Below are 72089 nucleotides of genomic sequence, written 5' to 3'. Positions count from 1 at the left end.
GTCATCATGTCTGAGTTTTCTTAGTTAGTTCACACCTGAACTTAGAGCTTTTTTTTCTTTGATGACCAAACACCTGACAGCCTCTTTCTTGTAGCAGCCCAGACGGCTACGGGAAGGCTATGGAGATAATTAGTTGTCTAACGTTGAGTTCCCTCTGATTTACATCAAGGAGACAGGAGGCAGGAGGCTTTCTACAGAATGTTATGAAATTTAGGTTTGAACACTTAACGTTTAAGTTTTGAGCCATTCAAACATATTTTACATGTTTTCTTTTAAGAAAATGAGGAAAATTTTGGTGTATATCCCTTTTCAGAAAGGTGCATTCATCTTTAACAGTGTTTTTCATTAGCGTGTCCTGCTTCAATTCAACAGAGCGTACATTTTCCAAACAATCAAAATATCCACAGATATGTTTCTGCCAGGCATTATGCAAATCTGTTTCCATTAAACCACTGCAAGATTTTGATTCATTTGAGGGTTTTTTTGTTGTTTTTTTTTCAGAAGATGAGAGAATGGTCTGCTTTTGATCAGTTTATTTCCACCAAACTTCACTTTCCTGGTTTTAGGATCATTTGTGAGGTTGCGATGAGAACAAATCCCAGACTGGACCGGCACATCTCTTTCTTTCCACAGGAAGCCATGATGCTTTTGGTCCGCACTAATCAAACGGCATGCCTGTGGCTGCTGATGTTTAACGTAGAGCACACATGGGCCCACTTACAGAACAGCATTTCCCAAAGAGTCATAAAAAGGGAACAATCAATGAGTCCTGGGTCTGACTTTTATTTTTCCTGTCCTGCCCCCTGTAACGCCAGAGCAGATGTTAACTGGTGCAAAGGTTACTTAAAGTTACCACCACCATTGCTCAAAAAGATTTGCTTCCACCTGCAGACTTTAAAGTTTTTAAAGGAGGCATTTTTTTTTCCTTCTCTGTGGGACATTTAAGTGGTGCAATAGTTCACTAAATTTATGGCTACTGAATAAGTACCCAGTATCACATTTCAAAACAGACCTTGATTTCATTAAATAAAATTCGATTTTGATTAGAAAATCCTCTTCAAGTGGAAAGATTTACTACTTAATTTAATTCGAAGGAGAGAATTAGTCAATTCAGAGTTACAGATGGTTGTAGAGTACTGTAGAATAACTGTTTCTGGTGTGACCCAGACTTTCCACTACTTTAACAAAAACAGAGTCATTAATCTCCTATATCTCATCTTATCTCTCTCACCAGAGGCCAGATACTAATACCTCAGTGAGTGTATCACTGTCCACATCCTGCTTTGTGTATGTCTGAAGGGAAAAATGGAGTATTGGGGATGTCTGTTGTTACTGCAGGCTATTTGTCTTCATTAGTCAAGAATATTATCATCAGTCAGTGTTATCTTTAAATTGAGACAGATGTTTAATCAGTCCCATTCACTAAACGTCTGTGTGTTTATGCTGCTCCTTAGATGTAAATAAAAGGAGTAATAAAGTGAAACACTGTAGATGTATATGCTGAAGAATTGGGGCTGTTAGTGCAGCTGCCTAAAGTATGGATGGTTCTGTGTTGTCCTGACCAGACATATTTGTCTAAATTCACATCTCAATGATTTAAAAAACTGTTTTTGTTTTGCTTTAAAACCCTGCATTATATATAAAAAGGCCATACAATGTGCTTTAGAATGTGCTTTTTTTCATTTTAGAAAAAAAAAAAATCCATCCATTTATTTTCTTCTGCTTATCCAGAGTCAGGTCAAGGAAGTAACAGGTCCAGGATCTCCAGCAGCACTCTTCAGCACCTTCTGGGGGAATCCCAAGGTGCTCTCAGGTCAGAAAGATATAATCTCTCCAGCAAATTTTGGATCTGGCCCAGTGTCTCCTTCCAGTAGGACGTGCCTGGAAAACCTCCAAAAGGAGACATCCAGAAAGTATCCTAATCAGATATCTTAAACAAGTGTTTTTCTGAAACTTTAGCTAAATTCTGTGTTGATGCAGAAGAGCGACAGTTCTACTCTGAAGTCATCCTGGAAGATGGCGTTCCTCACCCTATTTCTAAAGCTGACTCCCCCCCCCCCTCTGTTAAAAAGGTTAAGCTTAGTTCTGGTGTGGGTTGGATGCAGCCAGAGTTGTCCCTTGTCTCTGATCATGTTAGTAGACAGAATTTTGAGGTTTGGTAATGGAGAGTCTGGTGGCTGAACTGGGAACCTCAGGGTCTCATCATCTGCAATTTGCATCTTCAAGCCATGACCTGTAGAGTGCACTGGAGTGGTTTGCAGCCAATTGTGAAGCAAACAAGTGAATCAGCTCCTTCAAGGCTAAAGTCATTGTTCCTGACCAGAAAGAAAGAAAGAAAGAAAGGGAGGAATGCTCTTCCCAGTGAGTGAGAAGTTTTCTTTCAAGCACAAAATTTGAAGTATTTTGGCATCTTGATCAGTAATTATGGTGAGATGAAGCAGAAGATACTGTAGATACACAGATATTTTTTCTGTCCAAAGTAATGAGGGCATTGCTCCAGTCTGCTGTGGTAAAGAAGGAACTTTACTGGTTCTTCTATGTTCCAACCCTCAAATGTGGTCATGAGATTTAACTGAAAGAACAAAGTCCCAGATAAAACCATTGGTAAGGAAACCTGACTGTTTTAATCTGGCTGGTCTAAACTAATTTGTCTAAGTAATGCCAGTACACATTCACAAACACCTATCAAATACAAAGAATCTAAAAATAAAAGTTGGAGAGAATTCTTAGATTAGAAAAACAATCAAAGCCATAGACAAAACTTCAACACTTGAGTATCAATTTCAAACTACTGATCCGTTAAAGATCTTTGTTTAAAATAAAAAAAAAACAATGCAAAATAAAAGAGAAATTGTGACTATGACGCAAAAAAATCCCAACAGAGAATAAAATGTATCAGAATTAGTGCACTTACAAAAGAGTGATTTCTCAGCATTTCATTCCACAGCTTTATACATCATTCATTTACAGTTCGTCCTTCACTGTGGGACACATTTGCTTCTTTGGTGGCAAGATTTCTCATGATGCTGCTTTACCTCCTCAATGTATAATCCAGTCCCCTACAGGTTCATTGCCAGCTACTACTGTTTAATATTTGAAGCAAAGACACTATAACCACTCCTTTGAGACTTTTATCCATTCTGTGGGGCTTAAAGATTCATTGCCTTGTTCATAAACTATGCAACATTCACAAAGTGTTTTTTAGAGACTAGTCCTTTTCAAATCTCCAGTTAGGCAACAACAACAGTGATGCAAGTTTTTTTTTTTTTTACGTCAAATTGTCAAGTATTGATCTGAAGCACGTCCAGTAAATCCTTATAAACCACTTGGCAATGATACAGATTGAACGGAAAGTCGTTAAAATAAGACATAAAAGGAATGCAGAAAAAACTTTCTAACGCCTTGAAAATGTCAAGTAGGAGCTGGACATCTAACACATCTATTAAAAGTAAACATTTACAACATGACACATCATTATCTTAAAAAAAAGCTCTTTTTGTAATTTTTTTCTTTTTTCTTTAAAGGTAAAAGCTCCAGTACCAATTCAAATTTGATCCTTCCTTATGGACCTTGGCTGTAGGTTCAGTTGTGCTAGAAACTCAGACTACTGTGAATTTGTCTTCCCTTTTAAATTACATATTTAAACAATTTGTATTCCTGTATCTTATTTAATAATAATAATAATAATAATAATAATAATAATAATAATAATAATAATAATAATTACTGCATACAAAAACTGCCAGAGATCATGAATTAAAGTAAAACTTTGTTGGATTTACCTGGATTTGAAGATACATGCGTGGTTCAAAAATATCTCAAACATTATGCAGACACAATGACAACTGGGCAATGCTGGAGAAGGTTCTCCATCATCCAGTATGGTAATCCCAGTAAGTTCAGTCAAAGGAAACTGAACTTCGTTTTGAGTTTTGGAGATGTGTAGCCTTAAAAATGCAAAGTTACAAGCTTTTAAACTATAGTGAGCTGAACACACAAGCAAATCCCTCTCTTAAGGGTCATTAGGGGTACTCCTGGTCCTCGAGCTTGAAGATGCTATAACTTTGATATGGCAAACTAGGATATTTGCTAATTTGTCCCAAAAGCTCACAATTAAGCTCTCTTTTCATTTCCTCCCACCCTCTCTTTTGCAAATACAGAAAAAAAAGAAAGCTGGCTGAGGCCTACTTTCAGCCACATAGGAATCTAAGTTTTACAGGCATAATAAATCCCTGCAGATACAGTGATACGCAGGACGCCAGCAGTGCCAAATGTCATCTGAAAGCCTTGAGCCGTTCCAGACTGAAAGCATTCCTCTGAACTCAAGACAACAGAAGTCTCCTTCTTTGCTATCTAAAAGTCATGAATATCATTCCATTTGATATTTTCCAAGAGAAACTATACACTTCTCATTAAATTTGTAGATACTTGTACCTAAAACCACACCTGATCATGCTGCTGAATTTTGTGTCTCAGCTGGTGTTTAAATGAAGCTATGTGCAGATACTAAGCAGGGGTTTTTGGTTGGGTTTAGGAAGCTGCTGCCAAGAACAAACACAATCCCAATGGTTGATTATATCAGAGCATCTGCACGCACAAATACACACCCCAACACACACACACAAACCTACCTCAGTGTAAAGTCTGCAATGGTAGCAGAACTCAGATGTAAACAAGACATCAGCTAAGAGAAAGGGAGACAGATGCAAATGAAAACTTTTTTTTAAAGGTGTGTGTTTCACCCTGCTCTTATGTAGAATGGTGATGAGTAAAAAAAAAAAAACTTAAATCCAGCTGTGCAAAAATTCACCACAATTTGTTTTGTTGTTTTTTTTTTATCCTTTTTTTGGCCTGCAAATAATGTTACATACCATTTTACCTAATTCAGTCACATTTGCAGAATGGGGCACTGTGCAATTTGATTTCCCCATCAAAGAACAAATCCTTGTCATTATGAATCCTACTGACCCTATAAAAGCATTTAAACAACATTTCTGGCAATTCTTGAAAAAGCCCACCCCCAAAAAGCTTCATCAATACAAGTCAATAGCTCTCAGTGATCAATAAATAGCAGTAAAATAAAATAAAAGCATGTTCATCAGTTATATAATATGTCTGCAACAAAGAAATGCAGGTCAGAATGAGCTGTGGAATAAAAACTACAACTCAGAGCTGTCTCAATTTGGGACAATACTGATGACTCATAGGAGGAAAACAAACCTTCACCTTCACCTTTGTGCATTGTTTTCAAAGCACCTGGTTCTCTTCAACTGCTTACCCAAAGAGGAGAGTTGGTAGACAAAAATAATCCCCATCCTGGAAACATGTGGCTCAGCAGTAATGAAGGGAATCCCCATCCACAGGCTGAGTCAGCGATCCCAAAGCTTGCTCTAACTTTTCATATCTGTGCATTATTTTCTAATCAGTTTTGCACAGATTTTGTTTCTAAGATTAAAAACAAAAAACACACAAAACACCAGACCTTGGTTATTTTGCAAGTCACATTTGTTCCGCTAGCTACAGTACATTTCTTTAACCACATTTGCTGATTTGTTGACGTCACCCTTTGTCTGACGTTCAAGCTGAATCACGTCTAGACAGTCCTGCCGGAGCGAGCAACCACAAAAGTCGTGCAGCAACACTCATCAGTTCAAATGTGTTTATTAAGAAAGAAATGTACCACTAAAATGTAAATTAGTGAAAGAAAAATATTTCCAACTATTTCATAGGTGTGTTTTATTTGTGTTCACCTGACCCTATTTTTATCTGTTTTTTGTAAAATTGAATTTCCCACCAAAGAATGTCTATTTCCATATTAGTCTAAATGCAGGCTCCATACATGTATTTTGAGTTAGTAGACTAAAATCTTGTTTTATAAAGCTGAATTTATCATCACTAAACTTATCTTTTGTTTTGATTTTTTCTCTCATTTGTTACATGGATGTATTCCCCCAGGTTTAGACTTCAAAATATCAATTTGTTATTATTGATTTGCTAAAACAGAAAGTCAAAAGTCAAGGTCACAGATCAGCCCATCCGCTAACTCCTCAGCTGTATAACAGGAATGTTAAACTCCAGAGCTGGACACCTCATGGGTCAAGGGTGATCACTGTTGATTTCAAAGTGATGGGGTCAAAGGTCAAGGTCACAGGTAACCCCTTTGCTAAAACCTTGTCTCTGCTCCTATATGTGACCTTTCTTTTGTTTCCTCCACCAAGGAAGTCATGTTTTCACTTGTGTTCGTTGGTTTGTGTGTCTGTCTGTTAGCAAAGATCAGGTAAAAAACTAATGAACAGATTTGGATGAAATGTTCAGGAAATGTTGGGGTTGTCACAAAAAAAAAAAAAAACAGTGGAATAAATGTTGGTGCTGATCCAGATTATGAGCCAGGTTGCACTATTTTTATTAACGCTGTGGCCTTGGCAGAGGTTTGCTTTTCTTAAGTGCTTCTAGTTGTTTATTAAACAAAAACAGCCTAAATGGGAAAGTTTTGTAATAAAAACTAAGTACATCCCAGGATTCAGCAGCTTGTAGAACCACCTTTTTTTTCAGCAGTCTCTCACATCATCGTGGAGGAATTTTGGCCCACTTTTCTTTCTGTTGTTTTGGTTAATTGTCAGTTTGTGAGCATTCATATCTGCACAGCTCTCTTAGGGTCCCAACGCAACATTTCAGTCTCACTGATTTTGACTGCAACACCTTGATTCTTTTTATTTTCAGCCCTTTGCTGCTGTGTTCAGGATCGTTGGCTTCAAGACAATCTCAAATGTGCTAGGATCAGTAACTGAGCTGTACATTTTACAGTAGGGGGAAAAATTTAAAACTGGAATTAGATAAACCTTTCACGGTAGAGCCTCTGACAAATGTTTCAAACAAAGATTATTCACATAAAAAAAGCAAGTGTTTATGCACAAGCGAGCATCTAAAAACGATCTACATGCCTCGTATCTTTTTAATAATCCTCTCAGATGTGAGCTTCAAAGAAAGCAGCTGGTTTTACTCAGAATCAAGGCTTGCTGTAATAAAACAAGATTAATAAGCTCTGATAGAAAGCTCTGATGTTTGAATTATCAGCCTGTATACAACTCCCTGTTTCCAAAGAATCTTTCCAGCCCACCTCTGAGAGGAAACAGCAGCAGGAAAAGCAGGCACTGCAGTTGATAAGGACAGAGGGGGACACGATAGCTGTCCCTTCCATTCCAGAGGGGGTGGAAACTAAACCTAACAAAACACATTTAGGATACACTGTGCCCTAACCTAATGGGACACTTGATATCAAGCTTAATGTTAGAATTCTTCAATTCTTGTCAGAATTACCAATGCATCCTGTCAGAAAACACAGCTGGTACATCCTGGTTTGTAATGCAGGAACAACAATAATCAAAGTTTCCATCCATTTCCAAAGCAGGGGTCAGTATTGAGGCACTTAGTTTGAAAAAAAACAAGCTGAAATAAAGCTTGTGTGTTTGTTTGTCTGTTAGCAAAATATTTCATGCACTCAGAGAGTGCAAACCTCCGCCAGGGCCATAGCATCACTAAAAAATAGTGTGATCCGGACCATGATGTGGATCACCATCCAAATTTAATCAGTAGTTTTCTGGGAGTTTTTGTGACAACTCCGATATTTCCTAAAAACTGAATCCAAATCTGTTCATTATTAGTTTTCATGTAATCTTGCTATCAGACTGACAAACAAACAAACACGACCGAAAACATAACCTCCTTGGTGGAGGTACAAATGAGGTCATCTGCTGGACTACAGAGAAGATTTTATCAAAGGGGTAATGTGTGACCTTAACCTTTGATTCTCTGACCTTGAAATCGGTAGGCATCAACCTTGTCCCATGAAGTGTCCAGCTGCACAGTTTAACATTCCTTGTTACGGTTGCAGAGTTAGAGCACAGATCACCTGTGACCTTGAACTTTGACCAGACTACCACCAGAATTTGATCACATCTTCATTGTACCATGTTTGATGTTTCCTGAAAATTTCATGAAAATATATTCATAACTTTTTGAGTAATCTTGTTCACAGACAGACAAACAGACACTATGGAAAACATCCTCGGTGGAGGTAACCAGTGGACGGATTTTAATGAAACTTAAGACTTCAAACTTTGGCATTCAAGGTGGTGGGCGATGTGCATTCCTTCAAGAAAAGCTGCTTAAATTACTTTTTAGATTTAGTAGTTTATATCCAAGGACACAGATGCCTGCAAGGATCCATCATGTCTCCTTTTATGTTGTCAGAGCACACATTAAACAAAAATGTAAAATACTTTTTATCTTAAAAACTTTAAACATGAAATAACTTGTTTTTTTTATACTGAATATAAGCAGGATCAATAAATTAATAAAAATAGGACAGAAATCTTAATGAAGGTTTTGATCAAAACACTTTAGATAGTAATTTGAACCTTCAACTTATAAATAATATCACCTACATTATTTTTGTACATAACTACTGTTTTTAGAGTTGTAGTTTGTGCAAAAAATTAAAACAAGCGGCACGGCATCATAACAGTTATAATGTGGCTTACTTTTTATTGCGACTTACAGCATGGCTTTAACATGTTTCATATTTTGAATTAACATTTTAGATTAAGTTTTAGTTCCCATTTTTTCTTCATATCATGGCAACCTCAACTACCATTCAAAACTCACCACTGATGAACATTTCACCCAGGGGTCTCAAACCTCAAGCCTCAAGGCTCCAGTGTCCTGGAAGTTTTAGGTTTTTTTCTGCTCCAACACACCTAATTCAAATGGTTTTATTACCTCCTCACCAAATCATTAAGTTCTCCAGAAGCATGTCCATAAGTAAAAACGAGGTGTTTTAAAGCAAGAACACATCTAAAACATGCAGGAGAGTGGCCCCTGAGGAATGGAGTTTGACACCTGTGATTTAGCCAATCAGCAGCTTTTTTTTAGCTTTGTTTAATTTTTGCAACAAACACAGGGCACTCAGTCAGAAGTTCTATCGCAGTCTAGCCAGGAGTGGCACAATCAAGCTAAGAATGCAAAATGAAAGACTAAATTTAAATTCTCTAAGGACAGGGAAAATGCACTTGCTCTGGGAAATGGTGACAGAGCAGGAAAAAGGCAGGAAATGTAACACTTCTTGTGTGTTGGGGCCATCTACTTCCTGCTGGTCTTCATGTCAGTTAATCTTTTCTCACATGTTCACACCTAACTTTCTGAAAAGTGCAACTTTCTAACCTGCTTGTCTTTAAATGGGGCCATCAAAGTGCCTTTGGAACTTTTCCGTAAGACAGAGAAAATATAGCCACCAGTTCTTCTCATTTTTTTCCCCCTCCTTTGTTGATGAAAACACCTGAAATGGTTGCCAAGATAAGTGCGTTTCTCCATAAACTCCCACTTCAAACGAATCAAGATGAAAGCCCGCAAGGAGGAAAGGTCTTCAAGGGAAATAAAACTTTAAGAAAAACAGTTTGTACGAGCTGGAAGCCTTTGCATACAGAGGTTAATGAGGCATCTGGCTGTAATCCAGACAGTTTATAAAACTTTGGGAGTGAGGTGGTAATGATCACTTCCTTTTTCTTATCAGTTTGCAGCTTAAGAAAAGCAAATTCTTCCATAAATGGATAGTTGATGCTTGAGATCTCTTTTTAATGCATTTTTGGACTGTTGCAAAAAGGGAAGTGTATCAGTTTGGGGTGTGTCCCATCAAAGACTATTAGCTAAAAGGAATAATTACATGTGCCTGTTGGTACATTGATGGAAGATTTCTGTAACTTATGGACAATGTCCACCTAGAAATCTCAGACTTCAGGAATATCCTTCGCAGGTATTTAGTGCCCCATAATGTCTAAATCAGCCACACAAACCCATACAACGTCTTTCCTATAGAGATTATAACCTCTTTGTGTCCGTGATTGTGTGTACTTGTGTGTGTGATTGGATCCATGTGTGGGTCAGCAAGCAATGGCAAACGGCAAAGTGGTGTCTTTTCCAAGGTAACAGAGAAGCACTTTTGGAGAACCACCCCAAAGTGAGCTGAAATGATGAATGTCAGATTCATATTTCTGTGAAAATAAAATAAATACATAAAATTACATGAGCACTGCAGTGAGAGGTGCATTGCTGCTGGTTATATTCTGTGCTCCACAGGAAATGTGCAAACTGAAGGAGGGAGTGGACTTTAGCCAAACAGCTGAGTTTCATTTGGGCCAACACAACATCACTGCTAATTAGCAAGAGCTGAAGATGTTTGTCATAACAACCAAACACAGTCAGCGCTGGCTGAAACGAATCGCTAACGAACGCTTTCTCTTTAAACTGAAGTGAGAGATGACGCTCAAGTTTCAAGCGGGGAAAAACAAGGAGGCTAACTGTGCGCTAGTGCTGGGATGTAAAACCGTTGTGCTGCAGCAGCTGTTTTAATGAAGTTTTCAAAGTGCTATAAAATAGTTTATCCCCTTAAAATCTCATGCACAATGGGTGGCCGCAGCAGGACATTTCCGGGGAGTTTGCAACATCTCATGGGAGGTTTAACAACATTTGTGTGTCTTTAGACTCTTTTGATGATGACTAATATATACAACTACAAATGTGGGAAGTATGCAGTTGTCTTTTATGTCCTGCCTAGTCCCTAGAGAAATTTGTGGCCATTTTTCCTTCTACTAAGCCTGAACACTGGTAAAATTGTTTCCCAGCCGGAAACATCAAATATCTGAAAATATGAGTCAAAAGAGCCTCACTATGGCTCTGTGAGAAAAGTTCAGGGCTTTGAAAGGCTGATTTTTAATTTTTTTATGCTAAATCATGATCTTTTTTTCAAACATCACAAAAATGCTCAACTGTCTAAACCTAGTTAAGTTTTTTTGGGTGCTTAAATTAAAACTAGTTTTAGCCTAAACCTAATAAACTCACACTTAAAACTGCAATGTCTGAGATAGACCAAAGGAAAAAACAAAAAGGTTCTCACAACTCTAGCTGAATTTGGCCTTTCAGGTCAAGATAATTAATCTTCAACCGCTTCTACCAGTCAAAAAAAAAACTATTCATTAGTTGATGATGATTGAACTTTTGCAAGTAAAGAACTCAGATGTTGCTATAACAGGTCAAAGAAACTGTAAAATAACAACTTGTGACTAAAACTATATGTATATAACTTTACTCTAGCTTTGATTGGGTTTCAGTTGATGAAATTTACTTCACAAACCCTTGAAAACTGCATAAAAAATGCATAAATTCTCCTTGAGTTTACCTCCATGTTGACTCCTTTGTATAAAATGTACTTCTTCCTGGTGTTGATTCTCATGGTAAAACCTTTTACTTTTATAGAACAGTTTCTAAATAGGTTTTATAGGGAATAAATTTAAAAATGGTAATTAGTTTGTTTTGTTTTTTTTTCTTTCAGTGGATGATGACATTGACAGCAAGTCGCCCACTAATGTTTCTTTAGGCAAGTTTTACTATCTGGAATTTCGGTAACTGACCAAACATCTGGTTGATGTGAAGCAACAGATCTGCTGAAGAAATCAAACCTCAAGCCAACAAGCCCACTACCTAATTAAGACACTGAATGCTTTAAGGATTGTACGATATATTAATAGGGCACAAACTAGCTTTAAGTTGAACAAAAGAAAAGCAATATATATATGATTTCTACTATTTTGGGTGTCCTGTTGTCCAGAAAGAGGTAATTCTTCTGTTTCCTATTGTATAACCAAAAAACTCAAGGTTTCCTTTTATTTATTTCAAGTTTTGGTGCAAACTTTTCTTGCGTTCAGAAGCTCCAATTTCTTATGACGATTGCAGACCTCTGGAGGACCTTATGTTTGATGGATTGCACCAACACACGAGTGCACTTATTTTGAACCGAGCTGCTGCTTTTTTCCAGAGTCGGGATCTGCAGGGAGTGCTCCAGAAGACAAATGCTCCATTTGAAAAGATCCACATGGAAAGCTACCAGGTCAAGGAACATCCTCCCCGCTCCTAGGGCCAGCATCCTAATACACAAGTGATCCATTTGTATAAATGTTTTTTATAGGTTTTTATCTGAGTAGCCTTTAGTCTATTACAACAACATAACTCCCCTCTAATGCTGAAGCAAACCATATATAGTAGTATGAATATAGCATGAATTTATGTATGTAAAGGCACATCAAGACTTTGGTAATCTTATGGGACTTTATAAAGAGAGAGAGAGAGAAAAAAGGTTCTTCACAACAACCAAGGTTAGTGCCTGGGAAGGTAAAACCTTGAGATTTATCAAGGGCAATATTCTACCTTGACTGGTTACATTGAAGGCTCTGCGAAGAATAAATGATTAGAAAAGGGATAGATTAAGAAGAGGGATGTTCACATGCTGATGCTTACCTGTGTGGCCTTTAGCTGCATGTCAGTCTTATCTCTCTGCTCATTTCAGTCTCTCTGACTCTGTTAGGTAAAAGCCACTGGAGCCCCCCAAAAATTAAAAACATATTATTCATTCATAAGTAAAAACAGTGATTACATTTTGGTGCTGATCTGATCAAAGTTGAAGGTCAAAGGTCAAGGTCACATTTCCACCTGTGCTCTAACTCAGGAATGTTAAACTCCACAGCTGGCCATCTCATGGGACAAGGGTGATCACTGTTGATTTCGAGATGATGGGGTCAAAGGTCAACATCACAGATGACCTTGTGCTCTAACTATGCAGCCATCTAACGGAGGAAAATTCACCTGCACAGCTGGACACATCTTAGGTCAAGGGTGACCACGATTGATTTCAAGGTCATGGGGTCACATGTAAACATCACAGCTGACCAGGTGCTCTAACGATGCAACAGTGTAATGTCGGAATGTCAAACTGCACAGCTGGACACCTCATTGGTCAAAGATGTTCATTTCAAGGTTTATAGGGTCAAAGGTCAAGGTCACAGGTAACCCCTTTGTTAAATCCTTGTCTCTGCTCCTAGATGTGACCCTTCTGTTTCCTCCACCAAGGAAGTTCTGTTTTGGGTTGTTTGTCTTTCTGTTAGCAAAGATCAGTTAAAAACTAATGAACAGATTTGGAGGAAATTTTGGGGTTGTCCCAAAAAATAGTTAAATAAATTTTGCCTGTGATCCAGATTAGGATCTGAATTATCATCACTATTTTTTTTAATCATGCTGTGGCCTTGGTGGAGGTTTGCGCTCTCTGAGTGCTTCTAGTTTCTCCGTGTTGTTATTGTTGCCGTTTCTTTCCCCAGTCAGTCACCCAAATCCAATTTGAACAGTTGCATTAAACTGTTTTGTGCCTCACTTCCTGCCTAAACTGTGCGTACCCAGCAGTCCCCTTCCCACCTCCTTGTATCCTCTCTCAGAGGAAACAACTTCAACAAGCCAAGATGGCTTTTATTACTTCCCACCATGAGTTCCAGCAGGCCTCTGGTTTGAGTTTGCTTGTCAACACTTCATGTCAAATAAAGTAAAAATGGTCATTTCAGCTCCGGAAGGCATCCTTGACCATGTTAAACACTTTTAAAGTTGGCATCAGTCACATGTTTTTTTATATATAATGATTCAACACCTGGTTAAACATTTTCCTACGTTTTTGTCATTTCGGCATCAGGTCTGTGCTGCAGTGTTAGAAAGAAAAATGGTATTTAAACTGAGTGACACATCCATCCCATGGACAGCACAATGAGAAAGCTGCCTCCTGGGGAGTGCTGCTATGGCGACACTGAGAACAGTACAGTCATGCCGACAAAGGCAGAGATGGGATAATTTTTATTTTTTATTGTTATAGCAACAAATATTTTAAAAAAAACATAGCTCAGTAACAAATTACTAATTTCCCTCTTTCTAGTTTTGAGCATTTAGGACACAACAGAAACATCAAATCATAAATTTAAATCACAGAATCACCATAGAGTTTTGACAAAATACTCTAACTGTATCAGGTAAAATGTCAAACGTCTGTGCTCCTTCTGGTGTTTGGGCAGCTGGTGATTTTGTTCAAGTGCTACGCTGTTGTCAGCATTTTATAGATCTTTATACTGCTGTCAGTTTCTCAGTACATGATCGTTTACATTGACTTCAATGGAAAATAACAGCAGCAGCAAGAGGGGGCACTTCCAGCTGTGATTTTACCATATTTCTCCCAAAATAAAGACAACAGAAATTATGATTTTGCACTTGAATGGGCTCTGTCTCCAATAAATGCTTAGCTCTCATTTCATTTTTGTTTATTTATTTGCGCAATACAATGAAACACAAAATGAATCATTACAGATACAAATTAAAGAGTGGGCAGACATAAAAAACCTCAAGACGCTTAAGTAAAGCATTTCTCCAATTAAAACCCAGTTAATAAAATATATGTGTATCAACCAAAAAATCATAATTAGAAAAAAACACCATACAGAGAAATAAAATTTACCTGCAAACAAGTACAACAAGTACTGTCTTTAAGCATCAGGCTTCATGCGTGTTTATAGTAAAATATTCCTTTTGCAAAACTTATGAATGGGATCAAATGTTCCATTACATGAAATATGGGATTATGGGTAAATAATTTTAAAAAACCCTGAAACATTTCAGAAAATTTTGAAATATGGTAAGATGCTGCAAAGGATAAATCTGTCAAACATGCTCAAGACCTGCAGGAGAACTTTAGGAGCAGTAATTAGTCGTTCATTATATTTTCAGCATTTCTCAAAAATGCTTCTATTAAATAATGCAGTGAGCACCGTACTGTTCCTGGATCTGTTTTCCAGGCACGCTCAGAACCAAGAAGAACTGTCTATGAAGTAAGCAGGGAACTATTATGTAATTATTATTTTTTTAAACAGCCTTCTTTAATAAGGTTTTATCCTTTATGAACTCAAGATTGGCCAACATTTATTCCAAACTAATGTCTTCAGTGGCACACAGTCCTCTTCAGATCCCCTCTGAGGGAGGATTATGAAGCCAGCTGATGTAGTTATTTAAAAAAAAAAAAAAAAAAAAAACTCTCTTGTGGCTAAATATGTCAGACAGGGTCAGTGGAAGATTATACTCAGCTCCATTCTCTTGTTCTCATGTAGTTTGCCAGAAAGGAATGAAGCCGAGCCGTTTGCAGGAAATCCATAACCTTTGATTCGGGGGCTTTCCAGTGTTGCTATGATACTAATGACCACAAATAATCTTTGACTCAAACGAGGAAGAGTAAAGCAAAACTACACATTAAACATGACTAAATCAGTTGCAGGCCTGAGAGGAAATTTAGGTCACGTTTATTTTTTCTTTATGTTGGTTTGTTTGTTCACTTGTTGCTGTGTGTTGGTGTGTATTTACAAGATATCCATGCGTGACTGGTCCTCCCCCCACCCAGCTGAATCATCAGTTTTCCCTCAAAGTGAAGCAGGGGTCTGGGAGTCTGCGGAAGTGATTTCCAAAATCTGAACCAGAGAGATTTCTTTTTTGTTCTTAATGTTAAACACCCTCAACAGAGCTCGCATCTGTTACGAGGCCAGCACAAATTAGAATTATTGTTTTAGATCTATGTTTTAGATGAAGCAACAGTTGAATTTTGGGTGTATTTCAGCAAATCATCATGTTAGAATCATTTGGATGAAGAAATGGAGAAAAAAATGGATTAGTGGAGATGAGGACTGAGATTCTGAAGATAAACTAAGAGGTATAAACAAAACATGTAAACCCAGAGGAGGAAATCCTAAATGGGGATGCAAAAAAGGATTTTGACGTTGCATCTGTACACGATTCTGTAAGAAGTCAGGTAAATCCAACTCTCAGATAAACCTGTTATCAGCCTGAACTGTGACCGAGGATGCAGCTGTTATCTGACAGCTGTGTTGATAAGCAGTTGTGAGTCTCACTCGGTTTTGGAGGCATTCTGCCAGACTTCGAAGGTCCGGCCTTGTGACGCTCCTGATCGATAATGATGATTGAGTTTCCCCTGTCTCACTTACTGCTTTTGCAACAACACGGACAACACAAAACTCCACTGATCGTGACAAGTTGATGTGGAACTTATTGAACGAATTGCCCATAAACTGCAGTTGGACGTCTGCTCCCTCAAGAGGCTCCTGACGGCAGCTTTGCATCTTTATCGCCCGCTGCTACAGGTGAAAAAAGCAATACTGTTTTTGCGTGTCTGTGCCTCTTTGTTTGCTTTGCTAGCAAATATCTAATGAACCATTTGATGGATCTGAATTAAACTCTTAAAAAGTAATCATAGGATTTATATTCACTGCTGATTCACTTTTGGAGTCAACCCCTTTCCAGATGGCAGCCCTGAAAACCACAAAAATAGGAAACTCAGTCAATTTTACAAATGTTGAGCTAAGGTCAAGGGAGATATTAGCCAAGAATTATTTGAAAACACAAAAAATAGCTGTAACTCAACCAGTTTTACAGGTTTTTGAGCTAAAATGTAATGTGGTACTACATAGTCTGAGCGTTAACACTTTGCACAACACCTTTGCTAAAACTTTGGCATTATTGTTAGGCGTCCACCCTGTTTGCCTGTTAGCAAAACGTCTCATGAACCACTGGACAGATTTTGATGAATTTGGATATACAACTGATTAACGTTTGGAGTCATCCTCATTCAAAATGGGCTAAATTTTGAGCTATAATTTAACACGATAGTAGCTGACAGTCATCCACAACAGGTACCACAAGAGCTCTGAGAGCTTTGAGAGATAGTTGTGTTGGGATGTCGGGAAGGTTTTGTCCACTGCTTGGACTTTTTTTCTTGTGTCTCTTGTCATCTTTTGGTCATTTTGTATGGTGTGGCAGGGTGTATTGATTTACTGCTGAGATTTGTTACATTTATGGTGTGTAGCTGCTTGAAGTTTAGATGGATGCCGGCTTAACTTGAGGCTGGAGTTAAGGAGTGTGTTTGACATCCTCACTCCTTTAAGACGTTGCACTCCAAGTTAGGTAAAGTCACTTCTTTACCACTAGAGGGGGCTATATTCCTGGGTAATACCTCCAAGATGACCATTGATTCGATTTTTGCCAAGATTTCTTGCTTATGGCTCAGTTGGAAAGACATTTAGTTTCTGCGAGAGGCGTTTTTTTATATTTAGGCTATCATGGCTAGAAAATAATGAAACTCCGAGGTGCGAGTTACTTCAAATGACTGCCTGTGCTCACACAAGATGTTTGGAATGTTGTTGCAGCGTGTTTGGCAGCACTGTCTCAACACAACCATGACATATTTGTTGAAACGCAACCCACAATTCATTACCCATTTAACCGTGCCAGGCATTAATGTGGAACCATCTGTATATGTTGTGATTTTATTTTTATTTAATTTTTTTCTGATCTCTGAGTCGTGAGACGTGCAGGCTCTGGATGACAAGATCAGCTATTCCTACGTTCCCTCACATGTGCTAATAAACCCCCACCATCACCACACAGTGTTAAATCTGATGCATGACGAGACGGGGAAGAAAAAAAACAAAAAAAACAAAACACAAGAGTCTTGAGCATGAGTCACGGCCTGGAGAGGATGAGGGGAAGGTGAGCGTTTGGAGGAGCTAGACCCAGAAAGAGATGAGAGGGAAGAAATAAGGGAGACAGGGTAACTGAGGGGTAGATAAAGTGCACTCGTATTGATGAGTCTAATTCATTGTCGGATGAAAAATAGGAGGAGGGAGTTAGAGAAGAGTCCAAGAGTGGAGGCTGTATAAATGAGGACAATGAGTCAGGGTGTTTGAGAAAGAAAAAAAAAGGGGGGGATGAAAGGAAGAGGCCATGAGTGGGAGTTAAAAAAGAATAAACTGGGGCAACAAATAGGGAAGAAAATGTACAAATGAAGTCAGAGTAGATGAGCCAGTCAGAGCACATGAGCAAACCTGGAAAAATAAGACATTTTTGAAGAAGGAATGAAGGGGAAATACTCAGAGGGGGGATAACAAAACAAAAAGTTGATGAGTGACTTTGAGGAAAACAAGTCTGGTCGTTGCCTGGCAGTGATACGATTTACCAATCAGCAAATGATGTAAACACACAGAACCGGGCCCATATGGGTGCAGCAGAGAGCTTCATTATGGAGTTAAGACCACAAGCATTTACTGTAGGTAAAAAAAGATTTGTTGTTTGAGCAAAAAACAAAACAAAAACAAAAAAAACGTGCATGATAAACAACGAAAAGAATATAAAAAAATAATAAATGAAAAGAGAATAGGAGATGACAATCAGTTTAAAATGTCCCAGTATGTCAGTTGTTTATATGTTGGCTTCTGTGTCTACACATTTAGAAATAAGATGGGAAAATTGTTTCAAACACTGAGACTGCACCTCCCTCTACTGGCTGCAAACATGCTTAAATGCAAAACATGGCTGGATCATTGACTGGGCCTTAGGAGCCATAAAGAGTCAAGCATTCACATGGATAAACAAAATGCTGCCCTGAATTATGATAAAAGTGGCAAAATAACCACAAAGACACATTGATCAGCGACAAATGGATGTAAAATTACAACAAAGAGGCATAACATAACTGCAAATCTGCAAAATGAAACAAAAAAAAAAAAAAAAAAAGATGTAGAAAGAGACAGTTGTAGGCAAATTATAGCAGATGAATATAACTGTTCATAACATGTTTTGAAGTGTCCTCCATGTTGTGGAACTGAGATTTTAGGAAAACATTTAATGGCAGTATTTATGTTCTAAATACACAGAATATTAGGGAAGAAACCGAAGTGGCCCTATTAGAAATAAAAACCCGATTTATATTTAAGACATGAAATCTTTGCATTGCTCCTTTCCATCAGAGGCACGGACCAAACATGGAGCTGAAACAAGTTTTAAAAAATGGATATACACGAAAGAATAGGTTTGTTAACATCATAATTAACTTAAAGGGAAAACGTGTTAGCATTATGATAAAACAATGATTCATCTGATTTAAGGAGTAACTGTATTTTTTAGTTTCAGAGCTTTTTGTTCTTTTAGCCTTCATTTTTTTTAGCTGACGAGTACATGATATATATTTTTTGTTACATTTTAAGATTTTAAGACATTCAAACTACTTTTTATTTGCTTTTCCAACTGCTCCATTGTATTTGTGCATTTAATCAGTTTGATTTAAAGACTTCGAAAATTATCAAAATCAGAAAATAAGAGCTATTTGGGACCAGCATGCTAGTATTTATTTGTTTACATTTAGACTGCATTACCATGTGTGTCCATGTGGTAGAGCTCTAAATCAGGGATAACGCTGGCTGGTGCTTAGGAGTGAACGTCAACATGAATGCATGAAAAAATATGAAGAAGAAAAAAAAAAGGAGACATTTATCAATGCGTTTGGAAAAAAACTGGAACCTAATTGCATAAAGTTTCAAATTTGTTAAGTCTTAAGCTCTGTTTTACGTTAAAATTCTGATTTACAAAATTGAACAAAAGATTTCCCACAGAAACTTCTCTTTAAAAAAAAAAGGTCCTTTGGCAAGACACAACTTTACGAGGCACTGCACAGGCTGAAAACACGTCTGACAACGGTGTCAGTGAACACAGCATGTTGCTGCATCAACAAACACATGACCAACCTCTACTATTGCTAGAAAAAAACTGATAAAAACAGCATCTAAAAACACTTATCTTTGATAAGTATAATCTCATTTACTTGGAAGAAGAACTGAGGCGAAAAACTCCTTTGTGGATTTTTAAAAAGTTTTTTTTTTAATCATAAATATTGGACACTATAATGTGAACTGCAGAGTTGGAGACCATCCATCTTGGTATTAGCACATACAGTTAGCATTTATGAAAGTGTAGAGGTTATAAACATGGCACTGGTCGCTTCCTCGTCCCTGAGAATTCCATTTTTGCAAGAATTTATGATGTCGCTTTTAGGGAAGGTCTTGCTGAGCTCAGGAAGACAACGCTGATTCACGTTCTGTGTGTTTAATAACAGGAAGACTGAAGTCACTGATATCATATTTAAGGCAAAACAGTTAAAAAGTAGAGCATTGTTGTTAAAAAATCCAAACGTGACACAAGTAGGCATGTAGCGCTTTACACCTACTCTAGCATCTCTTTTGGAAAGAGCAATATAGCATAATTCTTACTGCAGCTACATGTTGTGTTAAAGAACCTAGAGCTTGAGAATGTGTTCATTTTCATACGACTCTGTGATTATGTCAACCCCCTTTTTCTTTTGATCCAGGGCCTGCAGACACCCACCATGGTTTTTATTGGATGGCTTAAAGGATGTTATTGGGTGACAAGAGTTCATTCCCATGTGAATGTGTAGCCCTGCCATTGGTCAGCTGTTAACGGTTTGTTCCAGATTAGCCTTTAGGCCGAGACTGTCTTAGTACAGTGGGCATAATGCGGCCCAAGATTAGAGTTAAGTCGTTTTTGAAGGCAGTGTTCACTTCCGGGCAGACCTGAGAAACAAAGCGACTGTCTCTAATTAAAGGCTATTGTTTGTTTGAAACCAAGTGTGTTTGTTAGCTTGTACTGTTCTGTGAGCTGAATCAAAATTACAAAGCGACTAAGCAGCTCACGAACACACACGTTTATATCACTTCATTTCTATTAATACAATAAAGAAAGAGGTCACATTTACAGAAACAACCAATATTTGCTAAATATGCTAACCTAAGTGGAACCAAATTAGCTTGTGACCATCAGGAGCTCATGGATAAATATGTAGATAGAGCTGTAAACTGTCAAATCTGGAAAATAAAAAAAGGGAACATAGGAAAACCTGAACACCACTGAGAAAACGGCCTATTTGAAACTTTGTCTCGCAGTTTTTGTTGTCGACATTTTTTTGCAACTTAGCGAGTTCGGCTGCATTACACGTCGCAGCGTTTGCTGGTGAGGGGCTGATGGAGACGTCACTGGAGAGGCTCTACAGCACCGAGTAGGAAGTTGGATGAATAGGATTTAGAGGGGTGACAAATCCAACGAGGGATTAGGGGTGTGTGTGTTTGGGTGTGTGAGAGAGCTACACCAGCTGGCAGAGTCCCCCTTCCCATTAACTCAAGAGGTGTGTGTGTGTGTGTGTGTGAGGTGTGCACTTCATGTGTTTGTAGTGATTACTACAGATGATCCCTTGAAAGCACATGTGCGTTTCAGAAGTCAGGCCACTCTTAGCTGCACCGTAGCTTATTCAAAGATCTGAAACTACTGCAGATCGTTGTTGTGATAGGCCGACTTTCCAGCAGCCATTTTCACTTGACGAGTAAGGGAAGCAGGTGTATGAACAAGGGCTGCATTCCACTTCTGCCGCCATCCGTGACGGTTGCTTTGCAAAAAATGTTAACAAGCTGAACTTAAAATGGATTGCAGCCTCCATTGTTACACCTGTGCTTTCCCCGTCAAGTCAAAATGTCTGTTGCAATTAGACAGATTTTTTTTTTTTTACAGTTTGTCTTTTTTTCAGTCAATGCAAATATTTTGTTCACTACACAGGAATAGTTGAAATTTCATTTGAAAAAAAGTCTTGATTTTTTCCTATCACCTTACTGTAAATATACAATCTCAAAGCAATTCATAAGAAAAAAATCAAACATGTCATGTGAAATTAATGTCTTTAGTTAAGTCTTTTAAAAAAAAAACAAAAAACAAAAAAAAACTTTTTGACGGTGATAATAAAGACATGATCCCAACAACAACAATTGTTTCAAGCTAAGAATAATCTTATCATAACTTCTCTTACAATATTTAGGTTATCTTCTGCAAAACTGGTAAAATAAGTAAAATATATTGACATTACAATTCAAATTTTTATTTCAGATTCTAATTCTATTCATTTTAGCATTAACTCTAAGGCTAAATCCCATTTCCTGGTTACCCCTGTTCCTGCTCCCACTTCTAGCTCTATAATCTGAAGTCACAAGGGGGAAGTGGTTAAAATTTTCTATTACAAAATAAGTCATGCCTAGCAGAAGCCATTGATCGCCACCAATACACCTTTACATAAACAGACACATCAACAATTTGCCCATATATGTTGCGTATAAAACTAATTCACAATCAAACAATAATAGAGATATTCACAATTTCTTTATACTTTAACATTAGCATGTACATCTTCTATGGTAGTAAAGTAAAGAATATACTCAAAAAAAAAAGACTGTTTCCAAATATTCAAGTTTCACATTGTTTTATTTTTGCAGGTCTAAGTTCCCACTGAGCACACAGCAATGGATGTCAACTACATGAACAAACACGAAAAAAGTTTTAAACATAAAGACAAAAACGTGTATTTTGTTTCTGGCAGATATCCAGCTCTATAAAAAGTCATTTGCATTTGCTTTTTGACTTTGCTTTAGTTCCTCTGATGACTTTTGATTGTCATCGTGGCCTACACAGAGCACACTCATATTTCAAGGAAGTCTGAGATCCCTACTTGAAAGGCACCTTTGCTTAAACTCCACTTACAGTACAGATACTAAGAACTTGTACAGTGAATCATGCGTTCCTGAACAGGAGTGGGTTTAGCGAATGCATCCAAAGTCCAATTATACGTAACAGGCTGTGTGTTGCCCTTGACTGAAGCTGGATTTGTCTTTGTAGCAACTGCTTTTCAAAGAAAAACGAATTATTCTTTGCATTGATTTTTTTTTTTTTGGGGGGGGGGACAATGGGAAAGTCAATAACAAATGGTGGGTTTCTACCGATTCTCATTCAAACTAAGGCCGAAGAATGAATAAGCATTTGAATCCGATCAAACAGAAGCCCATTTGAATCTTTCAAGGTCAAGGTTTGTTGCATATTTTAATCAGGAGGAACTGCACAGAGACAATCAAGGCTGCCATCTGAGTGGCGGACTAACCAACAGACTTTGATGGTTTGGCTGCCAAAGAGAAGAAATGGCATCCTTAAGACTGTGGATTACCATTTTTACTCAGCAGCAAATAAACTCATACATAAACAAGATGCTCGTAAATTTAATAATTTCTTTGCTTTTCGTGTTCTAATAAAAGAATCAAGGTAATTTTGCCTACTAGTTTTATTGGACATCTGTGACAGAGGTAATATTGTTTTATGCAAATTGAATCATTATCTCTAGTTATGCTTTTTCCGTTTGTTTTGTCTGCCCGTTTGTGACATTATAGACATATATTATTAGAAAATCATCAGCTGCTAAATTTGCCATGGTTATTTATGACAAACTGCAGTGCGTCTAAAGCTGGAATGGATGGCTTGTGAGCCTTAGCAACAGTAACTAAGGGTTGTGGGGCTAATAGTCTTTTCAGTGCATCAATGGATGCCACCCGGTTAATTTGCTGTTTCTAGATGAGAAGAAAAGTGGGTGTTTTGTCAACGGTATTTTGCATTTCTCATAGGGACTCTACCTATGTGGATTGTAAAAGACCCTCTTTGTGATGTAACACACTCGCATGCACACACAGACACCCAAATAACCATCCCCCTTCCTTTGAATCCCCCCCGTGTATTGGCTTTAAGAGGCTTTCTGTGGCCGGGTAATGAAGAGGAGGGAGGCGGTGAGGCAGGTGCAACTGCCAGGGAACAGTGGACCACTTGTGGTCCATTCCTAAGTGTCTCTCCACACTCGTCTATCTCGCTCTGCCCACCCTTCACCACGTTCACTCATCCCAACCTTCATTACAAAATCTTCATCACATTCCAAAAATATAAAACTTGTGGCACAACACCTCTATACATTGTCCAGTCAGGCTCTTTTACAGAAAAAATAATAAAACTGATTAGTTTTTAGCCACCGACATGATGTGCTCAGTGATCTTTTTGTTCAATTAATTCTTATTTATTTTGTCGCCACTGGACTAGTTTGTTTGTTTTTTCCTCCATTGATGTGGACATCACTTGCCTTCCAGATGAGTCTGTCAAAGCTATTGTCATGGTTTTGGCAGAGCTCAGTAATGAGCTCTGAAAGAGGCAATCAACTATTAGTGATCAAATTCCCATTAGGCCATCAGTGCAACTCAATTTTCTACGCAAGTCTCACCACAGATGGGAGGCTTTGCACAAGCCAGGCCCTTGTGAACCTCAAATTCCCAATATTACGAAGTCTACATCTCTTCAGTCTTCAAATACGCTGTTTGCCAATATAGAACCTTAAAATCAATACTGCATCTTTTCTGTGCTAGTCCAAATGGCATTGTGAATTTTCAACATGAAGACAGTCCTGCCATGCAGGGACCAGATGAGTCCTTAATTTGAGGAAGATGATTTAACTTCTTTACAAACCTTTTGTTGCCCTATATCTGTGTTAAAGTGATAAGCTGTAATATGTTTGGGGACCATACAGTTTCACCACAGTGTTGACTCAGCTCTGCAGCACTCTTTGGTGTACCTTTACATCCTTCTGATCTTATTTAATCTGATTATTATTTGCTCATATATAACCAAAATGCACTTTAATCTAAGAAAGCTTTGTTTGATTGGCAACAAATTGTTCTTCTCCATCCGTTTTACTTTGAACATTGCTTTCTCAGCATTGTCGCTTCTGCTTTTTGATATTCATCTTTGGTTTCATGTGCATACTGAAGCCTCTTGAAGTTAGAAAACATTTTACCTAAGCTTAAAAATAAACCATACATACTGTATCTTGGTAATAAATGTTGGCGCAGTCACAAAAATATAAGTCACATAGACTTTCTGCGCATACAGTTTAAAAGAATAAACTTAAAACATCACAAAACTTGAATGCACACACAAGTAGTCATATTATTATAAACACTGTGAAGTAAAATAACATTTTTCATCTGGTTATAGCACAATATTACGACAATAGTCCTGCTTCAGTACCTGACTGTTTTTTTTATTCTGCTTGTTCAGTTGTTTTTCACCATGTTCCAATCCTCTTTTACTTTCTCTTTCTTCTTGCGCTTTGTGGTAAGGTTTTCAGATTTCAGTTATTTATCACTAATGTCCCTCCCTTGGGCAGTCAACATTGACCGATCACAATTAAGCAAATGTTAATAGACACAAACCCCAAAAATGGCAACACTTCACAGTGATAATGAGCTTACACTTTGGATTTTTTTTTTTTTTTTAAAGAAGGCATTAACACATCCCTCCTATTCATAATAATAGAAATAGTATTTTAGGGACCTTGCTGCTACAGAGGAGTCCTTGCAAAAATTCAGGCATAGACTTCTCAACAGGACAGCAATGGGCAACACAAAACCCCAATAAGGAATGGCTTACAGAACACAACAATCCTGAGGTGTTGAAGTTGCTTCACAACTCCTCTGATCCCAATTTGATCGGATCCAATGGCATTTATGAGAAGCCAACTCAATGAACAAAAACTACAGCCCAAATCTACATGGCCTACAGGTTCTGTCCCAGGATCAGACACTTAAAGAAACCCTAACATGTTTTTGTTTTTTAACTTTTTTTGAATTTTTGTTTTTTAACTTTTTTTGAACCTAACATGTTCATTATCCAATCCATGACTGCCAAGCTGTATTTTTGTAGCAAAGAAAAACAAAAAAAAAACAGCTCAATACAAGTCTGATGATTATAACATTATGGCTTATCTCTGTTCTTTGGAAAACAGAAAATGGCAGTAAAGTTTACAGGAGAATGGGCTAATCCTTACTTTAACAGTGTTATCACATTGAACTACAAATATCCGGCACCTGAAAGTTTTGTCCCATCTTTGTCCCATTCCCCTTTACAAATTTACTCCTAGAAAAAATGTGGAATAAGAAGACCCCGGATAAACACTGGATCTTTTACTCAGCAACAATCTCAATTTTTTCTTCAAAGAACATGTCAAGGAGAATAAAAACGACAAACGGACAGGGTTGGTCAGAGAGTATGATGGGAGCCCAGTCAATAATAAGATGCTGCTTTTATTGTTGTGGGTAATCAGTATGAGTGCCTGTCAAAATATGTCAGTCATCACATCTAAACGGGTTTTTACAGCTTTCTTTGGGACTCAGTTTCTACTGAAATGGAAAGAAATGAGAGAAGTAAGTATACCAATAGTGTTTAGATTTTGAAATTCAAGTCACATCCCAAATATAACTAATGTTTCTTCAGCTAGAAAAGGTGTAAAATTAAGTTCTACCCACTCTCCTCAAGTAAATACAAAATTTGCCTTGATTGTGTTTTCATGGGGCCAAGCCTTGAAATGGCTTGTGCACATAAATTGAAGGTCGTCTTATGAGGAGAAAATTACAATTACTGGTGTGACACACATAAAGAGCGTGTTCATGAATACTTTTCCAAACAGCCATCTCCTTGAGCCAGGCTCCATCACACACACACCCACACACACACACACACACACACACACACACACACACACACACACACACACACACACACAGCAGCCAGAAATCTAATGCCCCCCCCTCCCGCCTCTTCATCTCAAGCGACCAGGCGCAATCTATTTCTCATTCTCTTCTCATTGTTGACACACTGTCATTGCAGGGTCTCGCTGCCTAGCAACAAAACCTGGGCAGGCTGGTTTTTTTTTTTTTTTCTTTCTTTCTTTTTTTTTTTTCAATTTTCTGTCAGGAAGTAGCTCCGCCCCTTCCCCGTCCCTGGAGGAATGACTGAAAGGTCACTTCACTCGTCGCCTCGTCTGACAGAGCAAAGATAGTCTTTTCCGAAAACTACGAAGTATGTGTTTGTGTATTAGAGGTGGTATTTTAGCGTGGGTGCAAAACACTCAGGGACGAGTGGGCAGAGCGGCAGGAGCATGTTCAGAACAGAACGGATGATGAAAACAGCATAAAAGGAGCTGTTGCACTGATCAATAATGCCGCACTTGTCTTATTTCAGACTGAATGGAGCCTCCATTCTGTTGCCTCGTTGTTGTTCCCTCAGAGGTCAAGGGCCATTTGGAGCAGTATTTCTACTCTGTCCTTCCTTTTTGTTATAAACTGGGTCATAGTATAGTATTTTTGGCCATCTTTCATATCAGAAAACATATTACTCACCCACTTCAGGCGGACCACTTCTGTAAAAGCTCTTCAATGGAGCCCACGTGACAATCCACATGAGAAACCAGGCAGATATTGTGAGCAAATATAGCATCTGTTTATTTTCTCTGTTTGTACTCTTTTAGGCATTGCTGATGTTTTGTTTTTTTTTTTTTTTGAACTGGTATGGGGTTTTAAATTCAAAATATTAAAAGACAAACTGTAGCGAGGCCTTCTGTTGGGATCAGATTGTGGTTTCTTAAATAAAGTAAAGGCAAACAAGTTTACCCAATTTCCTGTCTTGCACCTATCACCCTTCCCTACATTTTGGACATTCATGTCAATCAGCTACAGGTATCTCAATTTATTGATGGATGCAGGAAAGTTAGGTTTTTGGTCTATTTAGCCCCACAAATAGACATTATTAAGAGCTCACTTCAAACTGAGTGTCACCACTGTTGAGGTTAGGTTTATAGGTTTATATTGAAACTGAGCAATTCAACAAGAATAGATGTAATTAAAAACATAAATGCTCACGACCAAATATATATTTTTGGACTTTTAGCTGTAATTAGGTACTTCATGCCTGAAAGAGAGGTCATGCAACACCAAGATTTTGTGTGAGGGAGTGTCCCACATCCCTAGAGCGCAGCCTACGTTTCCACAAACACAACTTAGTAGCTCCAATAAAAGAGGCATTCAGTCTGGTAATGAACATTAATGAACAAACACAGGTGTGCTGATTACTAATGAAAGTCAGGTGGTCTGTAAGGAGCTGGAGCAATGAAACCCAAAACCCTGAAAGGGACAAAAAAGGCTATTTTTATAGAATTCATCAAAGTCTGTAAGAATAAATCTATTTGTCCATGTCAACAAAAATAAAATACTGTGTTTATTTGACATTCAACCACCAGGTCATCAGGTGTGCGTGTGTGTGAACCTTAGTTCATGGCGTCACCATCTGCTGGGCAGGCTTATGTGGTGTAAACGTTATTTGAACTTGTCCACGAGGGTCGACCTGGGCCAGGCAGCGTGGGCCTTCAATAAATTTGCCAAGATTATTTTTTATTTTTAGTCCTTGTCATTCTAAGGCCCTCTTTCTGAAAAGCCTTCTGCTCTGATTTGTCAACTGACCCAAAAAACAAAGATAAAAAATGACAGCAAGTCATGAATCAGTGCATGCATAAAACAGTTTCCGTAATGGAAAATATGTACTAGATAAACAATTTCTAGGTTGCATCTTGTCAAGAAATGTCTCGTGCAACAGTTCAGTGGTACAAACAAAAAGTTAAATCTTTAATAGATTTCTGAGTTGTTTGATTAAATAACAACACATTTCTCAAGTTGTTGTTTTCTACCCTTCTACGAGAGAAGAAAGGTTATTTGTATTTCTTTGTGTTCACAGAGACGTATAAAAATGAATGGAGATTTTCATAAAATGAGACACATTCTTCAGTCTGCTGCACTGGTTTAATCTGAAACATGCTATTAACTGCACCGTGAGCTTCATGTTAAGAAGGAAATGGGAACGGGGGTGTAGTGGGATGGGTGTGTTTAGGGGGGGGTAAAAGAGGTGGAGCGCCACATGTTTATTTAGCTGATGGAGCTGAATAAATTTACACATGTCACAGCTCGCATGCGAGTACACGTGACGTGACTAAACTTCAAATGAACGGGGTCCTGTTTCTCTGCTGCTAGAGAAGCAAGCTGAAATAAATTGTAAATATGTACTTTAATTTAAGTTTTTTTTCTTTTTTTACTCCAGACGTTTCTGAATAAAACCTCACTTAAATGATGACTTTTGATTTTTTTTTTTAACTTTGTTTTATGTTAGTGCGGCTCTCAAATATGATCCTACATTGAAGTAGTCACAAAATATCAGTCTCTGCAACAGCAGAGCTGTAAATTTCAGTCTGGACATTATGACAAAAAGTGGCAAAAGTTAGTATATGTATGATCAGATTTATTGTTTTAACCTTTATGTACCCTAATTGGTCGATTGAGGACTTATTTTTATTTACAACAACGACCAGGCCAAGAGGCAGCAGCAGTGGACTCAGTGACAATCACAATCGCAATACAATAAGATGCTCATACAACAATAAAAGCATAAAAAAATTGGAGATTACAATCATACACGTTATAAGTAAATTATGTAAAACACATCATTTTATTGACATTACATACAACAAAAGGGATCAGGGTGGGAAATTAAAAGCAGGTACACTGATCAGAAACTAACGATCGTATGGAATTACTGAAGGTGGATAATGGAACAAGGGTGCCGAGCTAATGAATACAGATTACAGTGGTTAAGTGCTGAAGGGAGCACCTGGGACAAAACGATTGGCAGCGTGGTAGATGACATCCAGCTTATTGAGAGATTTGTGGGGGGTGGACCTTTAAATGATGTCACCAAAATCTTAATTGGGAAGGATTGTCATTTTGACCATTTTGTGCTTGGTAGAATGACTGATGGATTAATTTCTGTGGACCAATTCTTCATTTAACTTTAGAGAATATTGCATTGAATATGAATGTCAAAGGAGACTGAACTGTCTAGCCAGATACCTAAGTAATTGTAGGAGCTGACAAGTTACAATGCTGGATCATCTAGAGTGAAGATGTTAAGATGATATGAGGTAGATAAGAATTAAAAGTCAGGAATGTAGTTTTATTTGTGTTTAGAGAAAGGTGTAAGTCCTGAAAAGTGTACTGAAGACTGTTGTAGGGGGGTCAGAGAAACCATCAGAGATAAACTCGATATATACAAAATACTATCGTCAGCATACAAGTGGATGTTAGAACCACCAGGAGCATGAGCAATGTTGTTTATGTACATTTAGAAAATGTTGGACTTAATACAGAGCCCTGTGGAACACCCATTTAATAAGCGTAAGAGACTGACTGTACACGATCAAAGATGAGGCTTCTGAACCGTGTGAAGCAATCATCCAAAAAACCTGATTTTTTTTTTTTATTTGTGGTTACTTTTTTTACCTGAAAGAAATCTCTATTTGAAGATCTAGATCACAGGTGTCATATTCTATTCCTTGGGGGCCGCTCTCCTGCATGTTTTAGATGTGTTCTTGCTTTACAACACCTGGTTTAAATGGATGACTTGTGGACATACTTCTAGGGAATGTGATGATTTGGTGAGGAGGTAATTACTACTTACTGCGAACATGCACGAAGCAGGGGTTGGGCTAAATGGTGGGGAGATACTCTAAAGCAGTAGTTTCCAAACTTTTTAGCTTCAGACCCATAAAATAATAGTAACAAAGGTGTGTGACCCCATCTGTTGGCTGTTTAAATATCCAAAAATGCTAATGACTCCGATAAATAAGGACATAATGACAACACAAACAGTCTTAACATCCATTATGCTACTTTTTAATCAATTTGTGGACTTGTATTTCATGTTTTTGTAACAAATATGGTGCAAACATAGCATAAAAACAGTTTATTATTGTAAGTTGATGCCTGGAGATTATCTAAGGACCCCTACTTGGTGTTGAGTGACCCACACTGGGGTTCTGACCCCAATTTTGGGAATCATTGCTCTAAAGGCTTTCTCTACACCTTTACAGGGTAGCTGTCACCCTATTTAAAGCCCTAAATTTTAAAATGACTTCTTTCCAAAATGATCTTAGCCAAGCTGCAGCCCCTACTGAGCTATTCTTATGCCGCTTGGTGAAACTTTCATGATGAACGCCAGAATATAGAAAAAAGTGAGTGCCCTTCATGAGAACAAAAAGGTTATGGCAAGACAATTTTAATCAGTATTTTTACTTCCATCTCAAGATATACTTTTGTGGTTTGATCAAGGTTTTAATAGGAGGAAGAGGACAGACACAGTAACAGGCAACCATCAACTCTCCCTGATGCATAATAGAAGAGTACTAACAAGCTCGTTTCTCATTATCATTCCCCTACAGCCACCTTCAGCAATACATTTGCCTTACAGCGAGTGGCAACATTCAGTGGGGAGATGGATTTCTCTGTTCTTATGTCAGAAATTTTTTTGAATGTGTAATCAAAGTGGCAGCTCATTTCTGGAACGGTGAAACACTAAGCCTGAGCCAAACACTGGAAGGGAACGTTTGTCTAAGGGATAATATTAGCATACTGCCTCTGTGGTTTGATACGAGAACCAATTCAGACAAGACTTTATTGACTCTGTGGCTGTCTGAATGGTGCAGTGATTGTGGACCTTTGTGCCACCGGCATGAAATAAAGATTACAGCACTGGCTGTGGAACCACGCAGTGTGTGTGTGTGAGAGAGAAAGAGTGTGAATCTCATCTAGGGTGGCTTTCTTTCTGTAATTCCAACAGAGCATTGCGGTAACGCTTCTAGACTAGTTTGTGTTCAGGCTAGCTTATCGGGGCTGCGTTCCTCAGCGTGAATGAGAAACTAAACTGTAAACTCTTGAAACAAGGCTATGAAGTGAGAAAAACTGTTCTCAAAAGCACAGAAATGAGGCAAGATCGTGTCGCAGATAACTCGAAACAAGTGGTTAGTTTGTGTCAGTGCTAGGTTATCAGGCTCGTAATCCTTAGAGTGAATTAAATATAAAAATCTAAACCTCCAAAATGATGCTCCTAAAATGGATCCATGTCCCACTCTGCTGTGCTTCAGCTCAGCCTAAAAGCCCCTCTTTGTAGTAAAGGCAGTCATAAACACATCTGAGTGGCAGAAGATGTAAAAAAATGGCATCTACTGACGAACCATTTCTGGCTTCTGGGACCATTTCTGCAACTAAGTTCCGTTTTTTTTTTAACTTACCATGTTCTGTTAGGAACGGTTAAGGAAGTCTAGGCGATCTCTGCACCAATAGAGTGACCAAAACTGACTGCTTTTCAGCTCGAGGCTACTTGAAGAATTTTCACAATTTAACAAAATCGAGCCAAATCACAAGAACTGTCATTTAAAATTATACCTGATTGGATTAATCCAGCTGGTAACTCGCTTCGATGATAAAATCCAACCTTCACCTTTAAATTACAGCTTAATAATCAACACCCAGACACAACAAAGATGTTCTCACCTTCGCAGGACATGAAACAGAAGTGCAGCACTTCAGTTTAATCCTTAGTGTCAGAACTTACACAGGAACTATACAAAGAACAAGAACCTGTGGTCATGTAGAGACATTTTACTTCAAAAACACATTTAGGTGCTTTTTAAAAAAAAAAAAATATATTGTTTTTTGCAAAAACCACTTCCCTTTGTTTATCTCTGTATGAAAGCCCATTACTGAATAGATTAATGTCTTTAATGAAATGAAATGAAATATATGGCGCGTCTAAGAGTTTAAAATGCTATCAGATGGGATTAAATAACTCTTTTTGCATTGCCTTGAGCGAGGAACTGAAAAGACTGAATAAATAGTCAGTGTAAAAGGAAATTAGCGCCCTGGCCAACATGAGCAGTAAGAATGAAGTTATGCGCAAAGCCGTAATTGAAATCTCTTTAATGGTGTGCAGCGTTTGAGAAGAAAAGCGTGACATTTGTGGTAAAGGGCCACCTCATGCAGCTTTAAAAAAATAAGCTGCTGTCAGGATGAGAGCACTTGTGCTTTGCTGCGCCTCACCGTCCAGCCGGTGTGAGTCATTTCCTCTCTGAAGGGCCTGAGAGCAGAGAGCGAACGCCATCGCTGCAGCCTTTATACCGCAACAAAACAGAAAAAAAAAAACAGATTCACAGAATTAAACTTGTCTGGCTGGCATAACTGATCAATCCTTTTTTTTAGTCTTGTCGCTTTACTGGTACAATATGGAGCTCCAACTGGTGGAATCTCCTGGTCTTTTTGGATTTAGAAAGTAGGGTTACCTTTCACAGTGAAATGACCTCATGAAATTTGTCAGACACTGAAACCAGAAATAAAAGGAACTGAGACATGCTCACAACCCTGGCCCTCCATATCAGTCCCTCTGTTTGTACATTTGGATGACTTTAGCTGACTTTCTGTTTTAAATGTGTAAAAAAAAACAACTTTGGGGTGAAAATCTAGCTTGACAGGATGAATTACTCGCCCGTGCAAGAGAAGGAACAAAACGTAATCGACTTGTGGTCTGCAACATCATCGCCCACTGGCTGAATTATAGATGAGAAGGAGAACTTGCAAATTTGCACTTAAATGTTAATGCGCGGGGGCGCCAAACGTTTAGCAAATTTAAAGCAAAATACAAATTTCCCAAACACGGGGTTTTTATTTTATTTTTTTGCAGCTATCTCTCACAGAAGGCATCATGGATTTAGCTTCTGTTCGTTCCAACAGAGCTAAAGAGAGAAAGAGGAAAAAAAAAAACCAAGAATATTTCAAAATGAGAAGGACTGAGTCGGCGCTGGAGACAGCGAGGAGGGCCAGATGTTTCACTGATGAGTGATTTCTCTTTTGCAGCATAAATAATTAGAGGCTGAACTACTAACATCCGATAAGTTGCTGGTCAGAGAGCGACACGGCTGAGTTTCAGCCGGGGAGTCGGTGCTTTTCATTCATCCTCTGTCACACAGGACCAAATGTGACGTATAGAAGTTGTAGATTTATCAGTAAAGTTCAAAAGCTGCATTTTATCAAGATATGAAACTCCAAATTGACAACTTTTTTCTCAATTTTTGAGCAATTTTATAACATTAAATTGGTCATTTTACTGTATTTCACTCTTTATACAGCAATGCTCTTGAATCATTGTTTATGCTTATGTAACAGTTTATATATATATATATATATATATATATATATATATATACATATATATATATATATATATATTTCATTGTCTCTACCATGCATCTTTTGATGAAAAACTACTTACTAATACAAGAAATGTATAAAAAAAAACTTTTTCCCTCAACTTTTAAGAATATATTGCATTTTCTTTTTCCCTGAGGAAAATAGTTGTGATAAATATCACCTAAAAATTCAGAATTTGACTAAATTCTTTTTTTTTTTTTTACTTGTGTCTGTGTTTAGGTGTCTGTTAGCAAAATATCTCATGACACATTGGGACAGATTTGAATGAAAGTAATCACTGGATGTACCTTCGACAACTGATGACCTTCAGGAGTCGACCTTTGTGAAACAAAAAACGGCTTTAATTCGGCCATTTTTCAAGATATTGAGCTGAAATTAGGTGTGGTAGTAGCTGAGAGTCACTCACAATGTGGTCTGAGTGCTGACCGCATGATACCACATGAGACGGAGCACATTGTCACTTTCAGGGTTTGACCAAACGGGTGATACTGTAACTGTCATTTCTCAGTGTAAAATGAGCACATGAAAGGCAGCAGGCCATGTTCTTAACTTTAACGAGTGCTCTTTAATACCATTGTTCCAATTAGGCTGAAACTGACATCAAATACAGCTTTGAAGGGACCGTATCACATCTGCGTGGACAGTTTAGCGCTTTCTGCAATCAGCTTGTTTTAAATCCCCACCCCAATCAGATTATTATTATGGATCTAATCAGACTGACTTTAGCGTTTGACTGTTACAGGCTGCCATCATTAACCGCTTCTTCACTTTGTTTTTAAAGAAATCTACTGAAATCAACTGTAGAGCTGTAGTTTTCTGTGGTATTTTTTTCTTTATAGACAAAAATGTAACATTCACGCAAAAAAAAAGCCATTCCTCAACCTTCTCCCAGTACATAAAACTTGTCCTGAACCTCAACATAAAGATAAATAATTGTTATAATGCATAATAAATTGTTACATTATGAAACTAAAGTCCCGTAACAAACATTTAACCCATGAAAGCCTGTCATTTCTGTTTATGTCAAATTAATCCACTTTAAAAAAAAAAAAAACAGCATATCCTTGCATTTATTGGATATACATAATAAATTTAATAAAGGCAAAAACCTTCATTAAATCCTTTTTAATCCAATCAAAGTTTTTACTTATCTCGATATGAAAGGAACTTGCCGTAGTTTTGGATAACGTCTCATTTCGATTCACTATAATCTGGAATAGTTTTAAAAACTGCCCTTTCTGGTTTCCACCTCTGCCTCCAACGGGTTAAAAAGGTTGAGTTTTCCCGTGGATTTCAGAGAACCACACCGCCATGTTGGAAAACAAACGAAAGAAGTCGCCGACGAGCTAACAAACTACTAAAGTGAACTAAATCAGTGTTTTGTTTTTAATCACACACCGGATGGGACGGACTGTGTTAAACTGGACTGAATCCGACCCGTTTACTTAGGTGTTTTGAAACATCTTTTTGCTGTGAGGTTTTTGAACCAGAACCTTTAAACCTTCTTCCCTCAAATATTTCTTTAAAAGAAAAAAAATCACAAAGACAAATAAAAGACACCAGTCAGAACAGTTCACATTTAATGCCCTGGGCTTTATTGTCTTTTTTTTTTTTTTTTTAGTGAGAGTTCTGCCACATCTTTTTTTTTTTTTTTATTTCAGCCTCCAGGTGGGACAAGTAAACTTCAAGGATATATTCTGCCATTGGACTGGGCATTCAGATTCCGACAAAGACAAGAAGCACTACTAAGTAATGCTGCCTTTGTGCCCAACTCTTCACAGAAGAGAGTACAAACATTTCCCCAAAGGAAGGCACCCAATACTTGTGGTTATTTTATTATCATTTTTTTTTTTGTGTTTGTTTTTCTTTTTGGCCTTGCAGCCATCTGGAGATTCTTTTTACAAAAAAAAAAGAAACAAACAAAAAAAAGAAAAAGAGGGAGTGAATAAAAACCATTCTCACAACCCTTCATTAGCTTTTTTTTTGTCGTTTTTCTATTTAAAAACTGGAATGATGAAACACGTACAGTGATAACTGCCCGCTCAGCTCCCTTATCACCTATGCATGAACAAGTAACAAACGAACAAAAGAATGAAGTCTTTCGATTAAACCAAATGCGTACAATCAAGTCAACCACAAGGGGGGAAAAAAAATAAAAATTAAAAAATACAAAAATAATTTTTCTTGTTTTTGTTTTACAAAAAAATGTCAAAACAAAGGAGACTGCTTGCATGAAACTGAAGGACGACCCTTTAAAAAAAAATAAAAATACAAAAGCAGCATTGATACTTAATAAAAAAAAAAAAAGAAAAACAAAAAAATAGTGCTTAAAACAGAAGCGGCAGATGCTTCTGGGAAGAGACTTCATCCCTGTTTTGTTACTTGTGTTTGGGACGATGTTGGTGGAGAAGCTCTGGAAGAGAGGCGCTCCGCCGTCACCCTCCTCGGGTCTCCTGATCGTCACCACTGACTTTCACATGATCCACGNAAAAACAAAAATAAAATAAAGCACAGGGACCCATAAATACATGTGTGTACGGGAGAGTGTGTGTGTGTGTGTGGGGGGGGGGGACCTGCTTTGTGTTCACGAAAATACAAAAATACCTAGGAGTCCGTAGCTACCGAACATTTACTACCAGCACAGGAACCAACAAAGGTACAGTGTACAAATTAAAAGAAAAATCAAACCAACAAAACAAAAAAATAAAACAAATTCTAAAAAAAAGAAGAAAGAAATGTAAACACAGCACAATAAATAGATAAAAACAGCAGGCTCCGCACCATGCACATGTGATAAAACTCTTCTCTATACAACTCTCAGATCTCTCACACAAGTTAACTTGGCTTCCTTTCTCTCTCTCTTTTTTCAAATTTATTTTATTTTTATTATTTTTTTATTTTAACGTTTGACTCCCAAGTGCAAAACATCACGAATGGACAGTTCTGTATTCAAGTAATATATACACGGGGAGGAGAAGGGTGGGGGGAGGGGCATATTACAAATATTTAGTTACTGTACAGATAGTATTTTGCAATATTTATAGTTTACATTAGTCAATAGTTTACTTTGAACAATAACAAAACCGAGAAGCAAACGGTGTAAAAAAAACCCAAAACAAACAAACAAACAAAAAAAAAAGTATGAGAGATGAGAATTGTGAGCGAGAGGCTGCCAGTCTGCGTCCGAGTCCTGCCGTCCCCCTTTTTGCATTCCCGATGCTACGATGCTCAGCACCTGAAGAGCGGACTCTTCGCCGCACCGCTACTACGTCACCTCCATGGCCACTGTGTTGTCTGCTAAACTGTTCAGTGCTGGCTTGTCTTCATCGTGATTATCTCTGCGAGGGAGAAGAAGAAGAAGAGGAACCGTTAAACGCCGGTTCTGTTCACCGTCTCGTTTGGACTGCATCGTCCAGCAATCAGCTGTCATGAGTTCAGACAGTTTAGATTAATTCTAAGCTTCATTGTTTATGACTATCAGAACGTTGGTTCTGTTTTAGTTTGTAGAAAGGAAGGAAAAGTGCAGGATTGTACTACAAAGGTTTTATTTTCTGAAAGTTTGACACAAGTTCACTAACAAAAACCATCTTTATCAACCAGGATCTGACATTTTTGTCCATCACTTGACAAAATGGCTTTGAGAATTCTACAAAAAGCATTTTAATTTTAGATGAAAAGTTGATCTGTTTGCGAACATTCGGCTTTGTGGCTACATCCATTATCTCCAAATCTCCTTTAACTGAATGAGAAAAATCCAACGTTTATTGTTGACAGCCTGCAGCCACAATTATCTAGCACTTAATTCCCAGGGAACAATGAAATTCAGTGTAAACATTTGATTTTTCATTGCAGTTCAAAGTCCTGTTTTCAAGATGGGAGAGGGAGGGATCTGTGATGCACTAGAAGCATCTGAGAAAAGCTAAACTTTTTCGTAAATTAGATGTAGATGCCTAAATTTAGCCGTTAAAATGTATTATTTGTAATAGGCATTTCTGATATTGCACAAGGGGAAATTTGAGGTAAATTGAATAAAGTCAGCCCCCATCTTCACCCCTTCAATGTCAGAGGCTAGCATAAGATGTAAGCTCCAGCACACACCCTTATTATATCCTGATTACATAAAATCAGAAACTTTACTGATATATCACTGGTTTAGCTGCCTGATGTAATAATTCCTACTAGAGGAAACTCGATTCAGTTTACCTTTGAGGCTTAAAGAGGACAAATCACTTCACAGGCTTTGTTTAAAAATAAAATGAGCACATGTTCTAATCTACAATCAATTTGGTATGACATCATTTTTAAATTTAAACATTTTACCTAAATTAATCTACATCAAGATAAGGATTCAGTGACAAATTTTGCTTCATTTGGCTGCAAGTTGGAAACAAAGCCTCACCTGGAGCTCATGTCCATAGATGATGCTCCAGAGACTTTGGGCATCTGCAAATTGGTGGAGGTGGACAGCTTTAAGGCAGAGGCTGGCATGTTGCCGAGGGTCCGAGGGATGTGGCGTCCGGCGAGGCTGGCAGCTGACTGCACGCTCAGACAGATGTTGTTCCCGATAAGGACCTGAGTGGTGGCGGGGGTGGCGCCCGCGGCGCTGCATCCCAGGAGCCCCAGAGCAGCTGCTGCGTGAGCGCCGGGGGTGGCGGGGACGACGGCGGCAGGTGTCGAGATGTTCGAGTTGGAAGAGGGCTGCAGGAAAGCCTGGGCTGTGACGGTGGTAGTGTGTGCCGACTGGTTGGCCTGGTGGAGCGTCGCCGCCGTGCTGGTGAGGTGGAGGTTCTTGAAAACGCCTGATAAACAAAGCAGCCCTCGTGAATGCAAATGAAAACGCATAACAGGATGTTTTTTTTCTCCAGTATTCATTATTCAAATTCATAGCTCAAGTTTGAGTGGCACACCTGCGCAATTTAATGCAATCCAATTGACTTGCGCTGCAACACATCCTGACTTTGTGAGGTTGATTTCAATCTTGTTGACACTGTAAATGTTGATGCAACACACTGTAATTGCAGAGCTGCTGGGAGTGGTGTTTAAGACTTTATTTAAATTTCTGCTCACATGGGTGACTTCAAAGAGATACAGCAGGTAGTTAGGAATGTACATAGTAAGTTAGAGTAATTGCAAACATAAAAACCACAAATAAATGGGACCAAATAATAGAAAATGCATACATACCTGCAACATAATTCATTTTAAACCAAACTTAAGTTCTATGCTGTATGTTCTAATGTATAGCCAAAGGTATGAATAAAACAGAAATGAAGAAAAGTGGTGAAAGTATTTTTTTACGATTCCTCTTTAGGTAGTGATCTTCAAGATTTAGGACCTATCAGTCAGCACTTTTCCACACTGGGAAAAAAAGGTCACTACACCAGCCTGACTAACAGTTTACCTAGTATTGGGGGCAACAGGAAACTCACCTGCACTCGTCAGTACCCCGTTGACTCCACTCGCCAGCACCAACTCCTCTTTGGATTTGAAACCAAGCAGCTGATCTGTTGTGACGAGGGCTGAAGCAGCAAACTGAGCACTGGCCTGGTCCAAAGTCTTGGGCACAAGAATCTGAATATAAACCAGTGACACACAGAGACGGGGGAGGGGAGGGAGATACATGAAACTACTAAAACCCTTGAGCTCAGCAGATCTGCTGCCTAACTGGAACTGATCCAGAGGCATTAAAACTGCATGTGGGAATGAGGATATGCCCCATTTCCTAAGGATGGATGAACTGACCTTGAGCTACAAATGACTAATTTTATATATACTCTGGCCCACTCAGTTAGAAAACATCCCAATTAAGCTCCGTTTAGTCAGAACGGCACATTTAATAGCCAGAAAAAGAATCAGAATCCGGTCCGTTTACAGGTGGAGCGACGTCTGCTCATTGGGACGAACCTGTGTGTTTGTAGTTGTTGTGGTGGTGGTGGTGTTGTTGGTCTGCTGTTGCTGACTCTGCTCCAGCTGCTGCTTCTGCATGAGAGCCAGCTGCTCCTGATGCTGCTGGTACTGCTCAGCCGTGAACACTGCGCACACACAGGAAAGATGGGAAGCGCCGGTCAAAACCAGAAAGTTGCTCGCAATGGATTAAGGTGGGCTTTTTTGAATTTGTCGGGGAGGAGGATACACGTGAAGGACACCCGTGGGCTCGACTCTTGCACGTAGAAGTTTAAGCTTTAGCGCATCGGCGATTTCAATTTGAGAGCAAGAAAATAAAAAAGTAACATAGTCAAAAGCAGTTTTAAAACTCACTGATTACAAACGACAATCAAAGCAGAACCCAACTTTCTGTCAAGTTCTGACAGCCTGTTGGGAATGCTAATCACATCAATAATGGGCACAACAATGTTTAAGACGGTTGAAATGTCAGCACAGAGCTCATTTTGTCTTTGTTTTAGTAAAACAGGAAATAAATTATTATTGTACAGCTTCAATCCGCTCAGTGGCTCCTTAATATGTTTAATAACGATTGTTTATTGAACAACTGCTAATAGTTACAATAAAATGGTGCAACTTTAAGTCAGAGTTTTGGTTGTTGTCTCAAATGTTACTTTGAAAACAGTGGAAATATATTTTAAATAGAGATCTTGTAGGAAAAGAAGAATTTAACTATAATGTTTTTAGATGTGCACAAAGAAGAGAAAACTATTAAGGAGTTATAGTCTGTTTCATAAGGCAGATATGCTGCACGATTTCCAGTGACAACAAGGAAAGCTCAGTGACTTGGGGGTAAGAAATAAAATACATTTTGTCTTAAGACCAAATAGTCCAGTTTTCATTTTCAGGAGAAATCAGGAAACACATCCAGGATAAAACAATGAGGCTACACCTCCACAAACCGAACCCCAGTGACTCATCTGCAGCCAGACTGAACCGACTGATGCAACAGAAAAGCAATTTTTCCAATTTATTCAGACATTAAACATAAAAACAGTTTGTATTGTGTTAAATAGAATTCTTCAAGATAGGAATCAAAGTTGGACAAATCTGTATCGTAAGGTCACAGCTGAAATCGATATCAGCCCACAAAAACTACATCAGTACCCTCTGATAAATAACAAGCTGAAAAGTCATCCCAATTTTTATTCCTGAGACCCGACCGCAAACCTCAGAATCATTGCATATTTCTTTATCTGTGAAAGCTTGTGAAGTTACAGCAAACAGCAAAGATGCACATGTTTGACATGTTTCCAATAAGTTGGTATTTAACAGCATAAGAAATGCAAAACACTGGACTTGTAATAAACCAGTAAAACTACAGAACAACAGCTCTACAGATGGGATGTAGACACTTCGACACCATCTTAACTATCTATTCTTTGAACTCTTTGTCAGAGGTTTTGTTTTAATACAGCATTTTAAAAAAAAGGTCTCAATGGATTTTAAATGCCACCAGAAAAATAACCGTTCTTCAAACTGTTAGAACAAATAAAAACACCAGTCAAAAACAACAACAACAACAAAAAAAACCCCTCTACAATATCAGAGATTTTCCATAGACAAGCAAAGGCAGCATCTCACTGATTGATGGAGACATCATCCCAAAGTGAGTCTCCAAAATGTCTCAAAACTTTTGCTGGGGTTTTCAGTTTCTTTGTATGTTCAAAAACATATTTTTGGCATTTTTTCCCCCCCACTTAAAATAGCGTTGTTGCAAGCTTCTCAAACATGTCTCAATTTAGTTTCCGTAACTGTAGATAGCTACAGCTGTATTTTGACAGCGGACCGTGACAGAAACCATCCGAGGATACAGCCCCGAATGTCCAGGTCTAACCATGTTGATGATAAATAATTATATATTGAAAAAATGGTCCTTTGTTTCAAGTGTACCCCACTAGAATGAACCAAAACCAGCTGCCGAGGTGGAAACAAAGCAGGCCAGGTAGGTAAGATGTGGGCAACAAATTAACATGTACGGAGTAGAATATGGTTTTGTGAGCTGTGCACACACACACACACACACAAAAAGGAAGTGAATTTCAAAACTTGACGACTCAAAATGCACCCACTGGTCGCTTGGTTACAAACACTTCAAAGAGAAAGCAACAGAAAATTTGTCTAAATTTAAATCAACAACTACTCTCCAACAATCAGAGCCCAGCAAGACACTACCTCTACAGGCTGCACGAAAATGAACAAAGAAAGAAAATGATACTCATCTAAGCCTGAAAAGAATGGTATTAACTCTGAAATCTAAAATACACACCAAAACTATTAACATCCTGATTCCACTTTATAACAGGGTCTGCACTTTGTGTTTAAGTTCCTAAACTAGTTTGGACAATTACCAACAATATGTCTGCCAGCATTAATAGTGATATGAATACCTATCATAATATAAGTCACATTTTCTCAAAACATGCAACATAATGCTGCAAAAATAAACTAGTGGCATGGGAATGGCACAGTGGTTGTGTAAGACAGCACGGTCTGAAGAAAGCGGTCGATAATATCAGTATTGTACTCTTATGAGCTCAGCTGCACTGTAAGGGTTAGTTGTTGTCAAATTGAGAAAAATGGCACCCTTTGCTTACTTTGGAAATCCTTCTAAAGTTGCATTATTTTTATAACAGCAAGCACATATGCCATTAAAATAAATTTTAAGCTTGTATTAAAAGATGTGAATGTGGGCAGCCAGGAGAGCAGAAGCTTCAGCAGAAGGTCAATTTATTTTCTTTCCTTTTGACTCAGAGGCTACAGAAATAATAATAAGAATAATAATAAGCACTTCTGATATATATTCAAGAGATGCACAATTTCCTTGGCAAGTAGACTAGCAGACTCAACAATTCATTTTGATATTTTTTAAAACAATCCTTGATAGTTAAGAAGCTAATTAGTGCTAGAAACAACCCATCTTTAGTGTGAAACTATTTGATGAAGGTGGATCAAAGTTTGGCATTTGTAATATTTGTGAGGTAGGGCTGCACAATATTAGAAAATCCTTAATATTGCAATAACATGAACTGCAATAAACCCACATTTTCCTGACTCCTGGCACTCTCTTCTATCGTCACTAGAATCTAAACTAGGTGTGAGCACCGAGGCCAGCGAGTCTGTTGAGTTGACCAAAAATAGCACCGCAGCGTTCATAGTGCTTGAAATATAACGATCTCTGATTTATTGAAGTCTGTCTGTGCGGTCCCATGTGATATTTATACTATGCTCTCCGATTTTTGCGACAAGGACTGTGGCCCTACTGTAACGTGTTTTAAACTGAAGTCAGAGGAAGCAAAAAAAAAAAAAAAAGGTATAAGAGAAAAGGGCAAGAAAAGGCTGCTTGTAATTATTGGTTTTAGAGAAATAGAATCAGCCAAACAGAGAAAGAAGCTTCAAGAAGAAAAAACAACCCTGAGGACTTCAATTAGTGCACCTCAAATTTATCTAGAAAACCTTGTTGGGGTCCATTATTATTTATTCAATAGAACTATCTGCAACTTTCCTCTGAACAACTAGTAACAAGAAACTAGCATTAACAAAAGTAATAGTAGTAGCAGTAGTAGTATATGATGGGGATAAGTCTTAGCTTCTACCACACCAAAACATAGCTTAATATCTGTAAAACTGACTTAGTTTTAGCCATTTTTTGTGTTTGCTAACATTGATTAGCTGTGTAGAACATCTTAAATTGGAACGACTCCATAAGTTAATCAGTCAGATGTAATCTAGTAATTATTTTGAGCATTTCATTAAAAATCGGCCCAGCGGTTCATAGGATACTTTGCATACGCATGAGCAATTACACCATCACCCACCTTTCATGACCCTGCTATTATGCATGGTAATCTGCTCTTTACCTCCAGTAGTTTAGTTCTGTGCTGTGTTATAAGCAATACATAGATTTTATTAGATCTAACTTGGTCAAATTTGACCAACAATGTCACAAAAAAACCATTAGAAGTAAATCAAGCCTACTGCAGAGGTATTTAGCTGATGACTGATTAATGGAAAACAGCACTTCTTCTAAAAGATGTTTTCTTCAATTTTACAGAGCATTGCAGTGATTAAATTCATATCAACGTTGATTTTTCAAGATACCTTTGAACTTTTACACAATGTGAAAATACCTTAATGTTCAAACCGTAACCTCCTCTCAGTCACACACCAGCAGGATTTTGAACTTAAGAACGAGCTTGAGCAATAACAGCAATAAGGTGATAGAATGACACAAAAATGCACTTGTGTTACTTTGTGACAAGAAACTTTGGATTTGTGAGATCCAGTAATGAAGGGAGAAACAAAAGCAGCAGAACTGAATCATGCTCTGCCTCATTTCCTAAGATCATCTTGGATGAGATGACGGAGCAGGAAACAGGCTAGTCCTGTTTAAACTTTCACAGCTTTACTAAAGTAGGAACTATGGGGCTGCAACTGTGTGAACTTGTGTTTCTAGAAACTACCTTCAGGTGTCTCTTACACTAAATGATTACTGATTAACATGCACACAAAAACTTTTAAACTGTCTTGCTTTTTTTGTAACAAAAAAAATTTGACTTCAAGTTGTCCATTGCACATCATTGTATCACCCTGTACTACAAATAAATAAATGAGAATTTCTCTGTGAATAACAGCAGCTGCAAACCTGACAGGTTATTTTCTATACTACTTCATTCACATGTGAACTGTTTAGATATTTATACCAATTGGTAAACTGGAGTCTTAAAAAGTGAAAATCTGTCAAAACCAATATAAACTGCTCTAAACACGAGTAAAATAAATTTGATTTAAATCCATAACAGCAAAAATATAAATGAATTAAATCCACATTAAGAAGAAGCAATAAGTAAAGGCCACACTTCAAACAAGCTCCCCAGGCTCCTGGAAGATAGATGTGAAAATCCAAACGAATCAGCTTCTAAATGAACTGAGTGCAAATTATTTCTTAATGATGCTCAGACTGAATACAGCTTTTTAATTATACCAAAAGTCACACAATCAATAACCTTTTAAAATGACACAGTTTCTAAACCATATTAAATCAGCTTCTTGTGAGGCCAAGAACCCCTTTCTTTCTGCGTAATTAAGCAAAGACTGTTGCCGTCTGATCAGCCGGGCAGAGCAGAGTGAAACACTAAAGCAGCATGGCAAAGGAAACAAAAAAACAACAACTCACCATTGAGAGGAGTGGTGGCAGGGCCCGTGCGGTTCTGGGAGTTGGCTCCAGCAGACAGGATCCGAGTTAGTCCCAACATAGTCCGGCTAAAATCCCTAAATCCTCTGCGAGACAAGTCTCCTTCACCCAAAGGGTGATGAGATAGCGTCCGCGGTCTGAAATGCCTCCAGCGGCACGATTTAATGTTCAAAAGAATCTGACTGAGGTCCACTGGTGTTGACGATGACGGGAGTGGTGAGGGTGAGGAAAGGTTGGCGGCGCTGGTAGAGTCCGAGGTATTGTTTTCTGAGGTACTGGTGTTGCGGAGCGGAGAGTTTAGAAGTGGTGAGGCGAGCGCTTCGGGCTCTGGGTCCGAGTCCAGGCTCTGGGTGAGGTCTACGTCCGTGTGCGCTCTGTCCAACAAGACCCTAAAAGGAAACCCAACAAAAGCAGGGAAATACTGAAAAACAACACTGCGAGATGTCTGATGGCAAAAAAAAACCCACACCCAATGGCCCGTAACAGAGAATTACAACATCACTGGTTATTTCTGGCAATCTATTTGTGTAAATACAATATGTAGCGGACCAGAACCACATGAGGAACATTTTATTCTCCCATGGTTGTAAACAGAACACTTATGTAACACACAAAATCGCACAACAATCTCATGCAAAAACACAGAGAAAAGAACTGCCGTTTAAGTCTCATTGCTGATGGAAGCAAAATTACTTTTGTTCTGACAGAGTCTGTTTGCATATCAACAGATCTATGAGAAAACCATATAGAGGTATTTTTAGATGCAACTTAAAAAGAAAGTTAGAACATTAGCATAAATGTCACAGTGGAACTACAAACTCCACATACATATAGGAAAATCTATAAATCTTTATTGGGACATTTGAGTCTGAAACAAGGAAGATCAATGAATTGACTGCCTGTTTAGGACTGTAATGTCAAACAGAACGAGCTCATTGTTTTCTAAATAAATCAAGCGCAACTATCACATTATACTGAAGAGGACGTTTTAATTCAGAGACGGAGCGATCATTCAGTCTCCCTCGAGGCGGCTGATAAAAGGTTGCTGTAAACACAAACACAACATCGAGTAGATCCAACGTGTCTATGAAACAGATAATAAATAACCCAGATGGTTACTTTTACAACACCTGGCACTGAAAAAGCCCTAGGAAAATTCTTCCTTTCTGTGCATTTCGCTCGATGAAAAATATCAAACGAAGCTGCAGGACACGTCGCTGCTAGAACTCAGCGGAAGCCATGTTTTCTTGATTGCCTACAGGCCAGAGTGACAGGTAATTTCCCACATTAGGATTGTCATCTTCATCATTTTACCAGCCAGCTTGATATTTATAGTAGAATGTGCCTGCCAAATGGGTGCTGGGAGCCTGCCAAGGAGCTGGTATGCTAAATAACTGCAGCACTTACAGCCAAATGCAGGCTGAATTTCTCCTGCTCACTACTGAAAACTGGCAACACTCTTACAGATATTTCACATTTCGGCTTTTTAAAATCAGAACGTCCAGGTTTTCATCCAATCGTCCTTATTCTCAGCAAAACAAACGGCATCAAATATACTTTGATTTTAGTTGAAACGGTGCAATACTAAAATATTTCTGTCTGTGTGAAAATCAAACGGCGAGCCCAAACTCACCTGCCCCCTCTGCCCAGACGACGTCGTGCCAGACCTATGCAGCGCCGCGGCGTGTTGATGGAGGTCGGACAGTAGTGGAAGCGTGGGTCTCCGAGCCCGCCCTCTGATGGGCTCACCCATGGCCAGTTGCCACTTTTGTCTGGACGAGGCTGATAGAAGGAGGAGGGGGGGGGGGGGAAAGTTTATCTTTGCATTGTTTTGTCTGGCAGAGTGTGGAAGAGTAACAGTCAGACTGTCCAGCCTGTCAGCACTATAAATAGAAACATAGGAGTCACAGGAGGGCACTCACAGCGTAATATTGACAGCCAGCCTTTCTCCTGAATGCATAGCAGCCATCTGGGTCATTCTCCTCTTCTGCCTCTGAGGAACCTGAATGAATCTGTACAAAAACATACACCAAGAGCTATGGTTTTCAACCTATACCATTTTATACTTAACATCCAGATATTTAGTTTTAATATTAGTATCACAATAAAACCACATGCCAACAGAGATTCACTTTCATTTGAAATCAAATACCTGTGAGAATGGCTCTTCATCTGAGCTGGGGAAATCATACTGGTTGAGGTCCTTGGGATTGAACACAGAGGGTCCTGAATGTTGAGGCGCTGACAGAGGGGAGATTTTGGGTTTCTTTTCATATTTCCTTTTGGTTCGAACTGCCTCCGCCTTTTCAGGCTATGGAAAGACAAAGAAAATAACGTGTTTATATTTGAGTCTGTGTAAGCTAAATGACATTTCCAAATGGAAAACAATAATGTGGCTGGTAACTTGGTAAGAGTTTATAGTCTGTGCACAGGCTCTTAAGAGACTGCAGGAACAACAGAGAGCAAAAAAAAAAAAGAGGCACTGATATGCAGATGGAGGCACGTGCCAGATGCCACTGCTGAGCCAGATGGCTGTTATTCACCCACATGCCACCCTTTCACCCCAACTTCCCCAGAGGGAGGGCACCTCCCTGTCTGAACAGACTCCAACTCTACGAGGATTAGTTGAATTCTTTTCAGCTCTTGGAGTTCGGGGACAAAGCAAACACAGAGGCAGCGCTTCTGTAGTGAAGAGCTGCTGTGTCAAATCAATGAAGAAAAAAAAAAAGAAGAGCTGGAGGAAAGTGGGGAGGCGAAGTTAACACAAAACGAAGTGCACTTAAAATGGGAAAGAAGTCTTAAAATTAAAACGTATACTAGAAAATTTAATAACTCTGGAGTTCACAAACACATTTCTCAGCTGTTCAGTGTCATAATGACAACAGTGATTGTTATTAACACAAATTACAGGACTGTAAATGAACTCTTGTTTTGTTTCTATATTTCCCTAAAACCATTTTTTTAAGAAAAACATTTAAAATGACCTTTAGGGATAGTTCTTCATGATGTTATAGGTATTTTCACGTCTCTTTGAATTTGCTTTCCTTTAAACCATTCTTGTGCATCTGATCTTTTAAAGGCAAATATTTTGTGTATGCATGTGTGTTACGCCACGTAACGGTGATCTATGAATCACCTAGGCTAAAATAAGCTCCTGAGCCGAACCAGTTTGGTCGGCACCTTTGTTCAACTTGTTCCCATTTCTTTTACAAGATCAGGGACATAACCTGGACTGTAAAGGAGTAAATAAAAGCAGCCAATGTCCAACAAATGAAGAAATAAACCTAAGACAATAAAGGTGAAAGGGGATAGTTCAAGACTTTTATACAGTAATGTATAATCCCATTTCTTCAGTGGAAAACTGTGTTATGTACTCTTTAATAAAAGCTCATATAGCATTTCTCAAGCCCAAAGCACAATATTTTTTTTAAGAAAATGAGATGTGCCGTGCTAAGATTTGTTCTTTAACAAAGTTACACTTATGAGTTATTGATCTAGGAAGTTTCAATCTGCGGGTAATGGGGAGCAGGTGCAGTCTATTTGGTGTTATTGGAAGAAAGGCTGCTGTTCGGCAGATGCTGTGACGCTACACCCTGCAGACCTGAGCTTTCTGTGCGTTTACACACTCAGCTCACGTACTATAGCGTGATTAACCCAACTGAAACAACCAAACGTGTTTTCCACACATACACGTGTTGGCGTTTGTGGCTGTGATGTTACTCATTGTGTATATCTGTCTGCAAAGTGACAAAACCATACTAAGCAAACATTTTCACCGGTTCTAAAGTAAAGTGTTGTGGGTAATGATTTGAACTCTGTTGGCATTTAAAATAAAATCATTTGTCAAGTTAAAATGTGGGTTAAGGACAAGGTACGGCACAGATCATTGAAGAGGCATTATTAGTTTGTGAACTGACCCAAGTAAGGAGAAACAATTCTTCATAACAGTTCCTATATTTCTGTGGGCATCTGATTTAAACACTACAACAGAGAAGACCTTTTATTTCACTGCTCCAGACATAAATAAAAGGAAACCAACATGTTGTTCGAGCGCGTGCTCTTACTTTCTTGTAGTCCTTCATGTCCATGTGGTCCTGGTGTCGGTACTGGTTACTGTTGGACAGGGGAATGATGGGGATGGTGTAAACAGGCTTCACCAGGGCCCGCTGGGCAAGTGCTTCTGCCATCACCTCGCTGCCAAAGTCTGGCATTACATTCCTAATGGACACAAAGAGGTGAGATGTAGGGGAATACGAGAATCAAAGGGGGCTGTGCTTTCAAATAACTACAAGAAACCTGTTAAATTTACCTGCCTAAGAAAAAATACATTTAGACAAATAATTTTATTCTGGTTTAAAAAAAAATGATGCATTGCTGTGGAGCCATATTCTTACTTTTGGTGTCATTCAAGTGTATTTACTAAAACAGTACCAAAAATAATGCTATATGTTCTTTAATATTCCAGTAGCTTATGTAAACCTGCATTTCAGTGCATGGGAAGAGCCAAAGAGACCACAGACAGGTTTTCCACAGTATGCTTGGGTCACTCCACACAAGAAATAATATAATGAAGTGGTCCAGAGAAGCCAGAGTGGTCCGGTCTGGGTGTAAACACTAGCGGCGATGCGCAGGCAGAAACCAGGCCAGGATAACAAGAGGAAATTGAAATGTCACTACAAATCAAAAGCACTTCAAGGAGAAGGGTCCAATTTAAGCTCACACTGACAGCTACTTTCAGAGGAAATTCATTCCATTCGGATGTCATGTCTGGATGGATTGCAAACGCTCCACCGAGAGGAAAAAAAATAATAATTTAAAGTGGAGCCTGAAAAAGAATAAAGTTTCTAAACAAACAACAACAAAGCACTGCGTAATGCAATCATGTTTAATATGCTACCTTACAGAATGGGATAAATGCACCCTCAGGCAATGGGAAGTAAATGAGCTAATATACTCCCGACTCGATATTTCTGAGCTGAACTCCAAAATTGACAATACAAGCAAAACGGTGTCCACAACTTCGCCACCAATTAACAGAAGCACTGAAGCCTGAGTTTACAAAGAACGTGGTTCGAGTTTATACTTTCAAACAAACAGGGCAAAGATCTCAAACACAAACAAAAGTCTAGTCAAGGCCTAACTATCCCAACTTGAAGAGAGTTTTTAATTAGATCACCAGAATTCATTCCTAAAATAATAACACAAACCCATAGTTGGCATCCAGAGTAACCTCTAAAGAACTTTTTCATTTTTTTTTTACATATTTTATTCAAACAGATGACTGAGGTATAGACTTCCACATATAACTGCACCCAAAAACCATCCTTGTATGCAGTCACTGACTTTACAAGCAAGTTAATTCAGCACACTCAGTTCCAACGACCACACACTAATACCCTTACCTTTTTTCTACGACTTCCAGAGTGAGGTGCAGCAGTTCCCTCTTGACCTTTTCCCTCTTTTTGATCATCTCTAAGATCGTAACGGCTCGGCTCAGGTCCCTGCGCAGCTTCAGCATCTTCTCATACGATGCCTCGTCGTTCTTTCGATTCTGAAAAGGAAGCGTCCACGAATCAGACACTGTCGCAAGGTTTTCATTTGTCAAAAACGAAGTTACTGGCATTTTCACCTCTTTTTTTCCAAGCTTTGCACTTGAAATTATATTACTACTCAAGACAAACTATACAACTGGATCATTAGAATCCCCTAATATCAGACTTCCAGTTGGTTTCATCCCTAAAAGCCATTCAATGTGTGATAACATATAATGTGTGATTAAATATGGGCTCATTCCCAAATATTTAGGTTGTTAAAATTGATGTGGCTTATTCTTCGGGTACTACCTTCCTGGTTTGCATCTTCTCCGTTCGACGGCGGAAGGCCACGTAAGGGTCGCTGGTGCTGGAGCCGTCCCTCTTCTCCTGCTTGACGTTGGGGATGAGGGAGCCACTCTTGCAAGTTTTCCTTTTGCGGCTCCAGTAGTCAAACACCTCCTTGATCAGCTCGTCGTCTTCCTTCAGCAGCAGTTTGGCTTCCTGGAGACTCACAGGCTGCAGAATAAACATGGACAGATCGAAATGAGTGAAACGGGCACACAAATATCAAATTCCAGTCATATTTAAACAGCTAAACTGGTCTGTTAGTTACATCAAACAATTTTAAATTTCCTGATCTACATTTTTTGTTATTTTACTTGCATGCCAACAGTCAATAGATGTTAAGCATTTGCTGACAAAGTTGGTTTGATAACTGCATAATTTTACAGCTCATAATTGCAAAGTTTAAACTACTTTAGTTATTAAAAATCAAATCCATCAATTTGCTTGACTCTTCATTAGCTCAGCAATGCAGGAAGGTAAACATCTTTTTCTCACGCTCTTCCTTTGAACGTTCTTTTACAGTTACAGAAAGCTCTCAAACTATTCCAAAAAATGGAGGATTAAAAAAAAACCACTTTAAACATTTATCCAATTATTCAAACAAGAATATAAAAGTCAAATAATACCTGAATTAAAATAACACTAACCATTGTGGCTTACTGCATTGTTTTGCCCAACGTTTATTTTTTTATTTTATAAACCCTTGTTTAATCAGGGGGAAAAAAAACTCACTGAGATTAAAAATCTGGTTTTAGGAGTGCCCTGGAAATGTGACTATGCCACTCTGCCTATCTTCCACTGACTCACTGCATTACTTGTGTTTTTGGGAACACAGTGTCAAAGAAAATAAAGCTGGCTGTACAGTTTCAGGAATATAAATAAAACGGTTTGGAAAGAACTTCCTTAATGGAGGTCTGTGATGAACTGCTAATCAGCTAATTCCCTTACTCCGTGACCAGTTTATCAATCAATCAATCAAGGAGGGGAAGAAGGAAAAAAAAGAAAAAAACTCTGATCTGAACATTTCCAAGACATACAGAAAAAGCTTAGCCTTTATAAATAAAACATAGACAATGTACAGTACTGACAATGTCTTGCCGTGATTAAAGAATTGAAGCCCTGCGCAAAACCTAAAAAACTGATAATATACAGATGAGGAAACCATTTTTTTCATTACAGTACAGAAACGGTAATCGATGTCAACAGTGAAGCCATTGATGTGTTTGCATCAATATAAACAAGTACCTCCTCTTAGGGAGTGACAAATACCTGCTGTCCGCTGCCTTTCTCCAGTCGATCTATCATTTCTTCAAACTGTAAGAGGGTGATTTCCATTTTCTTCTTCAGCTTATTCACAAACGTCTCATCCTCTGAATCTAGGTCGTAGTCTGGCAGCTCTGCATCCAAACTGAAAGCTGCGGGATGAAAAATGTGTTACAGGCGTGACAAACACGACTTTAAACCAAGGAAAGTGGGGATTTATTGGCAAATATTTGCACGACATTGTACAATTATTGCTTTTCAAACATGAAAAAAACATTTTACGTTACTGATGGATGTGTCACAACCTGATGAGTAAAGACGGCTGACAAGGAAGACTCACCAAAAAGTTCTGTCTACATTTGTATTTTCACTTATTCTAACATTGCAAAAAATAAAGCACATAAAGCGATAACTGTTCGTTTTTATTTTGGGAACTTTTACATGAGACGCCCTCCACCTGAAAACATCACCATCAGGACCAACATCACCACACGCTCGCAGACCCACTAGTTGAGCTGGAAATCCCGCCCAGCTGCAGGCAGGCTGCTACTCACGCTGTATGTGAATAAGCTGCAGGCTGCTACTCACGCTGTATGTGAATAAGCTGCTTTGGCATTTTGAACTCCCCGGGGTAGAGGGACTCGTAGTGCGTGATGTTGCACTCTGCCTCGGGGACGGGGATAACCATGTTGTCCCGCTTCTCGCCGTAGACCTGCTGTGCCGAAATAGCCCGCTGGAGATGGTGCTCCTGCAAGAAAATGCACCGTTTTACCTCAAATTGTACAACGCAATTTCAAGTTTCACTGTTGTCAGAAATATTACTTCCTTACATAGAAATGAAATCACAAGAAATACTCAGCTCTGCCTTTTAGAACTAAAAATGGAAAACACGCACACATACATATATATATATATATACACACACATATATACATACATATACATATATACATATATATACACACACATATATACATACATATATACATATATATATATACATACATACATATATACATATATATATACATACATATACATACATATATATATATATATATAGACATACACACACATATATACATACATATACATACACATACATATATATATATATATATATATATATATATATATATAGTTTTCTGACACACCAAATTTGAAATTGATAATGATTATGGTCTAGAGGTCATTTATTTACTTTCACAACTAGCTGCAGAATGTGAAACTAAACCTTTGGTTTCAAAATTATAAAACAAAATACTTGAGGTGGTTGGGGGGAGGGGGTAATGCTGACCATTCAAATTAATAGGTAAGCATTTCAAAAGAGGATATGGCTGCCAAAGTCACATATCCTCCCAAATTATTTTCACTTCCATCTGGGGATCATCTTCAAGTGTTCTAATAACATGTCCAGGCTTTTCCTTTACATCTAAACTCTCTTCATCTCTTCAGGCTTGCTGGGACAGACAGCTCACATACCATCTGTACTTCCATGTCAGCCTATATATTCCATACTACACAGTGATGACACGTCTCAGAAAAAATGAGTCATCGCTAGGCTAGGAGAAACTTAAGAGTATCAGGACATTTACTAAAAAGGAAATGGGTTTAAGGACGGTGTAAAACAAATGAAAATGCTGCAGCTTTTCACAAATGCAGCCCTCTCTGCTGTGGCATACAGCATTTGTAGGCCTGCTCTGTAGTTGATGCAGCAGATGGCCGATGCAGCCAAACTGACTCGAGGCCCATCTTGCTCCAACAAGTATTTTAACAGAGCTCCTACTCGTTTTACACGAAACACAGTGTTCACGACCAAAGTCCCTCGGCGTGAGTTTTAAATATGGGTCAGCGTTAAGTAAGTCCGGAATGCGAGCATCAGTACGATTCAACAACAGCCTAGGTGAACACCTTTCTGATTGCAAACACTCGTGAAAGTTAATAGGAGTTAAAATTGCAATCAAAACTAAAAGGGAGCTTTGTAGGGAGTTAGACAAAAACCACAAGACAGTTGTGAAATGGCATAAAAAGAAAAAAACATGCTGCCAGATCCAATCCATCTGCCCATGATAAGGTCCCTCCCCACCAAATTCCCTCACTACAATTAATACACAAACAGCTTACTGAGTCAAATATGTCACCACAGAGAATCTAGTATTATATTGCATTTATTTTATCTTGCTGCTGTAAATAGCTAAGAATAAAGCTACATCATTAAAAGTGGGCTTTGCTGCTTGTGTGGCAAACTTGTTCATCTTATCAACAGATACAGCCTAGGCACAGCAATGTCACACAGAAGTTGAAGATGAAACAGAATGTGTGCCTCTTGTAGGCTGGCTGTAATGTCAGCTTAAGTTCAACTAAACAAACGGGACGTGACTTTTTTTTAGTCAGACTAGATATTCCCAGGAGCTGACTTCTGTTCTGTCCCGGCTCAAAAACAGCAGGAGCAGAACGAGTAAACTGGATGTTTCGAAAATCAGTTTTGAACAACTGATGGAGGTGGAGACGCTTTGTCTATTTTTACATCAAAGGTTCTACTTAATAAATAGTTAAAGTACGTGTGACACAAGTGCACTCACTTAACTCGGGCTAAAGGCTAGCTCAGGTTTTCAATATTGATGCGAACAAACCTTTTAAGACCCCGCTGATGCACAAGTGGTCACACTGGTGCTATTTTTGAGTTAGGTGAACCCAAGCACCACATTTTGAACTGGAGTTTGTCAAGATGCATGCAGAGTCAGCCTGCCCCATTACTATATTCTAGGCAGCAGGGGGACAGGAAAAACAACCCCCCAGTACGATTAAAGATGATGAGATTGTTTAGCTGGATAGATTCAAATAAAAGCATCCTTCTGTGGTCCTCAAACAGCAGAACAAGCAAAGCAGACAAAGAAAATAAACATTATTCTGTGTGACAAAGCATCAAACTGTAACACCCCTGGTTACAGGTAACTCTGAAATAAAGTAGCTATGCACTTATATGACGTGGTCTCTAAGCTAACACGTCTAAAAGAAACAGTACAGTTTTGCCCGTGACTTTTCAGTGACATTTATAAATATTCACCTGTGCCAACCTCACAGTCTGACACGCGGATGAACTTTGTGTTTTGCGAGTTGAAGAAGCGGCATAAATAGTTCATGTAGAGGCAATTAAACTTGAGCCAGACCTGCCTTTGCAGCTTTCTGCGGAGAATATTACCTCAGCAGCCTGCAGCAGGCTGCTCTAACCCTGCTAGGAGATATTCTGATCTCTCACAGCTTTGATCCTCGCACCCATGCTTCACAGCGTGGGATTTCCTCTGCTGAGCAGTCAGACAAGTGAAGATTAAGGGCTTTCGTGACTGGCACATGGGAAGAACTAGGTTATTCTAGGACCTACTACTACAGTTTCAAAGCTTAACTTTACAATTAAGCGTTGCTCACCTCTCTGCTAATGTGCACTGTAGCTTTCAAAATGAAGACAAAATAGAAGGTGTACGTCATGTGTTGAACCTGATATTACTCCAACTTGACTCTACAGTGATGCTCAAGTATGACTTTGCTTTTCATTCAGTTTTAAAACGCAACTTTATCAACAAACATAATATTCCCAAAGAAACAACTCGGCAGTATATGAAAGCCACTACCTCTTCTCATCATCCTCACTGCGCTTTAAACAGAACAGATTTTTACAGCCAATTTCAACCATTATGTCCCTTCTTCCTGCAACCCGCTGAACCGAGTGTCGTGGCATTTCATCTCCAGTAGTGAGAACATGAGACACAAAGATAAGTCCCCATTATCTAGTACATCTGTAAAAGGGCAAATCTGGGACAAAAAATACAGGCAATACAGGTGTTTTACAGCCCAGAATGAAACGATAACTTTAACCTAAAACGCCAACTGCTATTTTCTTTTAGCATTACATAAAATCTGTGTTTAAACGTTTATTTTCACTTAAGATGTACGAAACGGTCCTACAGATATTCTGGTCAAAAAAGGATGACCGGTCCAGTTGCGTAACCACTCTCTCTCTCTCTCTATCTTTTTTATTAAATGCTTTAACATTATCTTGCTGAAACAAGAAAAATATCTTAAAACAATGTTTTTTAAAAGCTGATGTTGCGCAACAACGTGTACGTAATGCTCAGCAGGAAGGGCGCTTTAACAGATGGACAAGTTATTCACAACCTGGCTTCTACTACATGAGGTCTTGACATTGGGCGTGAACTTTATTAAGAACCTATGGAAACGACACATTTGACTACAGGATCGTTTTTTTACATTTCGTCCAGCCTTCACAACAGCATTCTGCCTCCTGACGTTGCAACAAATGCACATAGGGACGAGAGAGGAAAATGCATTTTCGCAGCACCACTTGTTCTTTCCATTATATGCTACCAAGAAAAATAGATAAGACCATTAAGCGTTGCCGTGGCAACAGAAATGTTTTCTCCTGCAGGTGTTTGGAGTTCACGCAGACCGAAAGAAGGCGAAGAAATCTCAATAACTGGAATCTTTAGCGAATCTAGAGCCAGTTAAAAATAAACACATAATAAAATTCAACAGAAGCCTAGAAAAATACAATCTCAACACTTGAACTCACATTTTGATCAATGTTTATCGTGTATGGTGTATTTAAAAATCTGCCAAAAGCTGAAATTATTATTGTAGATACATGAGTGAAACCAAAATATTATGGAACATCACTTATTCATATTGAATAAGATTCACATTAAAGCTCCGCTTTACATACATGACCCAATTTAAATAATTCACTGTATTTTAAAACTGATAACATTTATCACTTCATAGCCAATACAGCTGAGCTTATTTTTCTTCAGATTTCTACTGTCAATGAAGAGAGACAGTAAACATTTTCAATTTTCAAAAGATCACAATTTCAATAGCTAAAATCTTAAACTCGTGGCTTGATATGGTAGACAAAGCAAAAGGTGACACCAACGTCTTTTAACTATAGAATCCATGCAAAACACCCTCCTTGACTGGGTATTTTACATTTAGATATGTAGGTTTTTATCTGACCCAAAACACAACAGAAAAAACTCTGGAAAAAAATGTTTTGTTTGTTATATATATATATATTTACATAGACATACACACACATGGCAAGATGAGAACTAAGAAAATTTACATTTTTTGAAAACCAAATGCAAATACGCTGTGTTCAGTTAAATCACACGTGCACTGCGTGCATGTTCTTGTCATTCAAACTAAAACGGCACAAGCAGTACCCACGTCTCATCTTAAATCAGTGTAATTTCCCATTTTTTGTGGTAATTAGGTTTGTTCGGCGTATCAACCCAACATTGTTGCTCGGGAGGATGTGGGTCAGGAAGCTAAGCCGTGCACTGCCTTGTAGTAAAACTGCCCTCTTTATCTCTTCTGTCACACTGTTATGTAATGACACTGTGTGTATGTGTACAGTAGGTGGGAGAGGGCCCAGCGTGGGGGTGACCCAGGATTTCTGCTGACTTTGCACTGTGTCAGTGCTTTCCTTGTGTTTCTGTCTGCTGTGGCATCTCAGAAGGACAGAAGTTACAGAGGGATTTAGCAGCGTAGACAAGAATCGACAGAGGATATCACATAAACTGGAATTAGAAATGCCATTTAGCTAACAGCTTTATGCTAAACTTGGTCAACATGGAGCTGACTAGGCTGATAATTCAAAAGCTGTATCAGGACTAGTTCTAACTAATTCAGTAAGTGCAGTGACATGTTTTATAAACTCATTCTACTGCTGCAAAAGCATAAATAATGTACTGTAAAAATGCACATTTAGAAAATAGATCCTTATTTCTGTGTAATTTTCCTATAGCTGATGTAGTCTGCAAGTCATATATATATATATATATATATATATATATATATATATATATGACTTAATATAACGGCATCTGTCAGTAAGCTTGTGTAACATGAATAAACCAGGTGTAATGCTGAAAAAATAACATTTTTACCATGCATCCTATGACTTTACAGAGTGTACTTTAAGATAAAACATTTAGTTGAGTCTGAGATTTCCCCCCGTGCACTCCCAAACCAGACAGAGCACAGCACACATGGTGAGGCTGCAAACTGTCAACACGCAAACACTTAGCTGTCAAACCGAGCTGAAGGCCCAGTGTCTCCCCCTGGCGTTCATTTGACGAACGTACACCACGTTCAAGGCCTTTCCCCGCCTTTAGCAAAGAGAAAGTCAACAAAATGGTGGCGCCGATACAAGTCACGTGACTTCTTTGTGCGTTCGGGCGCCGTTTAAATTAAAAGAAATGGTTAAAACACGGCTCACTAATAAAATTTCACAGCGCAATAACCTTATAACATCGCCAATGGTGGTACAATTCGCCCAAATTCAGCATTCGTCGAGATACGTCGTGTGCGCGAAACAGAAGATATGGCGGCCATTTTGCACAAGCTTGCGCAGGCAACATAGTGGCGCCCGTCGATATGAATTCACTGTCAAAATAATCCATCAGCAGCCGAGCGGCAATTAAATAACATACCGATTCCTCCTCTTTTTCCATCCCAGTTGGCATCTGCGGCACTGCCCGGTTGATAGAGGCATATTCGTGCAGGTCTGGCAAATCCTCGCAGCGGAAAACGGGCAGGGGCTTACAAGCATCCAACGCCCGCGCCCGAAACGACAATTTACTCATTTTTTATAATAAAAGATGCAGCATAAATCTATCCGATCTGCTTAGATTAACAGCAGGTCTGCTTCGAGTTCTCATGGATGAATCTGTGGCGGTCTCTCAGTCAGCCGGTCGTCGGAGGGGCAGGCTTAGGTCCGTGGCAGCGCGAACAGAGCCGGGCAGGCCCGGGTCTCGGTCGCTCTCTATCGGTCTCTTTCGCTCCTACGCTCCGCTGTTCCTGCCCGGTTCAGTACGCCATGGCCAACATGGCGGACATTTCAAACTCATGCAGCTCACCGCTCGCTCCGAGCGGCCCAGCCCCTTCGATCGCGCGAACAGCCATTCCCACGCAGGTTCGCACGCGTGCGCGCTCGCGAAGCCCTTGGGGTGGGAGGAAAGGAGGGAGGGATGATGCTGGATGCTGATGGTGGGACGCGAACTTCTGGGCTCGGGATGTTTTCACGCTCTTACAAACTGATGCTGGCGAGTTTATTAGGAATAAAATACTGGAATTTAGAACTGCAGTCTATTACGCTACGAAAAAAAAATAAATAAATAAAACAACAAATAAAGAACTGAATCTAAAAAAGGGTAAGTGGGGAAGTTTTACACCCTTATTACATAAAATTGTGCACTTCAAACTCCAGGCCTTGCCTGATCAAACTGATTCTAATGTTTTGGATGCATCACCCCCACATGGAGCAAATACTTCTCACATATGTACATTAAACAACAATGGCTGTCATGAAACTAATAACATGGCAAAAGCTTTCCAAACTCATCAGGAGTCCAAAACACAAACACTATAAATTGATGAAGTTATTTTCCTCAAAAAATTAAATTTTCCTTTGAGAGTCTGGCTGTCAACGATGAATTACCGCTCCTAGTTTAACTCTATGGAAACCAACACACACTGATCCAGGCAACATTGTTTCATTTATCACTTTGTGTGTCCCGGTGGGGTCATTTTATCCCAGTGAAGCTGCTTCGTCTTGTTGGGGACCATCAGACGTGGGGTCCTACCACCTCAGTGAAGGGCAAACAGCATTCTGAGTGGTCCATCTGTCCACCACACATGTATGACAATGTTAACCTGGACCCTTTTTTATTTTTAACTCTTTCTGTTGCTTTTCCCACCACCAGCTGTCAGGCTGTTATTTGAAAGACAAAGTAATAATATTTATTAATCACAGAAGGGACCACGTATCAAGTCTGAACGTTCCTGAAATGCTGCAAGAAAAGATGATACCGTGTGTACATATTCAAGATTTACAAACTTGATGACAATCTTTACTAAATTAAACAGCTGAAAAAAAAAAAAAAACGGAGATTAAAGAATGAAGAGACGGATGCTCTAAAGACATTTCAGCCTTCTCTCTGCAGAACAGGCCGACATGACATGAAATTAATACAGGCCTATCTCGCTGCAAATGAAAAGGAGCCCGAGCCGTGCTGAAAAGAAGCAAATCAATCATAAAAAAATAATAACTCTGCATTCAGTGTGGGCGATTTGTTCTTCACGAGTGACCCTTTAGAAGAAAAGAAAGGTCATTAGACTTTTTAAAGTTTAATATTCATAACAAATGCGTTGGAAGTGAAGATAATTCTCTAAATCCCAATCCTATCGGTCATCTCCGACGTGTTCGATGCACAGCCACACCTTCATCACAATTAAAGTCCTGAACAAAACTAATGGGTCAACCCCCCATTGCCTCAAATGTTATTTTTTGTATTTTAAGTGGTTTTCAGCAGAGGTTCTCAAGGCTTTCTGAAGGAGTCTAAAAGTTTTAATTTGTTTGGTTTAATGTCAGTTTGTGTATTTAAATAAATTCAGAAGAATGGCTTTTTTTTCTAGTATCAGAATCTATTTTAAATTGTCCTTTCTACATACTTATTTAAAGTTACCTTAAACAGACTGTCCATCATGCAGGGATATTAGCAGTTTTAGCTTCTAGCTCTTTGATAATCCCTTTTTTGACCCCAAAATACCATTTTATGTCTGCACCACTGTGTTACCCTTGTCATTTTTGTTTTATATGCAGATAAAGACATTAAACTGATTAAAGGTCTTAGCAACAGGCTGCTACCATCAAAGTGCCTAAAGATCCGAATGCTTAAACGCCAAGTTGTCTGTCCATTTATCTTTTGCGTTAGGTGCCCTTTTTATCCTCAGATTTGTCAAGTCACTTAAACATGAAGCAAATGTCAAAAGGAAAACTTTGAAACGGCTTCTGAAGGGTAGGAAAACTGTTGCTCGTGGCCACTTTAGGACAAAAACGAAGGAAAGTGGGCTCGTTGGTCACAATCCAAATAAATGAGGGACGACTCGAGAGGTTCACACAACATTGTTTGTACTTTTGTGTCATGGTTGTATAAAAAAAAGGTTTTAAATGCAAATAACCTGCAGGGATGAGTTGGGGGAGTTCCTGTGGGTACATGTGAGTGATCCAGATGTAGAAGGCAGATGTGATAATCATCCATTTGGGAGTAATACACTCATGTCTGATGTCCATAACGGAGGCCTGGAAAACACAGTGTCAAGAGGAAAAACTAGAATAAAAAAAATAAAAATAAAACTTTTACAGGTAAATTTATTCAACATAAATACCAAATATTGGTAATAAAACTGATACACATTCTATTGTTGGTTTAATTGTCCTTTTTTTTTCCCCCTGACTTATTGGACAAATAGTTACAACCAAATTAAGCTCATCACTGAAAAGCAACTGAACCTGAATTTTGCTACCATCCACAAAAAAAATACTCAAAATCAAAATTTGTTTACTACAATCCTGTCGAGCAAACATGGGTTCAATTAAATGCAACTTCAACAACTGTAATAGTTTTAATGTGCAGCATTTCTACTGTATCTCTACAAAATGGTAAAGAAGTCCAAAATCCAGTTTGTTTTTAATTAGAAGAGGATGTATGGCAAGCTGAATTCTCATTTAATAGTAATGCAGTGTGTTCAAATCAAGATATATTTTAGTTCCTCTTCAAATAGAAAATTTCAGCTACCCAAAAAGCCATTTGTCCGACCCACAATAGCATTTTTGATATCTGAAATTTCATTATTTCTACAAGTGGCCTTGCCTTTTCCTACTCAGGCGTATCAGGCTGTTAGCTCCTGATAGACACAAGTAGAACACTAAAACTTTAGAATTTTTACCAAGTGAAACACACATCCTAGATATCTACAGTCCTACTAATAATAGTTCAGATGTTTCATTTTAGATATGCAAATTGGAAAACTATTCCAGATAACTCCAAAAGAATTTGCAAAGACATTCAGTAATATTAACCAAACAGGTTTTAATCAATTCATTCTATTCATTATTCATATTTCGACAATGTGGAATTTTATTATGGATAAATACAGTTTTCATTCTAGATAGAAAGAATGTATTCGTGGAAATATCTGGAGCTGAAAGCCTAATATACGACTGAAAAACTGCACATCATTTGTCCAGAAATGATGATGTTTGACATATCTATTATGATTAATTATGGGTAAGTCTTTTTGGACCTGTTTTTATTGCACGCCACCAAAGGAGAGAGGCAAGAATGTTTCTGCCCATGTCTGAGTTTGTTGTGTGGATGAGTTTGACTAAATAACATTTATGAAATAGCAATATTTTGAGATTTGACTGAGATCCTCCAATCTCAGTCAAGATGGCCGCTGCGGATAAGGTAGCTGAGCAAACAGAAATGGCAAGAACTCAGTCAACCTTACAGATATTGAGCTAAAGTTTGATGCAGCAGCAGCAGCTGAAAGTCATTCTCAACACATCTCACAGTATGGCATGCGACTGTGCCATAACATCCTTTACAAAGTTTGACCAAAACGTCTACAACTTCACCCCTTCTCAGCGTAAGAATGTTGTATTTTAGTTTACTTTTCTGGCACGAACAGCAGCAGGCAATATGCAACCCTTCAAGAAATTCTAGGCTTTTAATTTGGCAGGAAGAATTGATTTTTTTTACATATCTGCAATACCCAGTTCAAGCCATTGAACGTCTACTTTTAAGTTCCTACGGGTTTTATGAGATCTTACTCTAAAACAATCCCAGTTGTAGAGACTTATATATATATACAATCTTTTATTTGTTATTTCACAAACATTTCAAATGTCGTTTTGAGCAGGAAAAAAAAATGTTACGGGTATTTAAAAAAGTATTTGGATCGAGTCGTTTCATTATGTGTTACAACGGCTTGCCATAGTGGCGACAGATAAGGACAGTTAACAACCGTCTAAACATACGTGTGTGTCAAAAATACACTACCACAAGAACTTTTAAACCCATCCAAGAGTTGTTATGACCCCAGAAGACTAAATACAGCTGTGTTTGCACAACGAACAGCGACACTGCAGCTAGCTCAGCCCAGTTACCCTGACCCTGCGCCATTTACCAGCCAGCAGCTAGCAGCAGTTTGCGGACAGACAATCAGCAGTTTTGCCCGAACTCGAAACTAACTTGTCCACTGTTGAAACCCTCGTCACGCCAAGACGAGACAGCGACCACCCCGAGTTTGGGTCCCAACTTACCTGCTAATATTAGCAAAGCCACAGGGGAGGACTGTGATGATGGCAGTTCCTCTGCTTGTCAAGACTAGCCCAAAGCTAACGCTGGTTAGCTCCCTTTGGGACGCCAAAATGGCAAACATTTTCACTCTCTTATATCCAAAATGCGGCAAACTCAGCTCGAGAGGACACTGCAGCCAAAAAGCTCGGATAACGACAAGGGGAGCGGGTCGCTGAAAAGTAAATTTAGATAGTTCTTGAGGTTTTTGTCGACCAGAAAAAAAAAAAGAAAGAACCAAAACTGACCACCAAGCCACTTTGTGATTGGATGAAGGTTTCCACCAATCAGCAGCCGGGAGCGCGGAGTGGATGAGCTCATTGGTCCTCCCCTCCCACCAGAAATAATAATAATAATAATAATAATAATAATAATAATAATAATAATAATAATAATAATAATAATAATAATAATAATAATAAAACAGAAATAGATAAATAATATAACATGTAAAAAATAAGAAAGGTAATAGAGAAATGTAACTTCCTTTTCAGAAAATCAGTGACTAAGAAGACATCAGAACCTACAGCTGTATTATTTTTGAACTATGAATGCAGTATTTGTTATGTAACTGTCACCCATGCAGCTCACTCCCTTTCATCCCTCATCACTGCCCCTTCACATAAGTCTCGTTGCAGGGCAGGGCTGTCTCCTCTGCTGCCTCCTCTGATGCTGTGCTGGCTGCACCACACATTTTTTTTTTTTTTTTCATGATCAGACACACTTGAAAGAGAATGCTGCATAGTGGGAGCATATGGAGTCTGTGAAGCTTCGCTGCCACCTCCCACAATCCACTTTCTGTTAAAGCTGCATGCGTGCCTCTCCCTCAGAAGACTCCAGGAGTGAAGGAAGCTTTGCTGTGATTAAAATTGCTTTACTCAGCTCTCGGAGCAAAGTCGTCAGCAACCGACTCTGGGCTGTGGAAGACCTTAGTATTCAAAGTATACGTTGAAGACAATGTTGAGCAACTACAACACCAAATTTTAGCTCAGTATATTTAAAATTGTCCGGGTTATTGTCATTTTTTTATGTTTCCAAGTTCCAGAGGCTGTGGTGGCCATCTCAAATTGGGTTGAGTCCAAATGTTAATGAGTTCTAAATGTCAACCTAATGATTACTTTCTGTAAGTTTCATTCAAATCCATCCTTTGGTTCATGAGATATTTTGCTAACAAAAACAGACAGAGTTCATTCCAATAGTTCATGACACAGTTTTAAACACAGATCTAATGAGATCAGTTAGCACTTAAAGTGTAAGCCGGGAATCAGCCTCGTCTACTACCACACCAAATTTTAGCTCAGAAGCATAAAAAAAAATCACCCAAATTATCCCCATTTTTGTTTTCTAAGATCAGTATGCTTTGGCGGCCATTTTGAATCGTGTTGAACCTAAAAGTTAATCAGTGGTGGATGTTAACCCAATAATGTCTTTCTGAAAGTTTGATTAAAATCCATTCGGTGGTTAATGAGCTACTCTGCTAACGGCACAGAAACACACACACACATACACACACACACACAGACATAGGCAAATACATTATTACTCCACTTTCACCTTCAGCAGGGGGAGATAATCTGTTTTTTGACAAATCTGTAGGTGTCTACTCGAACATAAGTGAGTCTGCTATTTGAGTTGGTGTCAAAAATAGCATCCTCTGCAACTGCAAAAAATTGCTCCAGCCTCCCTTTTTCCTCCGCAGTCATCTAGAGGGCAGTGGCGACCCGTGTAAAGGCATACGCTTCCAGTGGAATTGCAATGCACGGAGCGAGCCTGCTCACCTCGCTATCTCCTGCCTTCTGAGACTGGAGTTACACAGCCGAGCCAGTTGTCAGCATTCATGGGAGATTTTCCCTGCATATGCCCTACAAAATATCAAACAATATTTAATTAGCCTTTGTGGATTTTTTCTTAATGTCAGAACATTAATTTTGAGTGTATCCCACAGACAAGTAACCTTTTATTGGGAAGCACTTTGAATGTGTGTGTTTGTGTGTGTGTGTGTGTGTGTATGTGGTGAAGGGAAGAGTTCAACACTGGCAGGTCTTGGCTGAGATCAAAGGAGACTAAGTCAGACTCCACTATTCGTTTGCCCCTCCTGCCGAACAGTTCCAACCATCTGCTGACAGCGGTTCTGATGAAGGATGTTGTTTCATTGTTCCACACCACAGGGGTCCCGATTGAAATGCGGGCCTCGTTTCGCGGGCTGCTCGCAGTGTTCCTTATATTTTCAGCTGACAACTGTCAAGATAAAACTTTCCTTGATGGAGTTGTTCCTCCGCAGCAGAGTGGAAATGAGCTTCATCCCTCAGCGCTCACTTAGCGTCAAGACACTCCTGATTTAAGAAAGATGTCACGGCATGTACACTTACATGCTTCGCTGTCACCATTTAAGCAAACGTGTGATCGTTATCGAGCATCACCGGCAGGCAAAGGGCGATAATGTTTTTGCCCGTATCTGTGTTTGTCTGTTAGCAAAACATCTCAGGAACCAGTGGACAGATTTTAATAGAACTATCACAAACTAATCATGTGCATCCAAAAACCGATTAACTCTTGGAGTTAACCACGTTCAAGATGGCTGCCACAGCTACGTGATCTCAGTCAACACAAAAGTGGTTATAACGCAGCTAATTTTAGAGTTTTAGCTGAAATATGGTGTGGTAGTAGCTGAGATTAATTCCCAACGTGGAGTCTGAGTGTTGCGCAAACCGTTATTTTCAAGGGTTGACCAAAAACCGCTACAACTCCTTTGTTGAGTTTTTTTGCTGCCTCTGTATAAAATCGCCTGTTTTTTAATGTTTTCGTTGTCAGTATGTTCGTGCGGAAGTGTCACAGAGACAAATTCCTGCATTTTCCGCATGCTCTCTGACAGACAGGCACTGACAGATGGATTTGTTTGGGCTCACCCTGTTCTGGTGTCTGTGCTCCAGCTCTATCTGGAATCTGGCGAGCTCCCTCTGGCCATATTTGCTGTTGAGCAGTTTCCATAGCAGCGACGCAGCCGAACCGGGGCCCCGCAACTGAGCCGAACATCAGCAAGGCAATTATGATTACATCTGAACCTGATGGACATTCTGGCCTGATAAAGGAAGCCGCTGCTTCTCATCAGACAGATTCTTGTCTTTTCGGGGTAGAATTAAAGTCCTTGCGGTCCCTGGAGGAGTTCATATCTCCTGCTGCCTTTCACGCCAGACTTGAGATCATCTTATGTTGAGAAATGTGCTGTAATCTTTATGGTCAAACCTTGACAATAAGGTCCATACTATGAACTACTACCACATCAAACTGTAGCTCAATATCTGTAAAACTGACTGAGTTATAGCCATTTTTGTGTTGGCTCATGTTGATTAGCTGTGGCAGCCATCGTGAATTGTATTGACTCCAAAAGTTAATTACTTGGTCCTTTCTGAAAGTTTCATTAAAATCCGTCCAGTGGTTCGTGAGCTCTTTTGCAAACAAACAAGACACACAGACACAGGCCAAAACATTATCGTCCGCCTTTGCCTTTCAGTGGACGGCAACAAATTTAGTTCCTACTCAGCATTTTAGGAGTATAGAATAACATTAAACATATAGGTTACAGAAAGAAGGTTAGAGAATGTGCTATTTTATGTAAAAGTATTAAGTCCACATTGATTTTTGTCTTACAGGACCATAACCCATCATTAAAAGGGACACTTTAAAAAGTAAATTTCACCGAAAGTGTGAGAAGACCGTGAACAGGAAGTAAATCCAAAGTCGAAATCGAACTATAAGACTAATCAGATAAACCGTTTAGAAACAAGGAAAGTAATAAGGACGAGCTTTAGAGCTGGGTAAACTCTGTTCTCGTGGCGACGCAGAGGCAGGGAGACTGCCGTGTCCAAGCTGAGCCCTTGAAGCAGTTGTCATTGTAAGTACAGGTGCTCCAATCAAATCCCCTCCTTGCCCTCCTCACAAACTTGTCCATCCTGAAACGGACAGACGCTCCAAGCTGAGAGGGCTCTCTCATTTGATCAGCCACAAAATCCAGCCTCCTGCACACATGCCACACAAACACACACACTCTCTGTGCCTTGGGATAGTGTGACAGCACTGTTTGTGTTTACCTAAAACTCCACATTACGGTTCCTTGTAAAACAACAGGGTTAGAACACTGATTTTTAGTGTGCTTATTATTTTTTTTAACAGAAATGTCTATACCTCGGACAGTTTTACAAATATTGACCTCAAGGTTAGCACGGGAGTAGTCGAGACTGGATCCCCAACACATTTTCTGAGCACTAACAGATTGTACAAGACGTTTGTTTAAAATTTTGCCATTAACTGGAATCAACGCCGTCTGTGTTTTAGCTACATTTCTCATAAACCCCCTTGGCAGAATTGATTGAAACATCTAGAAAATGACCGCTGGATGTACATCTACAGCTGATTAACTTTTGGGGTCAACCCAATTGGTCACCACAGCCACATAGCTATAGTTCAGCCAATTTTGAAGATATTGTGCTAAAATTTGGTGTAGTTGTAGCTGAGAGCCATTAAATGCACATAATCCAAGTGTGGCACATCGCAAAAGCTCTTTGCTTGAAGCTTTAGCGTTAACTATTAAAGTCAGCCCTGTTTGTTAGCAAAATATGTATAACTGTAAGCTTTCAACACAGGAAACAGGAGGGAATTAACTTCTTTCATCCTTTTTATCCCCCCTGCAACACAGAAACAAAAAGTCTGTTGCCAATTTCTTCTCCTAATAACCTCAAATTAAGCTTGTTAGCACAACTGAAGCTACTTCACCTACCTGCGTGCACCACACTTCCAGAGTGCTGTTGCCATAGCTACGCGGCTGATTGTATGGGACCACTTCCTTTTGACATGAGCACACATGTAAGGGACTCAGTAGGACCGGAGCCTCGTCTCCAGAGCCTAATAATGAAAATGGAATGGTCTTTGTGAAGCAGTCCCACACTGTGATGCTCTCATGCTTACATATAAGCTCACCTACAAGGGGAGGTGAGAATTTCTTCAGCACAATTATTATGCTCCCCTAATGAGGTAATCATAATTAGCATTAACGCCGCCTTTACTGCAAATGGCCACATGCTAACAGCAACACTTACACAATTTACCACACACGGAGCTCGTTACGCCGCAACACCCCTCGTCCCCTGCTCTCTGTTGGAGCACCTGCCCACCCTGTCCAACCCTCCCGCTCCACTCCCCCCATCCGTCTTCTCTGCCTCCTCACATTGGGAAGTGTTGTAGATGTGATTGAACAGCAGCAGGTCGGTGCTCCCCTTAACTATCTCGGCGGTCAGCGTGTGCAGTCAATAAAACAGTTAAAACAGTTGTCTGCCACGGCAATCCGTCTCCAGGATGCTGCAGAAGTTATTCAAAAGATTTTTTTTTTTTTGAAGATTCCTCTCTGGCCCTGTGGCAAAGCAACAATATACTCAACATAAATTAAGTCTGCTACCCTGCCAGATGATTTATATGCTGCTCTTTCTGGCAATCTTTCCATTATGGCAGCGGCAGAGATGAACTAGATATAATTGTGAAGCATGGGTACTGATGAATTGATATAAATAAAGGATGAAGACTCGGGTTAAGGAAAGTGAGGCCGGTGCAAAAATGACTTCTTTTCTGATAGACAAAAACAACAACAAAACAAATGACTACCTTTCAAAAGTGCAAGTCTGAATATTGCTCAGAAGCACAAGTTTAAAAATAATGCTACTTCTCAATGAGCTCTCTATGTGATTTCAGTTTAGCTTCTTATCATTTTGCTATGACTATTTTTTAGCTAAATTCAGTGCACTTCTAGCCATAGATTAGTCCTTGTCGCTTCGTTTATAAATCACACAAATGGCTATAAATACATAAAATGCACATCTAAAATCTGTATTTAAATTCCAAAAAAAAACCCAACCCAAATTGGAATGTTTACTTTAGATTAAAAACTTTCCTGATTCTCATATCTAAGAAGTTCTTTAAGTGGTATTTTTTAATCATAAATGTGGTTTTGACTTTATATAAAATGTCATACATATAAAATTACACTTGTTATTTTGCTGCCAACTAAAAATTGGATGCAGCTGAATACATAAGTGTAGAAATAACTAAGAGTATCATGTTTAGTGTAAAAGTCACGTATATGAGGATGTAACTGTAGCACAGGAGGGGAAAAAAAAGTTAATTTCTGAACAGCATTTAGAAATTACAGCTTCAAATGTTCAACAAACAATTTCTAACGTTTGACAGTATAAAACTGTGGTACCACTTATACTGATATGGCTGGGTAGCTTGAGAGAGTGCAATATGGTAAAGACCTCAAGTTCACATTTTATGTTAGTTTTTGTGTTTGGTATGACGAAACCTGGTGGAATTTGATTTAAACGTGAACATTTAGGCAACATCTTCAATCGAATCTTGATAAAAACTCAGTTTAACCCAATTTTAGCCTAGATATCTGTGTTTTACGGACTTGTATTCAACCACAAACAACCTGTTCCTGTGATTTAATACAGCAGCCATTTCTCTCAAAGGTTTATATTTAAATGACTTAGTTCCCCCAACTACACGAATGAGGGAAAAATGGAGCGGGAGATCGACAGGCGGATTGGTGCAGCGTCTGCAGTGAAGCGAGCGCTGTCCCGGTCTGTCGTGGTGAAGAGCGAGCTGAGTCAAAAGGCGAAGCTCTCGATTTACCGGTCGATCTACGTTCCTACCCTCATCTATGGTCACGAGCTTTGGGTAGTGACCGAAAGAACGAGATCGCAAATACAAGCGGCTGAAATGTGTTTCCTCCGCAGGGTGTCTGGGCTCTCCCTTAGAGATAGTGTGAGAAGCTCGGCCATCCGGGAGGGACTCAGAGTAGAGCCGCTGCTCCTCCACGTTGAGAGGAGCCAATTGAGGTGGCTCGAGCATTTGATTAGGATGCCTCCTGGACGCCTCCCTGGTGAGGTGTTCTGGTAGGAGGCCCAGAGGAAGACCCAGGACACGCTGGAGAGACTATGTTTCTCGGCTGGTCTGGGAACGCCTTGGGATTCCCCCGGAGGAGCTGGCCCAAGTGGAAGTCTGGGTCTCCCTGCTTAGGCTGCTACCCCAGCGACCTGACCCCGGATAAGTGAAAGAAGATGGATGGATGACTTAGTTCTTTTTTTTTTTTTAATTTAGCATAGCAATGTCAATTAGTGACCCATAGTAAAACCATCAGTCAAGACTTTGATGTGCTTTGTGTTTGACTGGGTCTACGCCTGACTTGTAACACATCATTACTAAAACCAACACGACAAATACCAAACTTAAGGCTTTGAAATGTTAGTTGACAAACTAATGATTATGGTATAGTAGGTTTGTCTACAATAGACTATGACTGCAACCTTATATTACCCTTGTGTCTAAAGGTGAAGTTACATTTGGGATTTAAATCTATTTTTTTTACTAACCCTGATGTAAGTGTTTTTGAGGATAAGTCTGGAGATATTCCAAAGTTTTCCCATTATCAACGAATCCCACAAAAATCAAAACAACCGTCAGTACCCCAGATATTCAGTACACCTTAAAAAAGGTTTCTTTCAGTGCATCCACCACAGTCCAATTTGAACCGTGATGAGTCATGCCAATTCACTGCATGACATACTCTTACTCTTACTGCAACGCACTCAAGTACTGTGGACTTTCCAAAACAAATTACACTGCCCCTCTCTGCTGTAAACAGCCACTTGAACACCAAATCAGCAGATTGAAAGAGTTCAAAAACAAACGCACTATTACAAAAAAGAAGGAAAAAAAAGAGAAAGAAGAAAATTGTTAAAAAAGAAAAAAAAGAAAAACTACACGCTCAGCTTGTAATTGTTGTATTAACTCTTCAAATGTTTAAAGTTTATTCTGCAGGAAACTGGACTCTTTCACAGCAAACATTGGGAAAGAGACTGAGTACATCCTGACAGGCTGACAGACCATCACAGGGTTAAGAATAAAAACAACAAAAAAAATCAGTTTTTTGAAAAATACAAGTTGTTGACATGTCTTGACTATATTTTGAAGCCGAGGTCAGACCATTCCTTAATGGTACACCTGGTCCTTTGACCATGACTTATAAACACTGCAGCAGGTTCTATCTGATTTTACATAACTATAACACTGTCTATTTTTCTTCTCTCCATCAAATGCTGGTGATACATTATTTATATTTGATGACCAAAGAGTTCCTGTAAACATTCTGAAAATATTTCCAAAGCTACTTGTTTAGATATCATTTGTAGCCTGAACCTTGGTATATTTTATGACTAAATAGATGAGTTTTTTTAATGCCTGCTGGCTGTTTGTTTTTTCTTTATGAAAACTGAAACAGAAAATATGCCGAGTTAAAACATTTGTGTTTGATTTGTTAGCAAAGGGAAACTTTTTTTTCTTTTCTTTTTCATGTGTAGAGGCTTGTTTGCATCAGCTTTTGTTGCCTTCTCTCTGAAATGCTCTTATAACTTGGTTTCATTAAAATGATAGGTCAGATCTTTTGAAGTGGGGTTCTGTGGAAATGCTATGAACAATTAATATCTTAACTGTTGTAGATACCTCGTTGAATGACCTCAGTTGGGAGAAGGATAGTTTAAATCTGATGAGAATTATGAGCTAATGCCTAGTCTAAATGGAGCCCTCTTAAAATCCATCCATCCATCCATGGTGGATTTTCTGAAATAATAAGGCGAACTCAAGACCTTAAACATGTTCAAACTGTCTTTTGTGGTGATTTACAAAAAAATTGCTAGAAATGGACACAGGTTTATACAAAGTGCAAAGGTATGATGATGTTGTGACAACATTATCAACAAGACAGGAAATATTTATTCATTCTGCAGCTTATGATCTGAACACAGTTCAACCCATGAGCCAATCAGCTTCCAAGATGAGCTGGTGGATAGTGCATGACACTCGCTGTCCTTGATGGTGACATGGCTTAATCTAAATGAAACATACTATCAACCTGAGTGTGCCATATCCAAATTCATGTGTATGAGTGTCCTTTTGAGCT

General features: G+C 38.9%; 1 protein-coding gene across 3 annotated transcripts; it reads right to left on the bottom strand.

Moving 5' to 3' along the window:
• Positions 1-36445: 36445 nt before the first annotated feature.
• LOC108234723 (enhancer of polycomb homolog 1) lies at positions 36446-63311 on the bottom strand. Of its 3 annotated transcripts, XM_017414124.3 has the most exons (15): positions 63049-63311; positions 60903-61023; positions 52452-52611; positions 51870-52015; positions 50565-50771; positions 50124-50272; positions 48786-48939; positions 46874-47032; positions 46644-46733; positions 46355-46503; positions 44704-45110; positions 39489-39616; positions 39014-39155; positions 37984-38383; positions 36446-36922 (listed from the first exon to the last, which is right to left on the bottom strand). In XM_017414124.3, the coding sequence occupies exons 3-15, from the start codon at positions 52549-52551 to the stop codon at positions 36850-36852; spliced, it is 2304 nt and encodes a 767-aa protein (XP_017269613.1). In that variant the 5' UTR covers positions 52552-52611; positions 60903-61023; positions 63049-63311; the 3' UTR covers positions 36446-36849. The 3 variants fall into 3 exon arrangements, with proteins under 3 accessions (XP_017269613.1, XP_017269612.1, XP_017269614.1); XM_017414123.3 differs by lacking the exons at positions 60903-61023; positions 63049-63311 and adding an exon at positions 58373-58835; XM_017414125.3 differs by lacking the exons at positions 36446-36922; positions 60903-61023; positions 63049-63311 and adding exons at positions 38492-38571; positions 58373-58838 and having other exon boundaries at positions 38244-38383.
• Between the last annotated feature and the right edge of the window lie 8778 nt (positions 63312-72089).

This window comes from Kryptolebias marmoratus, linkage group LG21 (assembly GCF_001649575.2).
Source record: "Kryptolebias marmoratus isolate JLee-2015 linkage group LG21, ASM164957v2, whole genome shotgun sequence".
NCBI classification, from domain to species: Eukaryota; Metazoa; Chordata; class Actinopteri; order Cyprinodontiformes; family Rivulidae; genus Kryptolebias; species Kryptolebias marmoratus.
This window is presented reverse-complemented; position numbering and strand designations above follow the sequence as displayed.

Coding starts and splice junctions, on each gene's coding strand:
- LOC108234723 (XM_017414123.3), bottom strand. CDS start 58,525: ATGAGTAAATTGTCGTTTCGGGCGCGGGCGTTGGATGCTTGTAAGCCC. Junction 47,033..48,785: donor ACATGAAGGACTACAAGAAA/GTAAGAGCACGC, acceptor GTCTTTCCATAG/CCTGAAAAGGCGGAGGCAGT. Junction 39,617..44,703: donor TGCCACCACTCCTCTCAATG/GTGAGTTGTTGT, acceptor GTGTGTGCGCAG/TGTTCACGGCTGAGCAGTAC.